The 64,070-nt window shown below is 39.5% G+C and overlaps 1 protein-coding gene across 1 annotated transcript; it reads left to right on the top strand.

The window, feature by feature from the left end:
- The first annotated feature begins 8,503 nt into the window (after window positions 1-8,503).
- COPS3 (COP9 signalosome subunit 3) lies at window positions 8,504-44,192 on the top strand. Its single transcript, XM_006894471.1, has 12 exons — window positions 8,504-8,641; window positions 11,573-11,702; window positions 15,116-15,228; window positions 15,318-15,367; window positions 16,737-16,829; window positions 19,562-19,741; window positions 22,889-23,029; window positions 24,821-24,994; window positions 37,392-37,478; window positions 42,048-42,161; window positions 43,617-43,697; window positions 43,977-44,192. The coding sequence occupies exons 1-12, from the start codon at window positions 8,587-8,589 to the stop codon at window positions 44,028-44,030; spliced, it is 1,272 nt and encodes a 423-aa protein (XP_006894533.1). The 5' UTR covers window positions 8,504-8,586; the 3' UTR covers window positions 44,031-44,192.
- The last annotated feature ends 19,878 nt before the right edge of the window (window positions 44,193-64,070 follow it).

Here is a 64,070-nt window from a genome sequence, read left to right as displayed (position 1 = left end):
AAATGTTCATTGAAATGAAAAATAAACAACCTAAATTTAAAAAAAAAAATCTCTCAAATGAATAGCAAGTGATTTAAAAAATCATGGCCTGAATAAGGTGCACCTTAGTCCTCAAACTAACATCTTTGCTTCCCAATAATTTGGAGAAGTTCCTGACTGTAAACTTTCCCACTGCAATTCAGCTTCTAATCTCCTGTCTTATCAAAATGAAGTTGTTGACAGCTTCACTCCTTTTTCCATGATATTGCCTATCAGTTGAGTGGTGAGAATTTCAATTTTCTTGATATTGAGATGCAATCCATATTGAAAGCAGTATTCTTTCATCTTTTACAGCAAGTGATTCAAGTCCACCTCATTTCTGCAAGCAAGTTTATGTCATCTACACATCGCAGGTTATTGATGATGAGCCTGGTTTCACATTCTTCTTCAGAGTCCGGATTCTCAAAGAATTTGCTCAAAACAGAGATTGAATAGGTTTGGAGAGGGGATACAACCTTGATACACACTTTTCTTAATTTTAAACCATGTATAGTGTTTCCTTGCTCTGTTCACACAGCAGCCTCTTAGTCTTTGTATACGTTTGGCATGAGCACAATTTCATGTTCTGGGACTCCCATTTTTTTTTTCATTGTTAGCCAAACTTTGTTATGGTCCATACAGTCAAATCCTTTTGAATAGTTAGGAAATGCTCCAGGACTGTGGAGTAGGTGAGGGTATGTGGTCTCATCTGGCTACTCAGGATCAGGGCTGCCACCATCATTTCTCCTCTGAGTGCAGTGGATCTGCAGAAACGTGGTGGGCCAGGCTGCTCAGGCACAGGATAGAACAGGGTTCAGATCTTTTATTCATAGGGTTGCTCTGAGCCCTACTCAACTTGTTGGCATCTAAAAACAACTACATGTATATTAAGCTGTATATCTCTCTAAACTAAGAGCTTAGATGGCTTAGTGGTTTGACGCTGAGCCACAATCCCAAAAAGAAGAGGTTTTAACTCACCAGCTGCTCTGTGAGAGAAGGATAGGGAATCTCACATAATTTACAACATCTGAAAATCTGTGGGAGGATCAGCTATGGATCAGTTCTGACTCCACGACATACAACAACAATGTTGTTTTCAACAGTTGCTAGGCTTAGGGATTAGAAAATCTCAATAAGACCAAGACAGTTAATGGTGCTATTTAGTTTTTCCATATAAAACACTTTTTTTTTTCATTTTCAGATCTATTTGTTCACTGAGAGAATTTCCTGCTGATTCTCTTTAATACATTATAAAAGGAATATAATTTTATCAATTTGTTTTTCTCTTCCTTATTTTGGTTGAAGCCTGGAAACTTTTATATTGTTATCCACAAAATAATGGTTGCTTAGTTCAAGGCAATAGATGTGTTTTAAGGCAGACAGTATTTGTTCCAAACATCTTTTGAGCCCAAAGTTAAATCTGAGTGACAGGCTTATCATCACTTTCAAAAGAGAACACTTTCCAATATGGCACTAGAAAGAAGCAACTTGGGAATTTCACTGAACCTTTTGAAGAGAGGTAGTTTGTTCTCTTCAGCCTTATCTTTATTCTAGAAGCAGCATGAGGATTTATTTGTAGGACACTGGTGTATTTGTCCAGCTTTACTTTTCAATCACCAAATGGACAGATGTAAATACAGATGGTTAGCTGCAGAAGATATCTTTATCTGGAAACCTGTAGTGAAAATGCTTCATGAAGCAGATAGCATTCTTCTCCTTGGTGTGGACATTTGAAGACCTATGTTATCAGGCGGACAGGATTATGGTGACAGTTTAGATATGGTGTTGGTGGTTTGCACTATGCCTACAAGCTTATATTGTTTATAAATAGAAGTATATCCATTGAGCTCCTGGGTGGCATTAACAGTTAAAGTCATCTGTTGTTGACTTACAGATGGGAAGTAGGATGTACTAAGGTAATGTCTTGAGAGAAAGACCTAGTGATTACCTCTGAGTAGCCGACTAGCCCTAGACAACACTGTTGCGGAGCTTATAAGACTTTTCCTAGGCATTGTTTGACTTTGCAGTGTAGATGAGTGGAAATATGCAAATTGGGCATGTGGGCCTGTCCACAAGGGGATTGGCCAGTCTCAGTAATCTACAACGGGATTGGTTAGTTTCGCTATTGAAATAAGCAAGCCAGAGTGAGGGACAGACAGATCTGGTGCCTCAGGAGCTGGGACTTCAAATTCAGCCCCAGGGCCTGGAGAAAAATTTGGCTGTGTCATCAAAGAGGAATCATAGGGTCACACAATTTTATGGGTGAAAGGAGGAGTGGGTAAAAGAAGGAGGTAAGATTCAGTGTGAAAAAAAAAATTCTATGTGAAAAACAATGTATATAAACTTTGTAAGTAAACCAGTATAATTTAAAAAAAAAAAAAAGGAACCTGACAATGAGCTGGAATCAGGTGAGGGCCAGTTCTTACTCATGGTGGTATTGGGGGCATCTTGAAGAAAATTATGTTCCTGGCTGTCTCAGTTGCAAATGTGTTCAGATTGAGTTAACCCTCGAAAGTTTGTGAACAAGGTCAGTGTTCACAAGTCATCTTGATTAGGAGATTCCATTTTCAACCACTTTATCTCTGCATTAGATAATTTCTGGTTTAGAATTGAACAGTGAGGAGAAGAGAGTATTTGGGTGAGGCTCTTTGAGATGTTAGAGAGATTTTAACTTTGTTAATGTTGCAAATACAAATCCTGAAATTGTGAATGGAAGTATTAGTTCTAATTTGCCAAATTTTTCTTTTTGTTTTTTGGGGGTTTTTTAATCAATGCCTTCTGGGAAAAGACTGAAGAGGACATTTAGATTCTTAAAACTTCCTGTTTCTGACTTCAGCGATGGCTGCTTTCTCCAGCTTCTTGCCTCACCTGAGGAAAGGTTCATTAGCAACCAGAACTCTAGAGGCTCACTTCTCCAAGCATCATCTCAGATGAATGACATTTCTCTGCTTTTCTTACCTCTTTACCAGTTTTGAGCATTCATCAGTAGTTAGGAGGACTGAAATAGCACCTTGTCAGAAGTGCAGTGGAGAAGAGGGTCTCCCTGGAATAACAGGAACAGAATACATAAAAAGAAACTTGAGTTTCAGTAGTCCTCTCAGGTCTTCTGATGGCAAAATGTTTTTCTAATTGCCATTTGGTATCGGGGAATCTAGGCCCCGAACAAAGGTGGAAAAACATGAGACAAATGTTGCCTTAAACCACAACACTCATGTGAGAGAGAGAGAAGGAGAAAGAAGGAAGTTAGAGGAGAACTTCAATAACATTAAGAACTAAGAGCCAGGAGTGGAGAACATATATGATATCCGGGGACTGTGCTGAGAACCTCATAGGCCTAGGGCAGAGTGGCCAAGAAACAGGTACATCACCAAGGAAGGCCTAGCTATTAAAAAAGAGCAGCTGCAACGTAGAGATACTGGTGGCTAAGTCTGACTTATATCCACTTTATAAAGGGGTGTAATCAGTAATATCCGCTCAGTCACCCATACCACCACTCATGCTCCTATTTGGTAATGACAAATCAGATAAGGGACTTAATAACTAGAATTTATAAAATACTCGAGCACCACAACAAGATAAACAACCCTTGAAAAATGGGCACAGGATATGAACAGACACTTCACCAAAGAAGACATTCAGATGGCTAACAAACACATTAAGAAATGTTCAAAATCCTTAGCTCTAAGAGAGATGTGAATCAAAACAACTATGAGATATCATCTCAGCCCAGTAATAATAGCAAAATTTAATAGAACAGAAAACAACAAACACTGTCAAGGTTGTGGAGAAATTGGAACCCTTATTCACTGTTGGTGGGAGTGTAAAATGGTGCAACCACTATGGAAGGCTGTATGGCACTTTCTCAAAAAGTTACAAATACCATTTGACCCAGCATTTCCACTCCTGGGAATATACCTTAAAGAAACCATAACTGCCACTCAAACTAAAAAATCTGAGCTAAATCCAGACAATTTAAATTTTTCTCATGGAGAGAAAAGTAAATTTTCTATACCTGTAATATTCTGTTCCTAGAACTAAATTTGACATGGTTCCACTTTAAATGTAACTGAAACAAAAAGTTATACCTGGTATCCTTTACATTTATGTCTTCAAGGTTTTTTTGAAATCTGTTAGTTTTTCTTTCCACAAATACTTTTTTATTAATATTTTATTGTTCATTGTGTTTCATGCATGTACATTGGGTTCCGTAACAGTCCTTCATTTATATTTTGTTCATTTATATTGTGAGGATTTTCCCCCTCCTTTACAATCATGTTTGGTCTTATAATTTTGTCCCAGGCTAACTGGCTTAACCTTTTCCAAATCTGAGCTAGCCTACTAGCTTAGGGTAGGCAGGTAAACAACATTCAAAGGCTTCAGCTTTCATATGGAAGTTTCCCAAGAGAAAAGTCTCTTCCCTTTTTAAAATTATATTAACAAAGGTATTTATCTTACTTTGTTATTGTTGCTGTTATATACCGTTGGGTCAGAACTGACTCATAGCTGATCCTCCAGCAGGTTTTTAGAGACTGAATTGTATGGGAGGAGAATGGCCATTTTTCTCCCACTGAGTAATTGGTGGGTTCAAATTTTGTGACTTTGTGTTGTCATTGCAACTACTTACCTCTAAGCCTCCAGAGTTCCCTAGTTTTGCTTTAGCTTAAAGGTATTGTGAAAAGTTATTGTTACATGCCATTAAACAATTCATAGCAAACCTATGAATAACAATAGACCTGAATCCTGTCCTATCCGTGCCATGCTCATCATCTCTAACACACTTGAATTCATTGCTGCAGTCACTGTGTCTGTCAGTTCATCTTGTTGAAGGTTTCCTTCTCTTTAACTGACCCTCCATCTTTCAAAGCATGATGTCCCTAAGGAATAGCCCCCGTCCTAACAACAGGCCCAAAGTATGTGAGATAAAGCTTCACCGTCCTTGCCTCTACTCTGGCTGTACCTTCCCCAAGACATCTCTGTTCTTTTGGCAGTCCATGGGATATTCAGTACTCTTTATCCAACACCAAAACTCAAAAGCATCAGCTCTTCTTCTGTAGTCATTATTCATTGTCTAACTCTCAGATGTTTAAGAAAGGGATTGAAAAGACCATGGGCTGAATCAGGCACATCTTAATCTTTAAACTGATATCCTAGCTCCTCAGTACTTTGGAAAGGTCCCGACAGTGGGACTGTAAGCCAATAAGACAGTCCCAGGAAGAAAAGGTCATTGCAAGAGACCCCCTGTATCCCTTCAAGAGCATTTTCCATTCCTTCTTGCTTTTAAGTGCCTTTCTGCTTTTAACTGCCCTTATCTTGTAGTACTCACATACTTCCAATCCATAGTTGTTTCCACTTCAAAAAAGGGTGATCCAACAGTGTGTGGAAATTATCAAACAGTATCACTGATATCACACACAAGCAAAGTCTTGCAAAAGGTTATTCAAAACAACTGAAACAGGACATCGACAGAGAGCTACCAGAAATAATACAGGCTGAGTTTAAAAGAGGCCATGACACCAGAGACATAATCACCAATGTCAGATCTTGGCTGAAAGCAGAGGGCACCAGAAGAATGTGTGTTTCACCGGCTACACAAAGACATTTAACTGTGTATATTACAACAAACTGTGGTTAACCTTGGTTAATGCTTGTGTTTATGCAAAACCTATACTTGGACCAGGAAGCAGTCATCAGAACAGAGAAAGGAAGCAGTGCATGGTTCAAAATCAGGTAAGAATTGCATCAGGAATGGACCCTGTCTCCACACCTTTTCAATCTATATACAGATCATTTGGGAGGCTGGGCTTTTGAGGAGGAATGTGACATCAGGATTGAAGGAAGACTCATCGAACACTTGGTTTATACAGTCAACACAACTTCACTTACTGAAACTGAGGACCTGAAGCATCTGTTGGAAAAAGTCAAGGACTGCAGTCTTCAAAATGGATTGAAGCTCAACATTAAGAAAAAAAAAATTGTCACCACTGGACCAATTGGCAGCATCATGATAGATGAAGAAGAGATTGAGATTGTGAACAATTTCCGTTTGCTTGGCTCCATAATCAGCAGTCTTGGTACCAGCAGCCAAGAAATCAAAAGATGAATTGGATTAGGAAAGTCAGCTGTCAGGGACCTCTCCAGGGTACTGAAGTGCAGATTTCAGTCTAGAGACTAAAGTGTTCCGATCCAGGCTATGGTCTTCACAATTACTTGCTATGCATCAGAGAGCTGGATAATGAATAAGGATAACAGTCAAATAGATGCCTTTGAGTTGTGATGCCGAAGAAGAGTATTGAGCATACCATGGACCGCCAAGAGAACAGACAGGTCTATCCTGTAGAGAATAAAACCAAATTGCTCTTTGGAGGCAAAGATTTTGACGCTCCATCTCACATACTTACGGTATGTTTCCAGGAGGGACCAGTCCTTGGAGAATATCATGCTTGGAAGGGTGGAGGGACAACACATGAGAGGAAGACCCTGGATGAGATGGATTGACACAGTGACTGCATGCTTTTGGTTTTGTGCCAGAGAAACAGGAACTTTTCTCTCCCTAGAAAGAATAATGAAGTAGTAGACTAGACACTTTCACACAAGCATTTATTTGGAAGTTTCCAGAAGGAAGGAGCTCTGGTGGCCTAGTGGAAAGAAGCTGTGCTGCAATCCAAAGGCACGTTTTGAATCCACGAGCGGCTCTCCAGGGTGGGCAATCTCCTCCCACACAATTATTGCCTCTGAAAACCTTCGTGTCTGCTTTGGGTCAGTTCCAACTCTAGGGTACAAAACAGTATCTGCAGGATATAGAGAAGTACAAGGAGGTACACACCATTTCTCCCCAAAGAAATAAAAAAAGGGGGAAACTCCTACAGAGTTATACAGGGGTGTAGGAAGGCCAGTGCTTCATATTTATTCATAAAGGTAAGTGGAGAATTACAAGAAATGGGTCTGTAAAAGTGGAGTTATGATAATTAAACACTCATGCTTCAAAGATGGAACATGCTGAAAAAGCTTCAGGTTAAGAGACATCACTTGTTACGAGATGGGGTACACGTGGTGTGACAGTGTTCCTTCCTGAGGGAGGTAGTTTTCCAGAAATAGGTTCTCTTAGTTGTGCAGTCTCTAGAACTGTGTGCATGCTCTTGAAAAGTAATTGGCATTCGATGTGGTGGCGCCACTTCTAAACACGTTGCCGCAAATGACAACAAATGTGTTTCTAAGTACGGTAGTCAATTTAAAAAGTGTGTGGCAACGTGTAAGGGGGAAATTCCAAGCTACTCAAAGACAATTAATTGATACTGATGAATTAATTGTCAGGACATGAAGAGAGCAAGTGAGCTTAGGCACATAGTTGTTGTTAGGTGCCGTCAGTCGCAGACAACTCATAGCAACCCTATGAAGGAAAGGCCTGAGCACTGTTCGTACATAAAGAGTTTCTGGAGGCAAGCCGTTTAGGAAGTGGATGCCGCTCCTGCTTCCAGGCTTTAGTCGGGAAGCTCCAGCAAACACTGTCCACCATGGGTAACCATTACCACGTTTGGTACATCAGTGTCCCTGTCTTCAGCATCACAGCAACCACGAGTAACCTCTGTACAGCAACGCACAGACCAGAGGCACATAGTAGAGTGGGGAAAAAAATATCATATGCTTTCCTAGCATTTTCTTTAACTCTTTGGAGATAGCTGCCCCTATACCAGAATGATTTGTCTTCGTCTAGTTTGTTGTTGTGTACTTTAGAGTCTGAACTGATTCACTGCTCATCCTCTGGCGGGTTTTCATATGCAGCTAATCTCATGGGAGACTGCCCATCCTTCTCCCATGGAGAGAGGCTGGAGGCATTGAACCCCGTGCTTCGGGATTGCAGCGCAGCTTCTTGCCACTAGGCCATCTTAATCAAAGGATTTCTATCGAATATATTTACATCTAGAGTCTTTCCCTTTTATTTCCCCACTCCATGAGAACAGGCACAGGTCAAGCAAGTCATTTACACAAAGTCACGCTATTTCTGAGCAATAGAAAGCTTATTTTTGAACCTTAGCGTCCTGGCTTCAGTCTATTGCACCATCACACAGGAGAAAATTTAGAGGTAAGTAATGAGAGGGTCCAGCCCACATTTGTCCAAAGGAGTAACTGGAGCAGATATCCTGACAAAAGCTGGATTTTACTTCTTACTTTGCCCGCCACCGCCCTGAACTGTGGCTGCAGGGGACCTAGGACAACTAAACACAGGTTTAGAGAGTTAAGGAGCTGCCAACCCGAAGACATGTGGTCCGAATCCACCAGTCTCTCGGTGGGACCTGACAGTTTACTGTCTCCGAAAGCTCGCTTAACTGTAGGTTGCGCGTTGTTTCCGGACATGAACACACGGAACTGCTCACACAGAGAATACCGGAATGGTTTCCAAGGAAACAGCCACCGGGTCCAGCCCCGTGAGATCTCGCGGTACTTAAGCGGGCGGATATGACGACAGATGATGCTGGGGTCTCTCGGGTGAACTGGCACCGCCCCTCCTCGCCGAGCAGCCGTGTTTTCCCGCCGAGCTGCCTCCGCCGCTTGGGCTACACCAGGCGAAACATGGCGTCCGCCCTGGAGCAGTTCGTGAACAGCGTCCGGCAGCTCTCCGCTCAAGGTGAGGACTCGGGCCGTGACTGGCTTCTTTGTGCTGTCCGACCCCCGACTGATGGGGTTGCGGCCTGCCGCCAGCGCGGACAGGCGAGCGAACTTTTTCGCCTTGAGAACGCTCGTGTGTAGCTGGGATCGGGCGGCGGCGCGGAGTCGAGCGGCGGCAGGATGGGTTGACGCCCCCGGCTTCACTTCCCTCCCCACCTCCGCGACCTGGCCCGCAGCCTTCCCTCTCTCAGTCCGCTCTCCCTCGCGCAGACCTTCTTCCTCCACCCCGCTGGGCCTTGATTGGCGCTGCTCTTTGACAGTTTTGAGGCGGAGACTTCCGCCGGATACCTCCGCACTCCCATTGGGTCCCTGTCCTTCCTTCCCCGTCGCTGATTGGTAGATCACCTGTCCATCCTAGCTAGGCCACAGCGCTGAGTGCGCAGAGAAAGGCTCTCTGGCCCGCTGCTGCGGCTTGAGACCGGCTACCCGGCACCCCCTCCTCCCAACCAGACCCACACACACACCCCGCCGACTGGCCAGCTCGAGTCCGGGACACATTTGCGCTCCTGATTTTGTTTTCCACAATGTAGGGAGAATCTTCAGTCGTAGGACTCTCATTTCAAGGGGTGGAATTCTTCGCGATACTATTTTGCCTTCAATTTCTTTGCTATTTCGTTCATTCAACTGATCATCTGTATGTAAAACATTGAATAAATTCTTAGGATCAGAAATTGGAGAAATTAGGTGAGAAGGTCCATTTTGCTAGTATATGCTTCAAGTTTACTTTTAAAATAGGAATAATAGTTCTGCCCTAAATAGTTTTAAATGCCTGTTATTCGATCTGAATGCTGAGCAAATCATTTGACGAGTTGGGCCCTGTGAAGAAAAATGGTGGCTTCAGGATTGGAGGAAGACTGCATTATGCAGATGACACAATCTTGCTTACAGAAACAGAGGGGGACTTGAAATACTTGCTGCAGAAGAGCACAGTCTACAGCCTTCAGTATGGATTGCATCTCAACATCAAGAAAACAAAAACTCCTCACTACCAGGACTGATAACATCATGATAGATGGAGAAAAGATAGAAATTGTCAGCAGTTTCATCTTACTGTGATTCACAATTAACACCCTTGTCCTTAGTAGTCGAGAAATCAAAGAACAGGTTGCATTTGGAAAGACTGTTGTCAGGATCTTCTCCAAAGAACTGAGGAGCAGTGAGTGATGTCAGTTTGAAGACTAAGTTGCACCTACTCAGTCACTTGCTATGAGTCTGAGAGCTGGACAATGAATAAGGATGACAGAGGAGAATAGATACCTTTGGGTTGTGATGTTGGTGAGTGCTGACTATCCCATGGGCTGCCAAAAGAGCATATATATTTTGGAAAAGGTGCAGCCCAGGTGCATCTTAAAGACAAGGATATCAAAGCTTTGCCTCACATGCTTTGGGAATGTTGTTATAGACCATCAAGTCAGAACCAACTGATAGCTGACCCTTAAACAGGTTTTCAGAGGCAGTTTATTTTAGAAGAGAAGATTGCTCATCTTTCCTCCACAGAACAGGTGGTGGATGTGAATCACATATGTTTGGGTTGGCAGTGCAACTCCTTACCCACTGAGCCACCAGAGCTTTCTTTGGACATCTCGTGAAGAGGAGCTGTGCCTTGGAAGGTGGAGAGTCAGTGAAAGAGCGGAAGACCTTCAACAAGATAGATTGATACTGGCTGCAGCAATGGAAGCCTGTATGTCAGAGAGGGGAGGGTGGTGCAGGATAGAACAAGGTTCAGATTTGTTATTTGTACAGTCAGTACAAGTCATACTCAACCTAAGACATATTAACATTATGCCACCACACAGCAATGTGTGCCAACAGCACAAAACAGTAACAAGAGTTAAGGAGCCCTGGTTACATAGTGCTTAAGGTGTTAGGGCTGCTAACATTATAGGTTGATGGTTTGAACCTCCCGTCTTCTGCGAGGGAGAAAGATGGGTAGTATCTCCTAAATAGTTACAGCCGTAGAAACCCATGAGTGGGAAATAGGACCTATGGGGTTATGAAAATTGAGTGAGAGAAGTCGTTTAAAGCATTTGAAGTAATGCTGTTATACAGTGAACAAGAAGTAAAGTTAAAAATTACCGTTAACAGCCAGTAAGGGTAACATTCTAACCTTGGGCAAATCACATTTAATCTTCAGTCTCTTATTGCCATTTCTTAAAAGAGTTATCTACTTCAGTGACATTGTTAGGCCTAAATGCTATGCTGTGAAACATTGCTTAATAAGTAATAATTCTCCTTCATTTCCTTATTTGGTTTACAGAAAAATACTTGCATTCTCTGTCAGTGAGAGAGTCATTTATTCATTTATTCCACAGACTTTTAATTTCTGCTTCCTAGCCTGATAAGAAGATTCCATTTGGACCAGCCTTTTTATTTCCTTAGGACAATATCTTCTTTTACAAAGTAGAACTAGAGCTGTTGTATACATGAAATAGAATCTTTTTCTCTGGAAGCTTTAGAGACACATTATGCAAGGTACTGTTTTAGGGACAAACAAGTTTTTGTTAATAATTTAGAAAATTGATGTTATAGCCAAGATGAATAAAATATGAATTAAGAAAGGAAGGAATGGAACTGAGAGAGTTAGGTAAAATCAATATCTATCTGGTGGTCGTTTGGAAATAGGATGGTGAAAGTAATGTGTACATTTCTGACTTGAGAGACTGGAAAAGAGAATGCAAAATAAAATTTAAAAAAAAATCCTTTAGATGCCAAAGAAAAAGAGTGTGGTATCTAACAGTGAGCCACTGACAGGGTTAGTCCTCTGGCTCTTTTGGGATCCTCATCTGAAATGAAAGATAGGAGGAATCATTTTTTAGATGCCTTTGAGATACGAAGTCCTCTCCCTTCATTTGGTTTTGCTGTAACTGATGGTGCTATTTCTGTTTTCTAGGACAAATGACTCAGCTTTGTGAACTGATCAACAAGAGTGGGGAACTCCTTGCAAAGAACTTATCCCATTTGGACACTGTTCTTGGGGCTCTGGATGTACAAGAACATTCCTTGGGAGTCCTAGCTGTTTTGTAAGAGATATTTTATAATTTTGTGGTTGTTTAAAACTGAATGCTTTCTGGGTTTTTTGTGTGTGAAGAAATCATGTAAATAACATTTTATAAAACCAAAGCCACATAATACTGTTTCACTTTACTTGTTCTGACTAATCATTGCTTACTGTTGTTTTATTCCGTTTTCAAATTTGGGTTATTTTTAATTCTTGTGTATGCAGCTTTTGTAAATTTAGGTAAAAGAAAATAAGACTGCCATTTCCATCTCAGTTATTTGCATTTACCTAAATATAATCTATAAGATTATTTTCTAACCTGGAAAGAAAATGGGGAAAGTTAGAACAGAATGTGAAGAAATATATTGACCAAAATTGGCAGAGATGTAAACCAGCATTGCTTAGGATTCCTTTAATCTGATTGTTGTTAGTTCCATTCAGTCAGCTCCAGCTCATAGAAACTCTATGTACAGCAGAAGGAAACTGGTCCTATACCATGGTCAGAAGCATTGCTAGGTTTGAGCCCATAGTGTCAGCTACTGTGTCAATCCCTCCTGTTGAAGAACTTCTTTTCTTTTTTCTCATTGTTCATGTCTTGGTAGCTCTGGTGGCATAGTCTCTTAGAGGTGCTGTGCTGTGCTGTTAACCCAAATCTGGTGCTTTTTTGGCACTTCAGATCACCAGCAGCTCCATGGGAGAAATGTGGAGTAATGTTCTCCCTTGTAATTTATAGCCTCCAAGAACTCACTGGAGGGAAAACTATTAATTGGTTCCACAATGTGTTGTGTTTTCTTACTTTACCAACCATGATATCCTTCTCCAAGATCTGGTTCCTCCTGATAACTACATCCAGAGTAATGGAAATGAAGTCTTACTGTCCTGTCTTCCAAGGGGCTTTCTGGCTGTACTTTTTCCAGGACATACTTGTTTGTTTTTCTGACAGTCCATGGTACACTCATTATTCTTTACCAGCATCATTACTTAAAGCCACCAGTTCTTCAGTCTTTATTTTTTCATTGTCCAGGTTTTGCCAGTATATGAGACATAGTTTCATGAGGTACACCTTACTCTTTAGGCTGACATCTTTCTTTGCTTTTTAGCACTTAAAAAAGGTCTTTTGCCTCAGATTTGCCAATTCCAGTATGTCATTTCATGTTTTTGCAACTGCTTTGCTGGGTGTTGATTGTGGAGCATTGTAAGATTAAATCCTTAGCAACTTCAGGTTTTTCTCTGTTTGTTTTGATGTTGCTTAAACAAATTAAAGCGGCTTAAGTTAAGACTAGACTTAAATAAACCTCCAGATAGGGTTCTGTATTAGTGTACTTGACAGTAGAATGCTTAGTGGGGATATTACAGTTTTCATGATGGAAAAATTGACCTAGTATGAAAGTCTGGTTAAACTTATGCTAGGATTCCTGAGACAGAGATACATTTAGAGAATAAATGTCATCAGAATTAATTAAGATAAAGTGAAAGATTTGATTTCTGTTACACTAGCCACATTTCATGTACTCAGTAACCACATGTAGCTATAGTGTGTTCTGTGCAGATACACAGTTTCCATCATTGAAGAGAATTCTTATAGATAGTGCTGATGAAGAGTTCTACTATCTGTTCTGAATCATATGAAAGAACAGATGGTATGCATATTTTATACACACATTCATTCATAGACATGTTTCAGGTAAGTTAATGTACACAAAAGCATTTCCAATTTTGAAACTGTATTTCACCCTTATAGTGTGTGTGTGTGTGTGTGTGTGTGTGTGTACACACACATACATAAATACATGTTGTCATCATTGTTTGTTAGGTGCCATTGACTGAAGTGCTCAACCTGACTCATAACAACTCTGTGAACAACAAATCTGAACCCTGTCCTGTCGTGTGCTTCATTATCTCTGACACGCTTGAGTCCTTTGCTACAGTCACTGTGGCAGTCTGTCTCATTGAGAATCTTACTCTTATTGCTGATCCTTCCCTCCACCTTTCTAAGCAACATGCACAGAATATGTGAAACGAGACTTTGCCATCTTTGCCTCTAAAGAGCACTCTGGTTGTATATATATCAGTTAAAATACATAGAAAGAACCCTAGGCCTGTGATTGAACCCTCTTGTTATTGTTGTTTGCCGTCAAGTCGAGCACGACTCATATTGACCCTATGAACAAAAGACCTGAAGCCTTGCTAAAACTATTGTCATTTATCAAAGTTAATAGAGCCCTAGGTTTGAATATATATATCCACATTCTTCTAAGAGCTTAATGTTTACTTATAAACATACCATCTTAAATACCTTCTGTTCGTGGCCTGTGTGATTTCTCTACCCAAACCCATCATAGCCCACTACCATGTTTATCAAGGCAGTATGGCGTTGTTATTGTTGTTAGTGGTGTTGTTACTGTTGTTAGATGCTGTCATGTTGAGTACTACTCATAGCGACCCCATGAACAAAAAGATCTGGACCTCTTCTATCCCGTACCATCCTCACATTTCCTGACACACCTAGTCACCACATGGTTAGGGTCTTCCTGTCTTTTGCTGACCTTCTGCCCTTCCCAGCATCCTGTCCCTTTCCAAGTAATAGCCCCTCCTAGCAACATGCCCAAAGTATGTGAGGCAAAGCCTTATCATTCTTGCCTCCAGAGAACACTCCAGCTGCACCATCTCCAAGACACATCTGTTTGTTGTCCTGGTCGTCCATGGGCTGTTCAGTGCTCTTCTCCAGCACAACTGCTCAAAGGCGTCAGTTATTTTTCTGTCATCCTTATTCATTTTCCCTGTTGGAGATGGCATTACCTTTGCTTATTATTTGTTCACCTCCCTCCCCTCAGCAAGCCTGTCAGTCCTAGATACACCTTACTCTCCCTCTTTGGTCTAGCACCACTCTACTAACCCTATTCTTGTGTCACCTTTAACCTGAACTCTGTCACAACCTCCAAACCAGCCAGATCTCATTCCCTGCTCCTTTAATCCATTTTTATCAAAGCAAGAAAAATGGATTATTTTTTTTTTTAAAAAGTAAATGGTCCTGACCATATCAAAGCTTAACAATTTTGTGTTTTCATTTTTTGTTAAAAGCGTATATTCATTTCCTTCAAGAATATTAGAGTACCTATTGTTTGGGCTTATTCAGTGGAATTAGTCATTTCAGAAAGGCACATATTTTTTGCTAACCGCACTGTGTCTGTGATCTTGACTCTGTGTAGACAACCTGTAGTTGTCTTAGCCAGACCAGGAAAATTTGGAGATCAGTTCTGACACACCAGCATGTAACAACAACAACAACTGGTTCTTCACTTATAAAAATACTGATTTAATTAAACTGAGCACTGAAGGAAGTTAACAGCAGTAGAGGCAGAAGGCAGTGGTTGCTTTTACACTTTTCATTATGAAACACTGAGATAATGACAGGGTTTTTTCCCCTCCTTCTAGGTTTGTGAAGTTTTCTATGCCCAGTGTTCCAGACTTTGAAACATTGTTCTCACAAGTTCAGCTTTTCATCAGTACTTGTAATGGGGAGCACATTCGATATGCAACAGACACTTGTAAGCAAACTGACACTTCAGTGTTTTCCATGGAGGGAATTTTGCTCGTGGTATACTTACATATGTTTTCAATTTATTGTTATATCTAGTTGCTGGACTTTGCCACCAGTTAACAAATGCACTTGTGGAAAGAAAACAGGTAAGAAATTACACTCAGATATTTGTAATTCTGATACTTACTTAATTTTTAGAATCAACTAATTTTTTAGGATTCCTGGTTACTACTAAAAATCTTAGCACTATATCTATAGTCACCTCAGACTACTGAACACATTTTATGGAAAGACAGCTAGTCTGTGTGGAAGAAGAGGAGTGGAACTTCAGGGGAGACTGCTTGGATTTGGTTTTGTTTTTTCTAACTACGTAGTGCCTGTTGTGCTGCTTTGTTTATCATGATTCTAGACAAGCAAAAAAGTTGAAAGAATAGTCTAAAGAATTCCCATATACCCTCTCCCAGATTCTCAAATGGTCATATTTTACCACTTTTTCTTATCTTTTTCTCTCTGTTGTTACTGCCTGCTGTAGAGTAGATTCTGAAGTCTAAACCATTGGAAATGAAACTGCAGACATTACCACAAAATATTTCAAGAGTGTTTGCTGAAAATTAGGACATTCCTTTTATACAAACACAATATAATAATCAACATCAGGAAGCTAGTATGATGCTTTTAAACACATCTATAGACCTTACTACGATTTTGTCATTCTTCCACTAATCCGAATTCATGACTTGCTTTGTTTTTTTATGATTCCTTAGTCTTCTTAATCTGGAACAATTCTTTGGTCTTTATGATGCTAACATTTTTAAGAGTTACAATCTGGGTGTTTCTTTTTCATTTAAAATAAACTTCAAGACTTAGGTTTTGAAGGAATCTGAAAACAGAAATAGTTGGTATTTTGTAGGAGTGCTAAATAAACTGATGTGTTAAAGAGATGACAAGTCTTTGTTGAAAAATATACAAGTTGATTGTAGTCTTGTGTTCTGTCCAAAAACTAACATGGCGTCACTTGAAATTTAATCTTCTCTAAAATCAGGACATAAACTGCAAGTGTGTAATTTGTGGCATTAATTTCAATAGTAATTCTCTATTATGTGAGAGTCAGTATTATTAGAACTTAGATACATGGCTGGCGGGAAACCAGCAACACCCTTCTTCACAAGTGTCCTAAGCATGGGCTTGTCTGTTGTGTTTGGAAAATGTTTACTTACTTGGGCATGAATATAATAATACCTGTTGAGACAGTGCTTTTGATTCTTGATCTTCATTGTTACATCAGCTTTATGATTTTAGAAAAGATACTGAATTATCATAAGTATTTTTAAAACCATCTTGAAAAATGTTTTGTGTCTGAATAGGGTTAGAAATTTCTTGAGAGTGGGGAAACCTCATCTTGCTGTTTAAAGGAACCTATCAATTAGTGTTATTTTTTATTTGTAAGTGACAACATAAGATCCAATGTGCTGCCATCTTTGAGAACTTATCTGAAAGAGATGTCATTTCTGACAGCCCCTGCGAGGAATTGGCATCCTTAAGCAAGCCATAGACAAGATGCAGATGAATACAAATCAGCTGACCTCAATACATGCCGATCTCTGCCAGGTAAATAACCAAGTGTGTGACTTAGGACAAAGTAGAAGCATAAGGTTTACACAACAGTGGACTAGAAAATGAAAGCAGTTGGGTGACATTTGTGATAAGTTGTACCCATTAAAAATTGTAGATGCTTTTGTTCAGTCAAAAAACTGGAGCTGTTGAGTTGGAACCAACTGATAGCTAACCATCCAGTGGGTTTTCAGAGGCTTGCACATCTTTCTCCCAGGCAGCCACTTGTGGATTCAAACTGGCAAATAGGTGCTGCCCTGCCTTTTAGGTTAGCACCACAGTTTCCTGTGAGTTATCCCACCAGCGCTCCCTAGAAGCAGCTGTTAAGAAGGGAATTTTCAACAGGGCACTGGACAAACTTCAGAACAAGATTCAGCTATAAATTTCTGATGTGAGTAAAGTATATAGGATCATTAAATGCTTGTAAAATTTTTATTCTTAATTTTTTTCCTTAAAAAAACCCAGACTTGTAAAAGTGTAACTATTTCGCCATTTCACGTGCATGATTCAGTGACATTAACTTGTTTGCTTTTAAACTTTTAAAGCTTGCTTTTGAAACTGATGTGGAAGAATAACACAGACAATTTCTTGAATCTTAAAGTTGTATCCATTTATTTATTTTTCACATGGATGAGACTCCAGAAGGCACAAGGAAGACATCTATAATAGTCTCCCTCCAACTCATTTCTTCTCAGAGGATGCGAGTAGTAGTAGTTTATTGATAAACTTAGTTCAGTGCTATTTTATGCACATACAAGCAAATCCTGGAGGTTATCCCATATTAGTTCTTTACAGTTGCAAAGTATCCCTTAATACAACAGAATGTGGAAAGTAACAATGTCATTAGTAGCGTACACAAGTAAAATCTTTTTAAACTGCCAGAAATTCAAGCTGGATTCAGAAGACGCTGTTCCACAAGTGATATTAAGAACATTGAGAAGAATGGGAATTCCAGAAGACTTTATCTTGCTCATGTTAAATCTGTGCTTCAACTACAAGAAGCTGTTCAAACAGAGCAAGGAACTACTGCAGAGTTTAAAATCAGGAAGGGTGTGCTTCAGGGTTGTATCCTTTCTCAGTGGTTGGTCAGTTTGTATGCTGAGCATATCATTCAAGAAGCTTGACTCTATGAAGAAGAATGTGACATACAGATAGGAGGAAAACCCTCACCAGCAATCTGTATTATGCAGATAACACAACCTTGCCTGCTGAAAGTAAAGAGAACTTGAAGCACTTTCTGCGAAGATTAAAGACTATAGGTTTCAAGATAGATAACATCTCAACATCCACTAAAAGAAAAATCCTCACCACTGGACCAATATAAACATCATGATAGATGAATAAAAGTTGAAGTTGTTAACTGTCTAACTAACTTGGATCTATAATCATCACCCATGGTAACAGAAATAAAAAGATGTGTTGCACTGGGAAAATCTGCTGTCAAGGACCTCTTCAAAGTTCTAAAGAGCAAAGATGTCAATTCAAAGACTAATGTGTATCTGATCCAAGCTGTAATAATTTGTTTGTTTTCAATGCAGTGTGTAGGGAAGTTGGACAATGCTTAAGGATGATAGAAGAACTAATACCTTTAAGTTACTGTATTGGTGAAGAATTATGAATATCCTGTGGACTATCAAAAGAATAAACTCTTGAGAGTGCATCCAGGTTGCTTCTTAGAGGCAAAGATGGTGAAGCTTTGTTTTATGTAATTTGGGCATGTTGTCAGGAGAGGCCAGTCCTTAAGAAAAGACACCACAAGGGGAAAGATGGAAGGTCAGAGAAAGAAAGGAAGACCTTCAACAAAATGGATTGACAGTTACAATGATGGGCTCGAGGAAATCATCATGAGGATGACAAAGGATAGGGCAAGGATCAGATCTGTTGCTGATAGAGGTCACTATGAGTCATAATTGATTCAACAACAATGTAGTTTAACCAGTTTCTGTTAGGTACTTAACAAGTTCTGATAGTGAAGTGTGTTGTAAGTTAGACTACTAACCACAAAGCAGTTTGAATCTACCGGTTGCTCTGGGAGAGATATGAGCAATGTCCTGTAAAGATTTACATCCTCAAAACTCAGTGGAAGGTGAGCAGGAATCTAAGGACAGCAGTAGGTTGGTTTGTTTGTTTTTTTAATTGAATGTTTGTTTCCATGGGTCACATTTAACACATAGTATTTTTCATTTTTCTTTCTTTCTTTCAGACATTTTCTGTAAATTGAGGCCTAGCAAACTATATTGATTTTTCACTGGTTTACGTGTTTACTTTCAGGTGTGTACACATAGATGGACACCTGTGTGACCACCACCTAGATTCAGAACTTGTTTTCTTCATCTGTATAATTCCCTAAGTTAGCAGAAAGATTCAGACGTTGAAAAGGCCTGATTTAAGAAAGGTTTCCATTCTTACTTCACCATGCTGATCTATTTCTAGTCCTCCCGTTGAACCGAGGAAAAGAAAAGGCTTTTTCCTCATTTGTAGTCAGATGGGCTAAGTGATAACTAAGCATTGTTTCGTTTGTGAAGTACTCTATATCTGGTTAATATTTATAAAGAAATGCTAGTTCTAAATAGTTAAGAAAATGGAATTATTATCAATCCTTCAATCATTGTAATCAATAAAACAAAAGTATTATACTCTTCCTATTCCTAACAACTGAATTTTGTACTCTGCCTAAAGCCTGCTAAGAGTAAAGTTAAAATGATGTATCACCATAAATTTGCTCATAGCTTTGTTTGCTGGCAAAATGCTTTAAGCCTGCTCTTCCGTATCTTGATGTGGACATGATGGATATCTGCAAAGAAAATGGGGCCTATGATGCAAAGCACTTTTTATGTTACTACTATTATGGAGGTATGATCTATACTGGGCTGAAGAACTTTGAACGAGCACTCTACTTTTATGAACAGGTAACCATGCCTTTAAATGTCTGGGAGGTAGTTTCAGGTAGAGGGACTTTGTAAGTTTGTTTTTCTAGCATAAACTGGTCATTTGCTACTTTAGGTTAAAAGTAATAGCTGTGTGGAAAGAAGAGCAGCTGAGTGGGTTTCAGTCTAGGCTCATACCCTGCGTTTTGTGACTTAAGGCGAAACAATTGCGTGTCTTGACCATTTGTAGCTACTTCTGTATAGGGCAGAGATTGAATGATCTTTCGTGTCTTGTTTTTGAAACTATGTGCGGTGTATTTCTTTTCATATGTAAGATATTCTTAAGGTTCATATTTAAAGGCTATTAAGAAATAAGCCTGTAAAAACCTCTCCCCTGCTGCTCTGTAGAATTATTACATCATTTAGAAAGTATTCTGGAGGTTCACTCCTGGTCTAAAAGAAAAAAAAAAGATATAACAACATCATCTGTGTTTTTGAGATTAATTTAAATTAGTCATGTTCCTGAATTTCTGTTGATTCATCGCATGTGTTAATGTGATAAATGGTATTCTAAATATCCAAGGAGCTCACATACATATGTGACTGGGTGCTGTTTGAGTCTGTGCTTGATTTTGGCACATGGGGTGAACTGCTGTGGGACCTATGGAAGTGGCACCCTAAATGGGTAGGAGTCAGCCTGTGGTGTCATTAAGGATGTGTCCTGTCAGAATATTAAATTGTCAGTGTGACTTCTCTATAAGCAAAGACACAAGATCAGATTTTTCAGGTCTTTTGAAAACTGTAATAAAAACCACTAAGTGCATTATTGTTGTTGTTGTGCCTTTAAATTGGGACCAATTCAGAGCTGACCCTCCAGTTGACTGCTCATATTTCTCCAGTGGAACAGCTGGCAGTGGGTTCAAACCACATGCCTTTGGGTTGACAGTGCAATTCCTTGGCACTAGGCAAGCAGAGCTTCCTCAAATACATTATTGATTTTACTAAAAAAAAAAACCTCAACCTCAGTGCCTTCAAGTTGGGACTGACACAATAGCTGACCCTTCAACACATTTTCAGGAATTGTGAATTGCATGGGAGGCAAATGCCCATCTTTCTCCCTTGAGACAACTGGTGGGTTTGAACCACTCACCTTTGGTAGGGTAGCAGTGCAACTCTCTACCCACTAGGCCACCAGATAGTGATGTCCAGTCAGTCATTTGATACACAAGCTGATAATCTTGTTTATGTTGAAAAGGAGAGTATGTAGTGGATTTAGAAAATATTTGTATTACAGATAACTTAAGTGTTTAAAGGAAAATGCGTGTTTATACCAATAAACCTTTTATCTGAAAATTAACTTATTCCCTGAATTTGCCTTAATATAAACATTGCCAAGTGTTTTAATGAGATATATACAGTTACCTGTAGTAAGGTGATAGTGATTTTTATTGTTACTTTTAAAAAATTTCCAAGACAGGCTTATGAGGTAAGAGTAGATTTTCCCTGCTAGTGGAAATTTAAGTTGACACCATATTTCATTATTAAAACACTGTTTCAGTGGGATTTGTTTTACATGTGTCTTAAAGCATTTATATGATTGTTTCTGTAAAATCAATGGCATTATGGTCTCAGTGGGTCCGATTTGGAAGATTTGGGCTGATTCATCTACACCTTCTTAAATCAAGGTGAAAGTGAAAAGGCAGCACAAGGTGCTTTACCGGGAAATATGGACAATCTACTGCCTCCAAAAATACTGGAAGTGTTTTCTATGAGTCAGTTTGTATTCAGTGGTTCTTATTAAAAATAAGAAAAAGACTTCTAAAACTTAAAAATCAACCTGAGGACAGGTAGAATTTTGAATCATCATACATCAGTGATAGAACTGTAAAGCAGTTTCAGTTGTAATAGAAAATGAGGATTTCTCAAATAGATAAGCATGACCCAGTGCATACTTAAAAGAAATTAAAATGTAATACACAAAAACGTATATAAGAATGTTCATAGCAGCGTTATTCATAACAGAACAATCCAAAATGAGTAAGTAAAAAGTAAGGTGTCCATTCAGTGGAATATTACTTGACAGTGAAGGGAAGTATTGATAACAAGTTGCCACATGGATGAACCTTAAAAGAGAAGCCAGACATCAAATGCCACATACTATAGGATTACATTTATTGGAAATATTTAGAATAGGAAAATTAATAGAAACAGAAAGTTAGGTTAATACTTGGCGGGGAGAGGATGAAACAAGTGACTATTAGTGGATGGGATTTCTGTTTATGGTATAACAATTGTGTCTTAGTAAAACATAGTAATAGAACTCTTTTCCTTTTTATTTTTATTAATTTTAATGAAAGTTTACAAAGACTTAAGGTTTCCAGTCATTCATTGTTGCACTTTTCTCCTTGTCCACCCCTGCCCCCCCATTCACTCTTCTCCTTAAAAAGTAAAAGAAAAATTCTTTTATTGTTTTGCAATCCCTCCCCCCAAGTCCACTCCACTGTGCAGCCTTCATTCTGGACTCCTATCATGACAATAATACCCAATCATATATCCCTTTTAAACAGTTCTCTCCCTCATCTGTTTCAATGCAGTATACATCATGTTCCCCCTCCTTCTCTGTCTTCCCACAACCTCAGTGTCAGTCCCGTTTTACAACAGTGGCCCTCTGTAATATTTTGTCCTTTTGTGACTGAGATATTTCACTCAGCACAATGTCCTCCAGGGTCATCCATTTTGCATAATATTTCATGAGTTCCTTGTTTTTCAGTGCTGCGTAGTATTCCTTTGTGTGAATATACCAGAGCTTCTGTATCCATTAATTTGGTGATGGGCACCTGGGTCATTTCCAACTCTGCTATTGTGAACAAAGCCTCAATAAACATAAGTGTGCATATATCTGCTTAGGTGGTGATTATGGATTCTTTAGGGTATATTTCCAGTAGTGGAATTGCTGGGTCAAATGGTATTTCTATTTCCAGCTTTTTGAGAAAGCATCATACAGCCTTCCAGAGTGTTTGCACCATTTTAAACTCCCACCAACAGTGAATAAGGTTTCCAGTTTTTTCACAACCTCACCAACATTTGATGTTTGCTGTTAAATTTTGCTATTCTTACTGGAGTGAGATGATAATCTCATAGTTGTTTTGAGTAACAAACTCTTAATATGAGCATTCTTCCCTTGTTCAGGCTATAACTACTCCTGCGATGGCAGTCAGTCATGTCATGTTGGAATCATATAAAAAGTATATCCTAGTTTCTTTGATATTACTTGGCAAAGTACAGCAGCTACCAAAATATACGTCTCAAATTGTGGGTAGATTCATTAAGGTGAGTTTTTAAAATAAAACTGATCCTTGTAGTTACCATGTTAAGTCCATAAAGAAATTGTTCTAATCAGATTCTGTTGTGTTTATTGTAATGTAATTTAGCATTCTGAACAGCTTCTGTTTGATAAACATTAAATTTTTACTGTGAACTTCAGTCAAATGCCCCAGTTCCCTTATTGGAGTTCCTTGGGAATCTATTTTGAAACTTTCGTTCATGGCCGTTATAGGCATAGCTGTTTCAGCTCCTGTAAGGATAGATTTTTTTTTTCTTTTTCTTTTTTTCAGCCAAAATAACTGGGGAAAGGTGCCTTTTTTCTTAACTCTAAAATGTTAGAGTATGTTACTATAGTCTCATGTCTGAAGTTCACAAGCTCCATTCATGGAACTTTCATTTTATTTCTCATTGAGAATTCAGCTTTGAGACCTTTTTAAAATGTGTTTTTAAATTTTTTTGTTTTAATTTTTAATTTCATGAGGTTTTTGTTTTGCTTTAAACTGAGCCATTTAAAAAGGATACCTTTAATTTTAATAACAGTTTAACTAAAGGGTGTACAGAAGGACGTTGGAATTCCTGCTGAGATTTCCATGCTGCTTAATGGAAGTAATTAAGTGTCCTGTGCATAAGAATCTAGCTGTGGTTATAGGACTGCCTGTGCCTGTGGAAACCAGGGGAAACTAAGGCTGGGAATGTGGTTAAGGGAGTTTCCTGACTCTGCATGGTAGGATGATGGACAAGGTAGGATTAGACCAGTCATATCATGTACTGTTGGAGAATTTCTGTGGGTCCTTCAAGTAATCCCTGAGCTGGACTGCTTTGGCTAATGCTATTAGTTAATTTATTATATTAGCTAACATTTTACAATTTTGTATTTTATAATACAAAGTAGGGTCTGTAGGATGTTATTCATGAGAATTAAGAATTATAATGACATCATTTGGAAGGAGGAGTGGCATCCACTTCCCTAATACCTTGCCTCCAGAAACCCTATGAACCTGGAGAGAGGATGAAAGGCACCCAAGCGTCAGGGACTCTCCCTTCATAGGGTCGCTATGAGTCGCCTGTGACTCGACGGCGCTTAAGAACAACAACAATGACATTATAAATGGTTATTAAAAAACACTGATTTCCAAATCAGAAATGTGACTTGAATTTCATTTCCATCTACTGGTAGTTTTTAGTACCACACTAGGGGATCTTTGATTTAAGAGAATTAGCACTCTCTGTTACGCTCCTAATTTCTCAATATTTCATGAAGGGCTTAATTATATAAATTATCCAGAGCAGTTTGGGCATTAGTGGGCCCTCAGCTATGGTTAGTCTCTGTGTGTGAGTGTGTTAGAAATAATGAAGTTCTGCTTTCTGCTCAGTGTAATTTACTGATAGGAAGAAAAAGGATAACCCTGATTAAGAAAGAAAAAGGTATGCCTTTACTGGTTTCCTTGCAGATCACCTCTTCTGCCAATTATTCACACATCACCATAAAATGTTACTGATAATAAATTAATCCATAATGAAATTTAATCTTGTCCTTAAAAACTAGGCATTAGTTTTTGATAAATTAATAATTTGTTAGAAAACATTACAAAAGATACTGGTTTTGGATCCCATCCTGATTTGCTTAGTATATTCCTGAAGGTGTGTCTGTGTGTGTATATATTTTATTATTATTATTAATTAATTATACTTATTCATATTTAATTATACATAGTACCAAAATTTTTATCCCTTCCTATACAAATTTCATTTCTCTAAAATTTTTTGTATTATTTTTGTCTTTCCTTAAACCTTTAGCCCCTTAGCAATGCATACCATGAATTAGCACAAGTTTATTCAACCAATAATCCTTCAGAGCTCCGAAATCTGGTGAACAAGCACAGTGAAACTTTTACTCGCGATAACAACATGGGGTTGGTGAAGCAGTGCTTGTCATCTCTCTATAAGAAGAACATTCAAAGGCTGACAAAGGTGAGGCTTTGCTGCCCTCATATAGCACCTCCTGGTTCTTCCAGGGTTGGTTTCTCTCTACTTCTCATAGTTATGTAAGAAAGAATGTGTGAAGAGTTCTATAATAAATAAGTCTATTGGAGGTAATTATTTCTACAGGAATTGGTCTTTCCCATATTAGAGTAGGAATAAAAGAACAGCTACATTGAGAAGCAGAGACAAGTAGCCTTTAAGAGGTCAGCATTTCCAGAAATACTGATACAAGTGATCAGAGTACAGTCCATTGTCGCCAGCATTGGGGCTCTCAGGCTGAGCTGACCTCCATGGCACTTGAAAGCCATGTTATGCTCTGGTAATACCATTTAGGCGTGGCTTGGACAGAATAAACACAGTCCAATGATGAATTATAAGTAAGTTAGATAATTTTCAAAATGACAAGAGTGTGATTTATTTAATGTAGAAAATATGTTTCATATCAAGAATACAGTTAATACACAAAAGTTTTTAAATTTTATTTACCAAAGAGTATTTTTTTTAATTATTATTAAATTTTATTAGTTTCAATGAACATTCACAGGGATTCTGGGCTTTCACTCCTTCATTGCCGCACCATTCTCTCCACCCTCCTCCCCAGTTTGTTCTTCTTCCCTGCGATCCAAATGTCTGTTTTAATTGTCCAATTACCACAGTGCTTGTCAAAGTCAGTTCTGATTAATCTCCTTTGTCGGTGTGTCCTTTGCCATTCCCTATCACTCCTCCCTGAGAGAGACTTCACCCTGATTCATAAGGAAAAGGGGATGGCGTATTCTCTTAGCTACTTCCTGCTGAAAAGGGACGCTGTGGGTTTCAGGGTGAAGATCTTCTCTCACTACTCTAAAGGGCCCCTTTGGCAGTAGGAAACACATAGACTATTATGGAGATTGATTTTGGAATTTAGATGCACTCTTATTGATTGTGCTTGGCCGTACATGTTCATATCCTTGAAGATGTATCATGGGGGTGTTGCAACCTAGAAGACACAAATTTGACTAACAAGTTATAAGTACATGAGTCAAAAATTATAGAAAAGTAAAAGAAAATATTCTTTCATTGTTTTACAAACCCTCCCCCAGGTCCCCTCCACCATGTAGCCCTCGCACTAGACTCCTGTGATGACAGAAATACCTAGTCACATATCTCTTTTACACAGTTTTCTCCCTCCTCTGTTTCAGTGCAGTATACATTATTGAACCCATCTTACTCAGTCTCTCCCCAACCCCAAGGTTAGTCACATTCTACAACAGTGGCATCATGTAATATTTGTCCTTTTGTGACTGGGATATTTCACTCAGCATAATGTTCTCCACAGTCAACCATTTTGAATCATATTGCATGAGTTCCTTGTTTTTTAATGCAGCATAGTATTCCATTGTGCGAATATACCACAGCTTCTCTAGCCATTCGTTTGTTGATGGGCACTTAGGTTGTTTCCAACTCCTTGCTATTGTGAACAAAGCTGCAATAAACATGGGTGTGCATATATCTGCTTGGATGTCAGCTATGGTCTCTTCAGGGTATATTCCCAGTAGTGGAATTGCTGGGTCAAATGGTATCTCTATTTGCAACTTTTTGAGAAAGCACCATACTGCTTTCCACAGGGGTTGCACCGTTTTACACTCCCACCAACAGTGAATCAGGGTTCCAGTTTCTCCACAACCTCGCCAGCATTTGTTGCTTGCTGTTCTGTTAAATTTTGCTATTTTGACTGGGGTGAGATGATATCTCATAGTTGTTTTAATTTGCATCTCTCTTAGGGCTAGGGATTTTGAGCATTTCTTCATGTGCTTGTTAGCCATCTGAATGTCGTCTTCGGTGAAGTGCCTGTTCATATCCTGTGCCCATTTTTCTATTGGATTATTTACCTTTATCTTGTTGTGGTGCTCAAGTATTTCATAAATTCTGGATATAAGTCCCTTATCTGATATGTTATTACCGAATACTTTTTCCCAGTCAGTGGCGTCCCTTTTTACCCTACTGGAGAAGTTTTTGGATGTGCATAGGGATTTGAGTCTTAGAAGATCCCATTCATCTGTGTTGTCTTCTCCTGGTTGTAGGTTTTCCAGGATACTGGGAAGACTGTTTATGTTGTGGATTAGGACTTCTAGTGTTGTTCCTAGCTTTTCTGTAATGAAGTTTATAGTCCTTGGTTTTAGTCCTAAGTCCATGATCCACCTTGAGTTGGTTTTTGTGAATGGAGTGAGGTGTGGGTCTTGCTTGAGTCTTTTGCAGATATTTTTCCAATTTTGCCAACACCATTTGTTAAAAAGGCTGTCGTTCCCCCACTTCACTGATTTCATCTCCTTGTCAAAAATCAGTTGACCATAGATAGATGGGTTGATCTCTGGATTCTCAATTCGATTCCATTGATCTATGTGTCTGTCATTGTACTAGTACCATGCTGTCTTTACCACTACGGCAGTGTAGTAGGATTTGAGATCAGGGAGTGAGATACCTCCTACCGTTCTTCTATTCTTAAGGAGTGCTTTGCTTATTCGGGGCTTTTTTCCATTCCATACGAAATTGGAGATTGCCTTTTCCATCTTGTTGAAGAATGGGATTGGTATTTGTATTGGGATTGCATTAAATGTGTAAATTGCTTTTGGTAGTATTGCCATTTTCACAACATTGAGTCTTCCTATCCATGAGCAAGGGATATTCTTCCACTTTTCAAGATCTCTTTTTGTTTACCAAAGAGTATTTTTAAAAGGTATTTAGACTTAAATACAATTTTAGATATCAAAAAAAGAATTCAATCTCGTGTGTGTTAGGAAGGTATTTTCTGCAAGTAATATGAAGAGTAAGTACCAAGAATATCTCAAACAAATACAGCATTAGGTTTTGTTGTGTGGGTTTTGTTTGTTTGTTTGTTTGTTTGTTTGTTTTTTCGTTTGAGAATACTACTCAGAGATCTAGCATCTCCCAGCTCTTGACAACATGATGAATCTACTTATGTGCGTACCCTCTGTCACAGTAGTGATGGTGGAGGAGCAAGAGCTAGCAAGAGCTAGGGCTACCTGATGGGAGAGCCACTGGTGGAGGATGGTGAAAGGAAGGGAAGATCTGAAGATAAAGACCCAGAAAAGGTGCCTTTCCCTGGCACTCAGGAGAATTGGGTACGAATTGTGTCAGGGCTAGCAGTGAAGGTCAGCAAACTGACAAGGATAAGTGCTCCTTCAGGAGGAGAGAAAGAAAATAAAGAGGTGATCACTGGACAGAAGAGAATAATGACTGGACTTTGTAGAGAGAATAAATATAGCTTCCTGACTAACAGAAATACATCTAGTTAATTTATTTTCTTACCATTTAGGAAGGTAAAAGGATTCACGGCACTGGCGCCATAGGAAGGCTTTTTTGGTTGACTCCAAGAAAAAAAATACTTGTTTCTTGAACTTCTGTTCCTTGGCTCCTTGCTAATCTTCCTGTAGAAGAAAATATTTTCTAACACAGACTAACAGAGAAGTTGAAAACAATTCATTTGTAAAATAAAAATTAAAGACATGAATGAAAAAACACCTCAAAATACAGCAAACACAATTTAACTTGTCAGCAGGTAAAAAGCTGATCTGACCCATTGACTGAAAACTAGGGTCTAAGATGCACAAAGCAATAAGTAGCCTGTTTTCCCCCACAGAATTGTTTGTTTGCTCCATAATTATTGCTTATAACCACTCACCAAGTAGAGGGTCACATAAAAGAATCAAAATATTAAAAAAGACAAAACAGGGCATGTGCAAAAAGATGTTAAATTTCAACATCGAAAAAAAAAAGTTAAATGAAGATTTAGAATTTAAGGTCTATTTAAGTAGACATCATTGCAAAATTCATTGGTTTACTATGTCATGAAACTTAGGTCATAGTTTATCATTTTGGAATAAGTAGTTTATAAATTGAAAAGTCAGTTAAAGATATACAGTTTTCTCTTTAGTATTGAATACATCCCGAGCAAGTTTGACCACATATATACAAGGGTCTGGAGGTGACTGGCTCTGGACTGAGGAAGTGACTCCCCAGAGTCGTCATTGTCAGTGTCCAGATCCTCCCAGGCTGCTGCCAGTCCTTAGCAGATTCATCCTCAACATGGTAATTACACCTTTTGTTTGGTTTCGTGTCCTAGAGCCAAAATAATTAAAAGAGGAAACCAATGGATTTTCTAGCCGAGTTAGTTATTAGAAATTAAAAAACAAAAAAAACCAATTTTGTTTATGCATCTTTGGCTAAAACTCAGTGACTGGCATTGTTGACTGGGAAGCGACTAGAGAGGAGTTACTGCGTGGGGAGGTTAAATCTTCCCAATGAAAAACTTTATTGTTAACAATTTAGTAGTCATTTGTTCTTGTTAGGTGCCATCAAGTGGAGTGTGACTCATAGCAATCCTATGAACAATAGCTCTGAACCCTGTCCTACCTTATGCCATCCTCATCATCTCTGATACCCTTGAACCCATTGCTGCAGTCATAATAGCCGTCTACCTCCTTGGGGATCTTCCTCTTTTTCAGTGACCCTCCACCCTTGCAAGCATGATGTCCATTTCCAGGGATTAGCCTCTCCTATGTTTTTACATCTTGAGTAATCTAGTTATACTTGTCTTGATTACTTTCTCATCTTTGTCAAACAAACTGCCAGTTACAAAGTTGGGATCATACTCTGTTGGTTATCTGCTGCTACTATAACACATAACAATAAATCAGTCTAAAAGTATTATATTTTAGGGCATTATTTTTATTGTAGGAGTAAGCAATGAGGGTTGCAGAGTGGATTATATTTGGGGGTAGGGGGTGGGGTTTGGGGAGGTGTGGGGGGATTGTGTACCAATGAGGGAGTTTTTCTTTTGCTTTTCAAGGAGAGGAGCAAACTGGGGGTGGGGGGGAGGTTTGTGTGGGGAGAAGGGTGCAACAATGAATGAATGGAATTCCAAAATCTCTGTAGATGTTCATTGAAATGAAAAATAAACAAACTAAATTTAAAAAAAAAACAAATTCATTTCTCACAGTTTAGCAGACTAGAAGTCCAAATTCAACATACCGAGTCTCGGGGGAGACATTATCTCACTCTCTAGAGGAAGATCCGTTATCTCTGAGTTTGTGCTCCTAGGCAGTCCTCATACAGTTCAGTACGTAACTTACCTTTTACCTTCCCACCTCCCAGAGTCGTGGCCTTTCCTCATTTAAAACACATTTACTGCATCACATCCTCTTGAAAGTCTTAAACTAACTCCAAGTTCTAAATCTCATCTTCTGAATTTTCTCCATCAAATATGGCAAGACATTAAGTGTATTCTGACCTGGGAAAATATTTGTTTTCATCTGTGAACTTGTGAGATCTAGATTACAAGTTACCTGTTTCCAAAGTGTAGATAGTGAAAGAGATACAAGGTAAACATTTTCATTACAAAGGGGAGAAAGTGCACAGAAAAGGGATAATGAGCACCAAGCAAGTCCCAAACCCAGCAGAACAATTTCTGTAATCCCGCAAAGCTTGAAAATAATCTGCTTTTATTTGATGGCCCTACCCTCCACTCTGAGTGTTTATCATGTCTTCTGAATTCCAGATGGAAGCTCCTTATCTTTGGTGAGCCCCAGTCTCCTAGTCCATTATATGGTGTCTCAACCCACCAGAGCCCACTCTTCGGCCCCTCGTGTGTGGCAGCTTCCCTCTTCAGCTTTGGATGGCAACTCCATCTCCTGGCACACCTTAACAGCTCCACACTTTAGAACTGATTTGGCAGATCTGACTCTTTGAATCCCAGAAGACTATGGCCCTGTGTTTTGAAACCAGAAAAATGCTTACTATGTACTTACCAGCGGTTCTACTGATCTCTGAACTGCTCCTTGAATGATCATTTTTCTTTTCTTAGAGAAAACAGATTTGTTTCTTTGACCTGCTTCCTCCCTTTAGAATTCTAAGAGGTAAATAGTGTTCTTTCTCTTTCTCCTTCATTCTCAGTTCATGGACTTTCTGCTGTAGTAGTTCATTAGATCCATTAGTCCCAGGCTTAATCTCTTTACTAATGTCCTAAGTCGTTGGTGAAAATTCTTGAACACAAGTCTTGTTTGTAGAACAGGATTTTCCAAGTCTTTAAGTTTTGTTTTCATTTTGCATATTTATGTTTAAATCCATCTCTCTTCTTAATTAACTGTAAAAGAGGAGAAACCAATGAATGGAAATCCAAATTCTCTGTAAATGTTTATTAAAATTATTTAAAAAAATTTTTTTTAAAAAAAGCGGAGAAACCATTATGCTCCTTCATCAGTCAAATTTCCCTGCTTCATAACATACAGGCTCAACCACCTTCTATCAACATTTGAACATAAGACAAGTTCTTTGCTATTGCATCAAAAGCACCACCCTTCCTCCATTGTCTATCATATTCTTCAAAAGCCTCACCAGAAGGACATTTAATGTCCATATTTCTAACAACTTTGTGTTGTTGATTCCATTTGTATTCATGAAAATAGAGACTTTCTCCATGGCTTTCTTCACTTTTCTTTTGCATCCTCACCAGAATCACCTTTGACATTCTGTAATTCTAACATCAGTCTCTTCAAGGCAACCTAGACTTTTATTAGATCCTATGGAACTGTTCCAGCTCTAGCTTTCACCTAATGCACAGTAAAAAGTTAAAAATAATTAACACTTCCAGCTTCTACCCATTACCCAATTCCAAATCCACTCCCACATGTTAAATATCCATAAGAACATCAAGTCACTCCTGGTACCAAATTCTATCTGTAACTATCTATCTATAACTCAGATAACTTTTAGTGCTGCTCTAAGATAAATATCAGACTTGGGGACTTTAACAAACAGAATCTTAATTTTCTTGCCATTTAGAATGTTAGAAGTTCAAGTTCAAGGTGCCTACTCTAGAGGAAGGCTTTTTCTTTCTCTCAACTCTGGAGGAAGATCCTTGTCTCTGAGCTTCTGCTGGGTAATCTTCGCAGGTCTCGGGACGTCTCTGCCTCTCCTATTCTGGCTTGTTTATTTGATCTCTTTTTATATCAGAATCTTTCAGAGGTCTGCATCAAAGCCTTAGAGCTGGGAGGGAGACAACTTGACTGTTGTCCCCACTGCTAGAGATCTGCTTTAAGGCCCCAAAACTCAACCATCTTCCTCGTTGCTTCCTAGTACTGTACACCTGGAACTGTACATTGTCAGAGAACTGCCAGAAGTTCAAGCTGGATTTAGAAGATGTCATCTTACTCCACAATCAACACTCAGGAAATCAAAAGATTAATTACACTGGGAAAATCTGCTGCCAAGGACCTTTCCAAAGTACTGAGAAACAGCAATATCAGTCTAGAGACTAAGGTGCTCTTGATCCAGGCCATGATTTTCGCAATTACTTGCTATGCATCAGAAATCTGGACAGTGACTAAGGATGACAGAAGAATTGATGCCTTTAAGTTGTGGTGCTGGAAAGAAAACAACTAAGCTTGTCTTAGGAACCAAATTTCTCCTTGAGGGCTAGGATTTTGAAGCTCAGTTGCATACTTTGGACATGTGGCCAGGAGGGACCAGTACTTGGAGAAGGACATCGTGCTTGGAAGGGTGGAGGGACAGCTCAGTAGAGAAAGACCCCTGATGAGATGGATACAGGTAATTGGGGCAATAGGAACAGGTGTATTAGAGTCAGTGAGACTGGCTCAGAACAGAGCAGGCTTCAGAGCTGTTGTACATAGAATTGCTATGAGTTGTAGGCAACTTGGTGGCACATAACAACAATACACCACTAGGAATATCATTGCTGATGTAGATAGATGGCTGACTGAAATTAGAGAATACCAGAAGACTGACTGTTTTACTGACTATGCAGAGATGTTTAACTATATCGATCACAACAAACTATGACCAACATTGAGAAGAATGGGAATCCCGGAACACTTAATTATGCTCATATGAAATCCATATCTAGACCAAGAATCTGTTGTCTGAAGTAATAGAGCAAGGAAACACCATATAGTTTAAAGACAAGAATGGTGTGTGTCAGGGTTGCATCCTTTCTCCATACCTATTCTGTATGTACTCTAAGACAAGCGTGGCATCAGAATCAGGAAGACTCATCAACAACCTGCATTATGCAAGTGACACAACCTTGTTTGCTGAAAGTGAGGAAGACTTGAAACACTTGCTATAGAAGATCAAAGACTATAGAGCCTTCAATATGGAATGCATCTCATCTTCAGAAAAACAAAATTCCAATAAGCAACATCATGATAGAGAAATGATTGCACTTGTGAAAATTTCATCTTACTTGGATCCCTAGCAGTCAGGCAATCAAGAGACATATTGCACTGGGAAAGTGTGTTTTCAGGGACGTCTTCAAATTACTGAGGTGCAGTGATACCAGTTCGAAGGTTAAGGTGCACTTGAGTCAGGCCATAATCTTTTTAATCACGTGCTGTGCATTTGAGAGCTGAACAGTGACTAAGGATATAAGAAGAGTTTAAGTTGTGGTATTGGAGAAGACTACTAAATATCCCATGGACTACCAAAAGAACAAACAGAAATATCTTGGAAGAAGTGCAACCAGAGTGCTTTTTGGAAGTAAGGATGGTGTGGCATCAGCTCACCACTTGTGGCATATTGTTGGGCTCTTCTTTGGAAAGGGACACTATCCTTGGAAAGGTGGAGGGTCACTGAAAGAGAGGAAGACCGTCAATTAGATAGATTGACACAGTGACTGCAGCAGAGGGCTCAAATGTGTCATATATGATAAAGATGGCACAGGACCAGACAAGGGTCAGATCTGTTGTTCATAAGATCACTGAGTCATACTTGACTCAATAGCACCTGACATTAACATCTCAATAGAGATTGATTTAAAGCACAATTTATACTAATCTTCATACTGCAACGAAGACAGCCTAGATTATAACCACAGTATAGAGGTTAGCATTTACAACACATAATTTAGGAAACACTGTTAATCCATAGCAAGGTAGGTTGTTTGGTTTTGGTTGTTCTTTTTCTTTTTTTGCAAAGTGGTTCTTTCTGAGGGATAAATTTTGGCTTTATCAGAAATAATGTTCATCTGACAAGCACCTACGTAATGAAGGCGCTGTACTAGCAATTTGACAGATGTTTCAGATCCAGGTCCTGCCATCAGGAGACCTAGGCTCTAACAGTGATCATGGCTCTCCATGCTAGTCTCTCCATTGTTTTGAGGGACTTTTTCCATGCAGTTTGTCATCACCCTGTTTACATGGTAACACAGAATTTTACTTTTTGGTTTCTCCAAACTTAGTAGATTCCATTCTTTTTGGTCATAAGAATTTTCAAGATAAGGTTTTAACTTGCCTAGCTCAGAAAGCGCCATTAATAACAAATATTGCCAATTTAAAAAAAAAAAAACCACCAAAACCCATTTCTGTGGTCATCAGGTTGATTCCAGGTCATGGTGGCCAGCATGTCACAAAATGAGCTGTTGCCCAGGGTTCTCTTAACAGTCATCTTAGGGAAGCCGATCCCCAGGCCTTTCTTCCATAGTGCCATTGAGTGGGCTGGAACTGCCTACCTTTAAATTGAGTGCAAACTGCTTGCCCTACCCAGGGATCAAAGTATAGTCAGCTGCCATAAAAACAAAATATTTGTCAAATTTCATCCTGAGGGGGCATTTTTCTCACATTCTGGGTGCAGCAGTAGGAGACACTGGTTTCCTTTGTAGACTACAAATTGTAGGCTCTGACTCTCTTCCCTCATTTGTTTAAAACTTATCATTTTGTAGCATACATATGAGATTTTTCCATTTGTATTGAGTAGATAATATGTAAGGAGCTCTGGTCACCTAATGGTGAGTTGCATTATCAACCCAAAGGCACCTGGTCCATATCGCCGCTCCATGGGAGAAAGATGGACAGCCTCCTCCCATGTAACTTGCAGCCTCTGAAAACCTGGTGGAGGGTCAATTCTGACTCTATGGCACGTAATGACAACAGATAAATAGAACATTTTCATAACAGAACATTTCTCCATTCATTTCTTCTACCCCAGCCCCTTTTTTTCTTTCCCCAACAGTGACCAGTATTATCTGTTTGTTTCTCCTATCATGCTAGAGATAGTTAGTGCATGCACATAAATATTTTTTCCCATTTTTGCACAAACTGTAGCATACCAAATACACTTTTCTGTACTCTTTTTAATCATTAATAATGTACAGATCTTTGATTCTCTTTTTATTTCTTAAAGAGCTTCCTTGTTTTCCTTTTATAACTAGAAATATTCTATTTATGTGTCTGTGTTATAATTCATTTTATGAAATTTTTGTTCATGGACATTTATTGCTATTATAAATATACATATATGGGATATGTGTAGAAATCTGTTTAATCCATTACACTTTCATTTCATGGATTTCACGTCACATTTCATCTATTTCACTTCTAATTGTGGATGTAGTAGTTCCTTTCTCTGACACTCACCCCCTGATATAGGTCAGATCTAAAGTTAAAATGCACAGTCCTAGGGAGCACTGGTGGCCTAGTGGCAAGAAGCTGCACTGCAATCCCAGAGATATGCGGTTCGAATCCACTAGATGCTGTGCTGGAGAAGGAGGAGCCATCTCCTCCTGTACCAGTCAGATCTCATTTGACGGTACACACACAAAAAATAATAAAAATAATTTTTTTTAAAAAAAAAAGGCACAGTCCTCCAGTGATGCCCAAGATTTCAGACCCTAGCTGTGAAAACTGAGGCCCCAGGACCCCCTTAATTAATCACCTATTGATTTCTACTACTTCAGGGTTCATAATTTGTTAAAATGTGTATTTAAGATTAGAGATTAAAGCAAAAAGGATACAGCTGAAGAGACAGGTAGGACAAGTCTGGGATGATTTCTGATACAGAACTTTAGTATTCCAAAAGATGTGCTATTGTTCTACATCTCTTACCACCAAACAGAAAGCTAATGGAATCTCAGTGTCTAAAGCTTTTATTGGTGATCTCCCTGCAAAGACATGATTTATTGAATCAGTGCTCATGTGGCTGAACTCAAGCTCCAATTAACTCCTCACTCAGAGTTGCTATTTCTGACTTGGCTGGCCTCAAAGAATCAATTCATTTCGCATAGCCTATTAGATAGGTATTATCTGGATCCTTCCTCAGAAACCCCCTCAGTTACTGGGGAAATTACAAGACTTTAAAGGTAACCTCACAGGAACAAAGGGCAAAGATCAGAGTCTTTAGGTAAAGTTCATTGTAAACCCTGCTGATAGAAGCCTAACAAGAGGACCACTGGGTCCAGAGGGAGGTGCTCAGGAATCTGAGGTTGATGTTAGGCACTCTTAAATATCTTCCGGTTCATGCTACCCTGTGTACAATAGGACAGAACATTGCCTGGTCCTGTGCCATCCTTAAAATTACTGCTATGCTGTGCCCTTAGTTGCAATGACTATGTCAAGCCAAAGTTGAGGTTCTTCTTTTCTTCTTTTGTCCAGAGACTGGACCCCTTGATAATATGCCCAGATTAGGAGAGGCAAAGTTTTGCCAGTGGAATTTGAAGGGGGCTGCTCGGTTGTCTTCCCTAGTTGTATCTGTATGAAGATTCCTTCTGGCTATGAGTAAATGTAACTGTTTCCTCAGACTTAGGTTAGTGCAGCATATTATCTAACTTTTCTGTTTTGGCAAACTGTAAAAATGGAACTCTTGATGTGATCTTGTTTTTACTTTTCTAAATTAGCTTGAATTTTTAAAAAATTATAGAGACCCCTTTGTTTTCCTTTTATGTTTACAAATTGTTTTTCTCTGTTCAGATTGTTGACCTTTTTTCTGCTGTTTTGCAAGAGTATACTGCATACTCCAAAAATTTACCCCTTATCCCACTCCATTAGGAATCTGATGACTATAACCACTGAGTTGACAATTTCGTTTGTCTTCACAAACTAAAATTATGTTGTACTACCATCTTTGGAAATGGACATCATGCTTTGAAAGATAGAGTCTGCAAAGGAGCAGAAGACCTTCAGTGAGATGGAGAGACATGGTGACTTCAGTGATGGTGTCTAGAGTGTCAGAGATAATGAGGATGGCATAGCATAGGGCAAGATTCAGGTCAGCTGTTCATCAGGTTGCTGTGAGTCGTACTTGACTCAACAGCACCTAACCATGGCAGTCGTGGAAAAGGAGCTCTGGTGGCGTAGTACGTGACCGGTTGTGCTGTTAACCAAAGGTCAGCAGTTGAAATCTACCAATTGCTTCCCAGGATAAAGGCAGGTAGTCTCCTCCTGTAAAGATTTGGAGCCCAGTAGGGGTTGGAATCAGCTTGTAACAGTGGGCTTTTGTCATGGGAGAGTAATTTTTTTTCATTGATTTGTTTAGGATGTCATGTGTATTTAATAAAGTGGCTTTTCCCCATTGTTTCTGTAATTAATTCTTCCAATTTCAGACATTTCTTACATTGTCATTACAAGATATGGCAAGTCGTGTGCAATTATCTGGACCTCAGGAGGCAGAAAAATATGTTCTACACATGGTAAGTGTTAATTAGCATGGTTTTGTCAGTATGAAGGCAGTGTGTTTTCTTTTTGGAAATACAGAAAAGGAACAAATCAAGGAAATAGTCAAAGTACCACTGTTAACATTTGGTCTTTTTCCTTGAAATCTACATATTTTCTTTTTTTTTTTTCCGGCGGGGGGTGGGGGTGGGGGTGGCGCTCTGGTGGCCTAGTGGCAAGATGCTACACTGCAACCCCAGAGGTACATGGTTCAAATACACCAGATGCTCTGCTGGAAAACGAGGGACAATTTCCTCCTGTACCAGTCAGATCTGATTTGACGGTACACACATATAATAATAATAATAAAAAAAATTTTTAAAAAAAGGAAATCTACACATTTTCTAATGATGTACTTGACTCTATCCTATTTGTTTTTCCTTATTTTATTCCATTTTTTATAAATATCCTTTAAAACCCTCGAGAAATATTTTTTTTTTTATATATACTAAACATCATGAGGATTTCACAGCTTGGAGGGAACGCTGGTGACCTAGTGGGTAAGGAGTTGCATTGCCCCTCTTTAAAAAGGGAGGCAGTTTATATCCACCAGCTGCTCTGCTTGGGGAGATGAGTGGTCTCCTCCCAGGCAGTTTACAGCCTCCGAAAAATCACTGGTGGGTCAGCTCTGAGTCAGTTCTAATTCAACAAGTCATAACAAAAAGCATAACGAGTCATAACAAAAGCAGCACCACCACCAGTGAGATTGTTGTTGCTGTTATGTGCTGTCGAGTTGCTTGCGACTCATAGCGACCCTATGTACAACAGCCCTAAACTCCGCTCTGTCCTGTGCCAATCGCACTGTCTCTGACACTCCCATCCCAATTATCCCAGTCACTGAATCAATCCACCTCATAGAGGGCCTTCCTCTCCTGCGCCGTCCCTCCACCCTCCCAAGCATGATGTCCCTCTCCAAGGACTGGTCTCTCCTCACAACATGTCCAAAGTATGTTAGATGGAGCCTCAGAATCCTTGCCTCCAAGGAGCCACCTGGTTTAACCCTTTCCAGGACAAATCTGTTTGTTTTCCTAGCAGTCCATGGTATTCTGAATACTCTTCTCCAGCACCACAGCTCAAAGGCATCAATTCTTCTTTATCCTCCTTGGTCATTATCCAACTCTCTGATGCATAACAAGTGATTGCGAAGACCATGGCCTGTATCAGACGCACCTTAGTCTCCAGAGAGACACCATTGCTCCTCAGTACTTTGGAAAGGTCCCTAAAAGCAGACTTTCCCATGGCAATGCGCCTTTTAATTTCCTGGCTGCTGGTGCCAAGACTGTTGACTGTGGAGCCAAGCAAACTAAAGCTGTGTACAATCTCAATCTCTTCACCATCCATCCTGATCCTGCCAATTGGTCCAGTCTTCTTGACATTGAGCCTCAATCCATATTGTAGGCTGCAGTCCTTGACACTCTGCAGCAGGTGCTTCAGGTCCTCCTCAGTTTCAGCAAGCAGGGTTGTATCATCCGCATAACGCAGATTGTTGATAAATCGTCCACCAGTCTTGACCCAACATTTCTCCTCATAGAGCCCAGCCTCCGGGATAATCTGTTCTGCATATAGGTTGAAAAGGTATGGAGATAGGATGCATCCCTGGTGCACGTCCTTCCCAATTTTGAACCATGCAGTGTTCCCTTGCTCTGTTCTGACGACTGCCTGCTGGTCCAAGTATAAGTTTCACATTAGAACGATCAAGTGTTCTGGGATTCCTATTCTTCTCAGAGTCAGCCATAGTTTGTTATGATCTACACAGCCTTTGCATAGTCAATGAAACACAGTGAGATTAGCTGGTTGAAAATGTAAATGTACCTGTAAATCAAAGCAGTGCTGCTTTCATCAAGAAAGTTTTGCTAAAATACATTTCTTGAACTTGACAAAGAACATCACTGATTTGTGTTCTGGTTCAAATCTGTTAGTTCACAGTGAATTGGTGTCACTAAGATGACTATACTTTGTGTTGCCCTGAGATAAAGGTACTGTAAAAAACATATACATATTCACTACCCAGCTTAAGAAATCAAACCAGTTTCATTTCAGTCACTATGTTGCAAGTCACTGCCAACATAAGCCATACACCCTGTTTGAGTTTTAGTCTTCTTATTATCTTTTATTATCAGTATCTTTCAAATCAAATTGTTGTGTTTGGATAATTCTTAAAATTATGTATAAATTACATATATAAAAGCAGACCCACTGTCATTGAGTTGTTTCTATCTCAGCAACCCTCAGGACAATTAGAATTGCCTCATAGGATTTGCAAGGCTGTAGATTTTTATGGAAGCAGGCTGCTGCATCTTGGGCAGTGATCTAAAACAACAAACCATTTTAGTTAGCAAGTGTGCATTTTAACTACTGTGCCACCAGGGATCCTAATACATACATGCATTAAACCTGACTAAGTAAAAACTAACAATGAAGAAGAGTTGGATTATGTTGGCATTTTTATTTTGTTATTCACAGTTATCCCATTTGTAGAAAGTTCTGGGTCATCTGGATTTTCCCTTGGAATGGTGATGATAATGTTTTATGTCAGAAGTTCAATGAGAGTTATCTGTATGGTTCTTTTTTTCCCTTCATGTATTTCATCTGATGTCAAAAGAGAGTCTGAAACTTGCACTAGACTCCAGAGAGGCTGACGACATAAGGGAAGAAGAAATGCTAAAATGAGAGAAATTAGCCAAACACTTCAAAGGGCACCTTGAAATGACAAATCAAAGCATTATAACAAAATGTGCAAAGAGCTGAAATTAGAAAACCAAAAGAGAACATGCTCAGTATTTCACAAGCTAGAACAACTGAAGAACCTCATTCTAGCCTGGAGTTGTAACACTGAAGAATTCCATAGACAAAATCTTGAGTGATGCAGAAAGCATTGAAGGAAGTTGGGCAGACAGAGTACTCAGAATCATACAAAAAGAAATTGGTCCATACTGAACCATTTCAGTGTAGGAATGGCATATGAACAAGAAAAATTACATTGAAGGAAGAAGTCCAAGTTGCACTAAAGGCATTTGCAAAAAACTTTAGGCCCAGGAAGAGGGCTACCTGGCCAACTGACTGAAAAAGACGTATTTGTTCCCACACCAAATAAAAGTTATCCAGAAGAGTTTGGAACGGATCAAAAAAATACCACTAATAACACATGCCAGTAAGAAAGATCTTGCTGGAGAATATTCAAAAAGAGACAGTACATTGAAAAGAACTACCACAAATCCATGCTGGATTCACAAGGAGCTATGGTACAAAATATTGCTGATGTAAGGTGGATGTTGACTAAAAGCAGAGAATATCAGAAAGCTGTTTACTTGTGTTTTATTGGCTATGAAAAGACTCAGCAATGTAGATCACAATAAATTAGGGTTATCATTGAAAAGTTAGAGCTAAATGAATGTCACAAAGTGAAAACTTCTATACAGCCAGCACTAAAATCAAGACAAAGAGTATTGTCAGCACCCCTGAACGGCTCTTGTGCTGCTCCCAGTTCCTTTCTTGACTCAAAGGACCATCATCATCCTAACATCTCATTTAACAACTGGTTTTGCTTACTTTGTTTATTTTGGACTTTATCTAAAAGAATACATAAATGCTTGTGCATCCATGCCCCTCCACGCTCATCTGACTTCTTTGCACAGCATTTTGAAATTCATGCATAATGTTTGTAGTTGTAGTTTGTTGCTTTTCGGGGCTGCAGTATTCCATGTGAAAATAATTACCCATAGTCATTAAATGGACATTTAGATTATTTTCATTGGGGTTCTTAAGCATAATACTTCTGTGGTGAACATGTGTTTGCTTTTCAGATGTATTCATTTTTTCAAAAATAAGCTGTTTTATACTGGTTTGCTTACAAAGTTCATAGACATTGGTTTCCCACCAGATCTTTCCCATTTCCTTTACCCACGCCCCCTCTTTTCTCAGATGTATTTGATTCACTTATTAAGGTAGTGACTCTCTTTGGCAACATAGAAAACTACATTCTACTTGTGTTGCTGGTTGTTACTAAATTGCAGGTATCCCTGAGTAGACCAGTTTAGACAGTTCACTTTCACTGCTAACAAATGAAATGATCATGATTCCTGTGGAAATAGTTGTAATGAATAATAATCATTGTTTGAAACTTTTATAGGACTCTCACATTTTAGCTTTATGGACAGGATTTGGATATGAGGGTTATTGACATAAACTCCCAGTTGCTGAAGCAGATAAAGAAAGTAGACCTTAAAACTACCTTAGAAACCACACAAGGCAGAAAAGGTTTGTTTTTTTTTTAAGGAGCAAGAAATCATTTTGGTTTAGAAACAAAAACGTATTGCCATTTTCGTTTTAAACCATAAGAGCCGTGTAATTATCTGTCAATTAAATTGATGCTTTAAAGTGCAAGGGCAGGAATTTTATATCTTCTTGTTTTACACCTCTTAGCATCTCTAGTGGTGGTAACACTTTCATACAAAGTCATATTTGTTGGGGTTTTTTTGTGCTTTCCTTGATAATAAATATCACCATATTCATGGGTCTAAACTTTTCATAATTTCTCTTTTTATTAGATTGAAGATGGTGAAATTTTTGCAAGTATTAACCAAAAGGACGGTATGGTTAGTTTTCATGATAACCCAGAGAAATACAATAACCCCGCCATGCTTCATAACATTGATCAGGAGGTAAATATAATGCAAGGCTTATTTTCTTTTATTGAGATTTCAGGTGTTGTAGATAAAATGTCCATTGTTTCTATAATCCAGGATCATTTCCATTTCAGACATAAATAAGTTTCCAGTTTATGAGCATGTCCATTTCTAAAATGGTAATTTCAAAATGGCTTGCATAAAACTCTTCCTGATTATATGATTTTAAATAATAGTTTTGATTTCCCAATTAGCTCACAAAAGGCTGCTCTAACTTAAGAATAGTGAAGGTTCTTACAGTTAGTAACATTCTGTCCATACTCTGTTGCCATTTACTGTGTTGGTGGTGTTTCTGTGGAGGCCAGGTCAGGATGTCAGGAAGGGGGGCTGAGTTGGACAGCTGAGGAAAGAGAAGGAACAAAGGGAAACCTCCTGCCTGAGCAGCCCCACCTTTGTTTTATGCAATTGTGCCACTCCAGTACCCTTTGAGACTCTACATCAGTTAATGTGGGGGATATTTGCCCTGGGCTGGGGACATGTGCTCAGATTCTTGTCTGTCTCTGCCTTTGATTGAGGAAATGGATTGAGTCAGAAATTCTGAGAAACCTTGTACATGTTCACATTATGTACCTTTACAACTATGCTTTGGAATTCTAGTGTTAAAATTTGGAAAAAAAAAAAACAACCAAAAACAGAACACAAAAACCAACAAGCCCTGAAAGCTGGCAGTGTTTTCTAGCTCATTTGATAAGGGTAAAATGGTACTTGAAATAATGTGTAGTCTTTATCTCAGTTAGTAGTTAATATTCTTGTTTCACTGCATACCATATCAATGCGTTTGATTTTTGCCAGGAGTATTAGGTAATAGATAGTACTTGTACTTGATGGACTCTGAAATTGAAAAAAACACCACCAAGACCCATTTGCACCACTCTGAAATTGAAAAAAACACCACCAAGACCCATTTGCACCATAGGTTTCAGATGTAAGAATTAAAAACCTACAGTGATCATTGTTATTAAGTTCATTCTGACTCTTAGTAACCTTATAGGACAAAATAGAAACCCCACAGTTTTCCAAATCTTTATGGAAGCAGATGGCCACGACTTTCTCCTGTGTAATGGTTGGTGGTTTTGGAAGGCAACTTTAGCCAGTGAGTTAGTTAACAGCCAAGTGTTTTAACCACTGTACCATGAAAGTTGCTGCTATGAATTCTCCCTCTCTGCCTTCGATTTGGATACCACTTGTAGCTGATCCTCTATTGAATTTCCAAGGCTATGAATTGCTCATAAAAAAATTACCTGTCTTTCTCCCTCAGAACCCCTGGTGGATACAAACCACCAGAGGGAGACATAACCTTTGAATAAGCAATGCAACACCCTACAAATAATGCTACCAAAGTTTCCTACTTTACTATCAGCCTACTTTTTGAAAAATGCAATGGTTAGCCTCAAACTATTTCTTAATCATTGTCAAATATGCTTTACATAGATGCTGAAATGTATAGAGCTTGATGAGCGGCTGAAAGCCATGGATCAAGAGATTACAGTGAATCCCCAGTTCGTGCAAAAGGTGACTATGTTTATCCATTACCTACAGGTGGTCTTATTGAAGAAGATGGGGGCTTGCCACATCAGGATTATTTTTAGTAATAGTTGTCTTTGCTTTTCCATAATATCTAGAAGTGGGATTGTTGAAAAAGATGGTGTTGCCATGCCACCTCTTCATCATACAGAGGTCTTTGTTTTTCATTGAGGAAACAGTGAATAACTTCAGTACATTTGTTGGGAGCTGGTGGAAATCCCTTGATAAGAGCAAACATAAATACACCAATCCACTTTTCTTCTACAGAGTATGGGATCACAAGAAGATGATTCAGGAAACAAACCATCCAGCTACTCTTGAAACTAGCATCCTACCTGAGTTAAAGAAACTATCACTGAACCCAGTGGTGAGTGTTAGGCACGAGCAGAGAGAACCAAGACTGTTTCACCTGTATGTTCAGAAATTAAATTTTGTTGTACTCTGTACTTTGAGAAAAACCATTCTCTCTGCAAAGAAAGGAAAAAAAAGAATCTTGACCTTTTAAAGCCTATTGTGGATTTATTTATCATCTGTTTAATGTTGTTATTGCATTAAATATACCTTTTTGTTTTAAATTACTTGAATGCTGATGTGTTTCTTTATCATTTTTTTTCCTCCTCTGAAAGTTTTTGAAGGAATACATTCAGAGTAAATTTCAGAGACTTTGAGAATCAGTTGTTTTTAAAAAATGGAATCCATGTGGAAAAAAGTTAATTGCCTAATAATTAGAAATAATGTACATTTCCTCACAGTGTGAATTGGAAATTAAAGGTATACCATTCCATTCATACCTTTTTTTTTTTTTTCCATTCATATCTTTAATGCAGTTGTTAGGTGCCATCAAGTCCACTATAACTCGTAACAACCCTGTAAACAACAGATCTGAACCTTAACCTGTCCTGCAACATCCTCATTATCTCAGACACATTCATGCCCATTGCTACAGTCATTTTGTCAGTCCATCTCACTGAGGGCCTTCCACCTTTCCCAGCATGATGTCTTTTTCCCACAACTGGCCCTCATGACATGTCGAGCTTATGTGAGATAGAGTTTTACTGTTCCACTCTGTGGAACAACCTAGTTACACTTCCTCCAAAATGGGCTTGTTTGTTCTTTTTATAATCCATGGGATATTCTGTATTCTTCACCAACACCACATTTCAAAGGTATTTCTTCTTCAGTCATCCTGATGCAGTATCCCATTTTCAGAGCATATGCCATTGCTTGGATAAGGTGCACCTTGGTCATTAAAGTGATCTCCTTACTCTCAGGACTTTAAAGAAGTTCTTGACAGCAGATTTTCTCAGTGTAGCTTTTGATTTTATGACTGCTGTTACATGGTTGTTGATTATGAATCCAAGTTAAAAAAAATTATTTACCACTTGAGTCTCTTTCTCCCATCTGTCATGAAGTTGGTCCATTGGTGAAACTAAGAAGGCGCTGATTACTTTCCCACTTCTACCAGTTGTGTTGATCTCTGAGCTGCTGCATGACGAATCCTTCCCTTTGCTGGAGGATAACAAGTAACCGCTCCTTTGGCCTGTTTCACGCCTGTACAATTAAAGAGGAGAGGATGTTCTTTTCTTTGGTTGTTTCTCTATCTCCTTCGCTCCCAGCTGATGTTTATTAGATCTGTCACTCCCAGGCTTCATCTCTAACAAAAGATGCACATGATCTTGGTGAAAATTCTAGAGCACATGTTCTGAGTTTGGATAACAGAATTTTCTAAATCTTCTGTTTTAATTTTGCACCATTCATTTTTTTTAAATATTCATATACATTGTGTTTCATGCATGTACATTGTGTTTTATACAATCCTTCATCTATTCTGTATTGTGTTCATGTATATTGTGTGTGGGGTTGTCTTACTAATAACTTCATTCGTGAAAGTGTATAACCCAGCTACTTCATGATTTATGACTTAATATCCCTATTTTAGATCATAGTTCATTTTTTAATTCATCTCCTTGCTCATTGTATTGTAAAAGGCAAAAGAGAAATGGGGCCTCTTCACCAAATACACAAGTTCCTCACAAATTTCAACAACCTTCTATCAAACAAACAATTAAGACAAAATTTTTTGCCACTGCATAAAAAATACACCCTCCGTTGTCCAACTCTGTATTCATCATACCCTTTTATAGCCTCACCAGAAACACATTTAAGATCAGTCTTTCTTTTGCTAGCTTCATATGTATTTCCTACAATAATGGAGACTTTTTCTATAACTCTCCTCGCTTTTCTCCATCTTCACCAGAGCTGACTTACTTCCCAAATTCCTTAGCAACACTTTATTTTAGGCAGTCTTGTGTGCCTTCAATTCAGCACCAAGTCATAGCTGACCCTCCAGAAGATTTCAGAGTTTAAATCACCTGAGAGATTGACAGTTTTTCTCTCAAGGAGCAGCTGGTGGATTTGAACTTCCTGTTAAAAAAGGATTGGCAGTGCAGCATCTTATATAAAAGGCTGGAAGCCTGAATTCAGGATGCCAGTTCTAAGAGAAAGCTTTCTTCCTGTCAGTGCTGGTGTCAGATCCTTGTCTCTTGAGCTTATTCTTCTAGACAGTCTTCATAGGGCATGACTTCACGTGGTTTCCCCCTGTCTTTGCTTCCTAGCTTGTGTGTTTAGTATCTTTTCATATCTCAGAAGAGATTGACTCAGAATACCTGCGGCACCAGTCCCGCCTTATTCACATAACAAAAGTATCTCGTTCCCAAATGGGATTATAAAAGGCATAGAAATTAGGATTTACAATGCACATTTTAGGGGGGCACAGTTCAACCTACACCAGAAATATAAGAGTTTCTGACGTTCAGAGGTACAGTCTTAGCTTGCTGTTCATTCATACACAGTGCCTGTTGCAATGGGCTCCAGTGGGTAAGGAAGTTTGAGAATGACATAGTCTAGGACAGGTTTCCAATTTGTTGTTCATAGGGTTCCTGTGGGTCATAGTTGACAGCACCTAACAACAACAAGCCACCAGAGCTCCCTCCCCTCTTTAAATAGTTGACTTAATTAACAATGATAAAGACAAAATCGTATCTGTATCTTTCTCTAACATAAAAGTGTCAATTGTAAGAGACATTCAGGAAGCCTGGATCAATGTTGTTGTTATGTGTTGTCGAGTTGCCTATAACTCATAGTGAACCTATGTAAAACAGCCCTAAACTCTATCCTATTCTGTGCCAATCTCACCATCTCCCGACACACCTATCCCCATTACTCCAGTCACTGAATCAATCTGTCTCATCGAGGGTCATCTTCTCCTGCGCTGTCCCTCCACCCTCCCAAGCATGACGTCCCTCTCCAAGGACTGGTCCCCCCTTGCAACATGTCCAAAGTATGTGAGAAAGCTTCAGAATCCTTGCCTCCAAGGAGCAGCCCAGCTTCACCCTCTCCAGAACAAACCTGTTTGTTTTCCTAGCAATCCATGGTATGTTCAATACTCTCCTCCCAACACAGCTCAAATGCATCAATTCTCCATCTATCATCCCTAGTCATTGTCCAGCTCTCTGATGCACAGTGAGTGAGTGCAAAGACCATGGCCTGTATCAGGCATACCTTAGTCTCCAGACTGACATCTTTGCACTTCGGCACTTTAGAGAGGTCTCTAACCACAGATTTTCCTGGCTGCTGGTGCCAAGAGTGTTGACTGTGGAGCCAAGCAAACCAAAACTGTGAACAATCTCAATCTCTTCACCATCCATTATGATGCTGCCCAATGGTGAGAATCTTTCTTTTTTGATACTGAGTCTCAATCCATACTGAAGACTGCAATCTCTGACCTTCCACAGGAAGTCCTTCAGGTCCTCCTCAGTTTCAGCAAGCAGGGTTGTGTCATCTGCATAACACAGACTGTTGATGATGCTTTAATCCTGATGCCACATTTCTTCTCATAGAGCCCAGCCTCCTGGATAACCTGTTCTGCATAAAGATTGAAAAGGTATCGAGATAGGATATAGCCCTGGCATACAACCATCATAATTTTGAACCATGCAGTGTTTCCTTCCTCAGTTCTGACAACTGCCTCCTGGTCCAAGTATAAGTTTTGCATTAGCATGATCAAGTGTTCTGGGATTCCCATTCTTCTCAGAGTTAGCCACAGTTTGTTATGATCCACACAATCAAATGCCTTTGCATAATCAATGAAACAAATATAGACATTCTTCTGGTACTCCTTGCTTTCAGCCAAGATCCATCTAACATTAGCTACAATATCCCTAGTACCACGACCTCAATACTCAATAAATTACTAAAGAGGACTACAAAAAAAATCAGTTACAGAACAAGCATCTAGTATTGCAGCCAGACTACTCCATAAATGTGGTTGCCAAGAAAAAGTGTCCAGTGTACTCCTTAAATTTGGTTTCTTCTTCCTTTTAAGTAAGAATAGTAAAACAGGGGTCCAGGCTTTTCTTTGCAAGCAAAGAGGTTTATCAGGAAAAGTACTCTTCAAAGGGAGACATGGAAACAAGAGCTTAATGAACAAAGGAAAAAGATGAGGTCTTCAAAAGTTCTGTACATCTTGTTTCTTCCAAAGGTTGGGGGCTTTAAGAGTTAACGTATCAAAAAGGAAAGATCATCATGTTTATTTATGAAAGGAGGAAAGGATCCTCTGGGATTGGCCTCTGTGAGAACTGAGAGAATTAAGCACATGTGCAGTTGTTCGTTCCAGATGGCTGCCACCAGAAGTACTTTCTGTGTCCTGTGGGGAGCATGTGCAGATGATAGAGATGGCCACTACTGCAGTAGATGCTAATTCATTATAGAAGATACACACTAATTAATTCAGCCTATTTCAGAAACTCATGTGTGTGACTTTAAAGATGGCTGTCTCCAGATGAGTTTCTTGGTCATCACAAAACAAGACCTTGGAAGATGGCTGCTTTCTAGAAAGTCATACAGAAATCCCTTGCATGGCAACTGAAATAGCAGAATTGAAGGTTGTTAATAGGGAACATCTGGAGGTGCCTAGGGCACTCATTTAGGATGTTTTTGTGGGTCTTTAAATGCCCGCATTGGCTGAATGTTTGCTTTCCTGATCTGAACCATCTCATCGGGAAATACTTTACATTTACTACATCATGTAAAGAAAGAGTTGTTAGGTGCTATCAAGTCAATGGAGAGAACTGAGCAGTAACTCAGTTATAAGTTTAAAACAATTGAAATGTTACTTCTCGTTCCTTGAAAAGACCATCAATGATACAAAGTACTATGTTATTAGGAGGGAGTGATGTAAAGTTATAAATTGCTGAGTGGAGGCAAACTACAGCACTGGTCTTAAACTTGTTAAGGAAGCTTTCCTCAAAACTGTTTCCTAACACTCTTGGCACCAGAAGTCAGGAAATCAAAAGAAAAATTGCACTGGGAAAATTGCTGTCAGGGACCTCTCCGGAGTACTGAGAAGCAGTTATGTCAGCCTAAAGACTAAGATGCACCTGATCCAGGCCATGGTCTTCGCAGTTACTTGCTATGCATCAGAGAGCTGGACAGTGGCCTAAGGATGACAGAAGAATCAATGCCTTTGAGTTGTAGTGATGGAGATGAATCTTCAACATACCGTGGACCAGTGGAGCGAGTAGAATCAAGTTTCTCCTTGGAGGCTAGGATTTTGAAGCTCTGTCTCACATACTTTGGGCACATGGCCTGGAAGGACCGGTCTGTGGAGAAGGACATCACAACAAGATGGGACATAACAAGGCCAAAAGGATACTTATAGGATTAAAATCTCTTTCATTGTGCCCTTACATGTTGCGGTCTCTTTTTTATTTGTTGGTTTCTAAATTGTGGAGAACAAGGCAATTCTCTGGAATCAGTTTAATAAAAATGGCTCTGATGTCAATAGCTCTAAATTAGATGAGGCCAATTCTTGCTAAATTTTAATGTCTAGTGTTGTTATGTGCTGTCTTCTCAGACTAGACTCAACTTACCCTCTTGTGGGTTTTCAGAGTCAGTAAATCACATGGGAGATGACTCATCTTCCATGGAGCAGCATGGGTTCAAACCACATGCCTTTAGATTATCAACTTCTTTCCCACTGTTGGGACAATAGCGAAGTAACTTTGGGACAAAAACACAGGAGAGTTAAAGGAAAAGTTAAAATAATAAAGCACCTTACAGTTTCGGTTAGACCTTATCAAACTATTAGAGCACAGCCTGAGACCATACAAGGAAAAAAACCCGAGAGCAAAAGCTAGTCAACCTAATTAGTGTTTTAAGCACATGGAACTCTGTGAGGTCATGAGCAGCTGAGTGGAGTTAAAACTTCCAGCAGCATCTCTTTTGGTCCAAACACCACTCACCTGCTTGGCATGCTCTAGGAAGAAGATTGGTAATATAAGCCATGACCTCAGTAACTCCACTCTGCTTTTTGGAGAGGAATCCATTCCTTTCTCTGGAATGTGTTTTCACTTTCTATAACAAATTATTATTTTCATCTCTTTACCTTCTTTTTCAGCAAGTTCCCACTTGCCTAAACTTTTTATGTGCTCTTGAGTCAACTGGGACTCATAGCAATTATGAATAGTGGGTCCGAACTTGGGTCTGTTAATCCTGTAGCATCTGTACCATCTTAAGCCTACTGCTACCACCACTGTGTCAATCCATCTTGTTACGGGTTTTCCTCTCTCATATTGCCTCTCCACCTTTACAAGCATGACATCCCCCCAGAAAAGTCTCTGACAAGATAGCACCAGACAGCAGCTCTCATAAGAGCCACTGAAATTGCTCTACAACCCTGGGTTCCTAATCCTCTCCATTCTTTGTCTAAACAAGGGGGGCTGAAGCCAAGGCACTTAGCACACACTAACACCCACCAAACTACCAGAGTTCGCTAATGTCTAGTAAGAATGTTGAAAACTTCCTGCAATAGCTGTTTGGGCAATTTAAAAGACTGGGGGTAGGGAAGGAAATGGCATCTAAACTCAAAACACAGGAAAGCAACAGTGCAGTTCCTTCTAAGCACCATTTTCCAGATTTTTAAAACAGAACCTACCCTGTCTCTATTAAAACATAGTTCCAATCAGTTGAATTTTAATAGCAGTAGGGGATATTTTTAAAAGTTTCCCAAAATGCTGCCTTCTTGTAAGTGCAACTGAATTGAATACAACTCACTGTGTGACCCAATACAACTCAATAGGTCTGAACCCTGTCCTATCCTGTGCCATCTCCACCATCCCTGACACATTTTAAGTTCATTGCTGTCGATCCTGCATCAATCAGTCTTCCTTGTCCTTTGCTGACCCTCCACCTTTCCAAGCGGTCCCTTTTCCAAGGAATAAATGTGGATCTCTTCCTCTCTATTGGCCAGGTGGTTGTCCTCCAGATTTGTTGGCACAACCTGGTAAGTGCATGCGGGGCAGCATATGTTTGTCAAAATATCTCAGCCGGTATGCCCATCAATTCCTGGGTTCTTGGGTTTTTTCTAATTCCTTCAGATCAGCTTGAACTTCTTCCTTCATCACCACAAGCTCTTGATAATATGTTGTTTCATTAAATTCTTCTATGTCAGAGGGTGAAACCAGGCTGCTCCTTGGAGGCAAGGATTCTGAAGCTTCATCTGACATACTTTGGACATGTTGCAAGGAGGGACCAGTCCTTGGAGAGAGACGTCATGATTGGGAGGGTTGAGGGACAACACAGGAGAGGAAGACCCTCGATGAGATGGATTGATTCAGTGACTGGAGTAATGGGGGGGGGGGGGTGTGTGTCGGAGACAATGAAACTGACACAGAACAGAGCAGGGTTTAGGAATGTTGTACATAGCATCACTATGAGTTGCAGGTCAGGCACATAACAACAACAACAATGTCAGCCACAGAGGTTGTACTCCTACCATCTTCTTTTGATTCTTCTTGGGTCATTCAGCACTCTGCCCACAGCGTCCCTAAGCATTACAACGCAAGGCTTGAATTTGTTCTTTAGTTCCTTCAGCTTAAGAAATACTGTGCACGTTCATCCCTTTTGATTTTCCAACTCCAGCTCTTTGCACATTTTATTATAATACTTTCCTTTATCTTCCTGAGCTGTCCTTTGAAATTTTCTGTTCAACTCCTTATATTCTTTCTTTACTTTGCTTTGGCTTTTTGGTACTCCAGTCCAATATTCAGAGTCTTTGCTGACACCCATCTTGGTCTTTGCTTCCTCCTCTCTCTTTGTAATGACCTTTTGCATTATTCATGGCTGATAGTCTTGATAATGCTCCCACAGCTTGAATACTCATTAGTATTCAAGACCTCAAACCTACACCTGTGATGGTCTTTAAATTCAGGAGGGATAGACTCAAGTTCAAACTTTGGTTCTTGTGAATTTTATTTTATTTTACTTCAGTTTGAACTTGCTTATGAGTAGTTGACGATGTGATCCACAATCAGTACCTGACCTAGTTTTCACAGCTGTTACTGTACTTCTCCAATGATTTTTCCCACATATGTAATCATTCTGAATCCTGTGGATGGCCATCAAGAGAAGTCCATGTGTATAGTGGCCATTTGTGTTTCTTATAAAAGATATTTACAATGACTAGATCATTAATTGTACAAAATTTATCATTCTGTCTCCAGCCTTATTTCTGTCATCAAGTCCATGTTTCCTGACTACTGATCCTTCTTCCTAGTTTCCAGCTTTTGCATTCCAATCACCCATTATTAGTATCGCGATGGGAAAGTCTGCTGTTAGGGACCTCTCCAAAGTACTCAAGAGCAACAGTGTCTCTCTGGAAACTAAGGTGCGCCTGATACAGGCCATGGTCTTTGCAATCACTTGTTATGCATCAGAGAGTTGGACAATGACTAGGGAGGATAAAAGGAGAATTGATGCCTTTGAGCTGTGATGCTGGAAAAGAGTATTGAACGTACCATGGACTGCCCAGAAAAGCAAACAGATTCATCCTGGAGAGGGTTAAACCAGGCTACTCCTTGGAGGCAAGGATTCTGGGGCTTCATCTGACATACTTTGGACATGTTGTAAGGAGAGACAGGTCCTTGGAGAGGGACATCATGCTTGCTTGGTAGGGTGGAGGGACAGTGCAGGAGGGGAAGACCCTCTATGAGGTGGATTGATTCAGTGACTGGGGTAACCGGGATGGGTGTGTTGGAGGCAATGTGATTGCCATAGGATAGAGCAGGGTTTAGGGCTGTTGTACATAGGTTCGCTATCAGTCGCAAAGGACTCGACGGCACATAACAACAACATCTTGGTTGCAAGTTCTATTTTTTGTTTGCAACAGTTGGCAGAAGTCATCTATTTCCTCCTCTTTTGGCTCAGTTTCTTAGTGTATAAATTGGAACAATAGTGATATTAACAGGTCTTCCTTGTATGTGTATGGTTATTATCCTGTCCCTCACAACATTGTATTTCAGGATGGATCTGGAAAGAAAGGATCTTTTTAACTATGAAAGTGACCTTTTTTCTCACGTTTTCATTTCCAACATAGTAGATTATATGATTGTCTGATTCAAAATGTTCCATGCCAATCCATTTCATTTCACCAGTGCCTAGTATATCAATATTTATACATACCATTTCTTCCTTAACAAAGGAATTCTTGGTCTAGGTAACATTACTGTAAGAAATGGTCATCACAGGAGGCCACAATTAAGGTTGCATAGTGGAATGTACTTGGGTGGGAGGGGTGCGGGGGGATTGTGTACCAGGGAAGGAGTGTTTCTTTTACTTTTGAAAGAGAGGAGCGAACTGGCGGGTGGGGGCGGTGAGGGATGGATGGGGAGAGAAGTGCAGCAATGAATGAATGGAAATCCAAAATCTCTGTAAATGCTCATTAAAATTATTTTAAAAGAAAAAAAGAAAGACTAGTTTTTGCCTTACAGTAGGTTGGTCATCTAACCGCCAGACAGAGTTTAGTGTAACTCTAAATCTCAACTTGAGTTAGAAATTGTGCATAAATTTATCCTTTAGAGTATTACCTGTTGCTTGCTGCCTCACATCTAAACTCAGGCCTTGGTTTCTTGGAAGAAACAAAAACTTAAGAGTATTCTTTTTATGTGGTAAGGAGCAGGAGTACCATTCCAAAGCCACATGGTTAAAATCCAGCAGCTGCTGTGTGAGAGGCAGATGAGCAATCAATTTCTATGTGATTTATTGCCTCTGAAAACCCGCTGGAGGGTCAACTATGTGTTGGGTTCCAACTTAATGGTACACATAACAACAAAACAACATCTGAGATAAGAGAACAAAAAAGTGAGATGAATTAAAAATCTAGATTCAGTTACACAACAAATAATGTATACCCATTCTTCCTAACCTGAATGATGTGATAATCATTAATTCAACCCTGTTAGGTTAATAATAAGCAGATAGACAATGAACACTATTAGTAGAATAAATGAAGTACATTGTGAAATGACTAGACAATCAGACATTATGTGTGTTGTACTTAATTATATGGAAATTAATATACATGATTGGTAAAGAAAGGTTTATATACAAGTAGAAACAATTATGGATAATTGACAGGGATGGGAAGAGAAGGAGAAGTAAGCAAAGAGTAGTAGATAGATGAGGGGTGAAGAGAAAAGTGAGGTATAGTGAGTATTTGATGAGATGTAATGAATGGCATTCATTTAATGTTCTGAAACAAAAGTGTATGTGATTGATTAAAAACCAATATAAAAAAATAATAGCAAAAACTAAGACATTTCTAATTTTCACCAGATGCTCTGTTGGAGAAAGAGGGACCATCTCCTCCTGTACCCAGTCAGATCCGATTTGACAGTACACAGACAAAAAAGAATTAAAAAAAGAAAAAGGAATTTCTAATTTTCCAGTTTGTCATTGAGAAACCTCTTTTTTTCAGAAAGAACGTATTTGGAGCTCTGGTAGCCTAGTGATTAGGAGTTGCCCTGCCAACCCAAAGGCAGACAGTTCAAATCCACCAGCTGCTCCAAGGGAGAAAGATAGACACTCTCCTCCCATGCAATTTACAGTCTCTGAAAGCATGCTGTAGGGTAAGCTATGAGTCAGTTCCAATTCGACAACAATGAGTTGTTAATATATTTGTAAATATCAGGCATTAGTATGTTGCTGTTGTGTTGTTTTGTGCTGTCAAGTCACTTGTCACTCATTGTAACCCTATGCACAGTAGCTCTGAACCCTGACATATCCTGGGCCAATCTTACTGATTCCAACACACCTACCCCCATTACATCAGGCTACTGTGTCAATCCATCTCATCCAGAGTCTTTCTCTCCTGCACTGTCCCTCCACCCTGGACTTTTTGAAATGTTTCTAAAGGATGATCTGGGTATTATAATACTAAATTTTCTGCCAATCACCTCCACATTCTTTGTGAGGTTGAGTGGCCCTCTTTTAATGTTGACTGGCCATCTGAGGAACTTTTGATCTTTCAAAATTCCATACAGTTTGGTCAGTTGTTAGTGGGAGCCCTGGCCATCTTGACCAGTTTCCTTATATAGATTCCTGGCTTGTCCTTGCTTAGACTCCCTGGATTTGCTAATATACCACCTCTAAACTCATCCCTGTGTAAGGTCCTCCTCAGTCAGCCTAATTCTCCATTTTGTTTTAGTCACTCCAGGCCCCCCACTTAAAGGCTCCTCCAAACCTTTGGACCCCTCCCAATCTTCAGAACATACCAAACTCCTGCCAGTTCTGTTTGACAGAGAGCTCTCAATTATTCCAGACCTCATTCCCAATTGTCCTTATCGATCTCCTCCAATCTCCTCTCCACCTGTGTCCCCTGATTACTCATCGTCTCCACCCTCCCTTGGTTTGCAGCAATTACTGCCACTACCTCTTTGAACTACCACCATCTGAAGGATCTCCTCAACATGCTGCTCTTCAACATGCTGCTCCAAGTCCTGATGGTGGTCTCTGAACTTTCTTAGTGTATGTCCCTTTTTCTACCTCTGATCTGTTTAACTGGAAATACCATAAACACTACTACCCCCATTCTGACAAACATCAGGCCCTCATTGTTAACTGAGTCCATTGTCACCACCCTACATGTGATGACTGCCAGCAGCTTTTCCTTACTCTTTTCTCCTTGAAAGAGTGTGAGCATATCCTCTCAGCTGCTGAAAAGGCCACCATTGAAGGCCAGCCAGGGACTTCTCAGGAGAGAGAGGATAAATTATGAGAAATTATACCACTTACCCACCTGGATGGGATCATACCACTACTGGGTCCTAGTCATTGGATACTTATCACCAAGCCTTACTCTCAGGCCTTCAAGCAGCTTCTCAGAAGGCTGCTAATTTAAGTAAAACCACAGAACTAGTACAGGGCCCAGAGGAATCCACAGGAGCATTTTTGGAAAGACTTTGTGAAGTGTTTTGAGTATATACACCCCTTTTGATCCAATGGCTCCTAAGAATGCCAATTGACCTTGCCTTTGTGTCTCAGTCAGCCATGCACATTTGTTAAAGGCTCGAGGGGTTTGCTGATAGAAATACTAGTTGACTTTTAGAAGTCATTCAAAAGGTCTTTTTAAATAGAAGTACAGATAAACACAAAGGACAGTAGAAGAGAAAATTATAGAACTGAACAGTGCCAAGCCCAAGTCTTAGTCTCAGCCATCCAGGCCATCTATTGAGGGATGATCTCCGGGACAGGACCACTAAAATCATGCCTCAGACCCATCCTTGCCCCCAGACATTACAAGGCAATAAGCCAAAGATGTTTGAAAACAATCAACCTTCTCCTTGAGCAAGAACTATTGTGAAGAAACAGGACACTGGAAGAATAAATGCCCTAATAAGCAGAAGAGTCAGCAGTGGAAGCTATTCTTGCCATCAGCTGTATCAGTGAGGACTCTGAATGATGGGGCTGGGGTTACTTTCCTTTAGACTCCCTGGAAGTCATGATAACTAAATGTTGGGGGCCATAAGATTTCCTTCCTATTTGACACTGGAGCCAAAATAGCTGTAATAAAATCCCCTCTTGGCTCTCTGACCAATAAAACAGCCACAATAGAAGGGGCCACCAGCAATACATCAACTTATCCATTCTGTGCAGAAAGAACTGTTAACCTGGGACCCTCAACAGTATCTCACTTATTTTTACTGATCCAAGACAGCCCCTTTCCCTTACTCAGGAAAGACATGCTCCACAAACTACAAGCCACTATATCTTACTAAAATCAAGCTGCCTCTATTCAGACTGCTAATCCCAAGGCTGTACTCTGTTTGGCACAAACTGTGCCCCTGCCAGAATAATAGTTCTCTTTCCTTCCCAAGAAAAGATCTAGACTTCTCAAGTCCCTGACTTTGTCCTTGAGGAGTTCCCAGTAATTTATCAGAGAAAAATCCTCCAGCATTAGGCAACTATCCCATTGTTGTTGCCCTACGCAGCACAGCTGAGGCTGTCAGAATAAAATTGTATCCTCTTAGCCTACAGCTTGACTGGGAATATGATCTCATCTATGCAGACTTGTAGAAGCTGGAGTCCTAGAAGAATGTCAGTCTCCATAGTCCACCACTCTGCCAGTCTGCAAACCAGGCACCAATGACTATCAGCCAGTACAGGAGTAAAGAGAAATTAACAAAAGAGTTGACACTAACCATTCTACTATCCAGAATCCATACATTACTCTCAGCTTAATGCCACACTCTTGAGCCTGGTACGCAACTCTTGATTTTAAAGATGTATTCTTTGTTATTCCACTGGCCACTAAAAATCGATTGTTTTTTTTGCTTCTAAGTGGGAAGACTCTCACTGATTGACTCACCTTACCTGGATTTGACTTCCCCAAGGTTTTAAAAGTTCCCCACCCTTTTGTTGAAGCACTAGGGCAGAACCTCTTCTCACTGCCCACATGTTGACTACTTACTCCATGCCACAGACACTAAGACTGACTGTCATTGTTGTTTTTGTTGTTATGTGCCATTGAGTCAAATAAGACTCAATGACCCTATGAATAAAAGATCTGAACCCTGTTCCATCCTGTGCCATCCTCACACTCGTGGACACAACAAGAGTCCATTGAGGCAGTCGCCACATCAGTCCACTTGGTCTAGGGTCTTCCTCTCTTTCACTGACCCTCCACCGTTCCCAGCATCATGTCCTTCTCCAAGAAATAACCCCTCCTAACAATATGCCCAAAGTATTTGAAGTGAAGCCTCATCAGTCTTGCCTCCAAAAAGCACTCTGGCTTCACCCTGTACAGGACCTTTCCTTTATTCTTTTGGCTGTACATGAGATGGGATGTTCAGTGGTTTTCTCCAACACCATAGCTCAACTCTTCTATCATCCATATTCACTGTCCAGCTCTCAGATGCATAGCAAGTGATCGGAAAGACCATGGCCTGAATCAGATGCACCTTAGTCCTCAAATTCACATCATTACTCCTCAATAATTTGGAGAGGTACCTAACTACAGATTTTCCCAGTTCAATCCATCTCCTTATTTCCTGACTGCTGGTATTAAGGGTGATAATTGTGAATACAAGCAAGATGAAGTTGTTCAAAGTTACAATATTTTCTCCATCCATCATGATGTTTCTTGTCAGTCCAGTGGTAAGAATCTTTGTTTTCTTGACATTGAGATGCAATCCATATTGAAGGCTGCATTCCTTGATCTTCTGCAACAAGTGTTTCAAGTTGTCCTGACTTTCAGCAAGCAAGACTGTGTCATCTGCATAATGCAGACTATTGATGAGTCTCCCTCCAATCCTGATGTCACATTCCTCTTCATAGAGTCCAGTTTCTCAAATTATTTGTTCAGCATACAGATTAAGTCAGTATGGAGAAAGAATACATCTCTGACACACTCCCTTCTTAATTTTAAACCATCCAGTGTTCCCACAACATCTTTATTCCCATATTAATACTCTGTTCTCACAACAGTCTCCTGGTCCAAGTATAGGTTTTGTATGAGCACAATTAATTGCTCTGAAACTCCCATCTTCTCAATATCAGCCATAACTTGTTATGATACATACAGTCAGATGCCTTTGCACAGTCAATAAAGCACAAGTAGACATTCCTCTTGTGTTTACTTTTAGCCAGGATCCATCTGACATCAACAATGATATCCCTAGTGTCACCACCTCTTTTAAATTCTGCTTGAACCCTGGCAGTTCCTTATCTATGTACAGTTCCAGCCATCTTTTTATTATCTTCAGTAATATTTTGCTTGCATGTCATACTAATGGTAGTGTTGAATAGTTTCCACATTCCGTTGGATCACATACCTTGGGAATTGTTGCAGAATGTTGGGGAGGAAAGAAGGGTCTCTGGCCAGGACAGATTGCCTAAGCTCCAGATAAATGCAATCCTCCCAAAGGCCTTTAATACAGGGTAAAGAAAGCTCCCCTGTGTTTGGCTGTACCAGCTTGAGAAAGCTCACCACTGGGAAGACACCTGCCACATCTATTGAGCTGGGAGTGGTCTGCACGAGGCTGAGGTTCTCCTGATCAGTCCACATGTCCCACGTCTGTAAGCCCACCCTATCCTGTTTTCCTGTGTATATAAGTGCAGTGCAGTCCCAATAAAATTGAGCTGGAGTGACTCTCTGATCCTCTCCTGGAGTTGTGTATCTCCATTGTGCTTACTCCCATCAGGGTGTCACTGTTAAGTTGCCAGTGAACTGACAGTGACAGGGAGTGGTAACAGGCCTTTGAAAAACCCTATAAACACTAGAGGAACAAAGATGACTATAGTAGTGTAGTGGCAGAGCCCAGATTGGAGTAAATTGAATGAAGGATGGGAAACCCCAAACATCGTTTAATACTTGGAGCATGGAATACACATAGCTTGAATGTTGGGAAGCTGGAAATTGTGAAAAATTAAATGGAACACATGAGCGTTGACATACTAGGCATTAGTGAGATGAGATGGACCACCTTTGACCACTTTGAATCAGATAATCATATGGTATACTATGCTGGGAATGAAAAACAGAAGAACGTTGTTGCATTCATAGTCAAAAAGTGAATTTCAAGTTCTATCCTGAAATATAGTGCTATGAGTGACAGAATAATATCTATACACATGCAAGAACGACCCATTAACATGATGATTATTCAAATATACATTTCTACATCTGGAGTCAAAGAGAAAGAAATTAAGAATTTTAATCAAATCTTACAGTCTGAAACTGACCAAACATGCAAACAAGATGCATTAATGATAATTGGTGAATGGAATGCAAAAGTGGGAAACAGTGAAGAAGTGATATTAGTTGGAAAATGTGGGCATGGTAAGAGAAACGAGGCTGGAAATAGAATAATTGCATTTTGTATTTACAGTTATTTATTCATTGCAAATACCTTTTTTAAAAGATGCAAACGGCTTAACACATGGATCTCCCCTGATGGACTGCATAGAAATCAGATTGATTACATTTGTGAAAAAAATTGTTGGAGGAGCTCAGTATTAGCAATCAAAACTAGGCCTAGGACAGATGTGGGTCAGACCATCAATTATTCATATGCAAGTTCAAACTGAGGCCAAATAAAATGAAAATAAGTCCACAGGAACCAAAATATGATCTTAAATCAATTTGATCTAAATTTCAAGACTGTCTATGAGGCACATGCAAACTGCTTCACCTGCTACAAGAAGTAGGCTCAAGAAGGCAAAAATAGGCCAACAAACTTACCTTTTTTAGGCTTCAAGCGCTTACGCGGTACCTGGCAACTGACAACAAACCAGAAAAATGCTATCCTAAATATTCCAATACCAGCCAATAAACAGGAGCTCTGAGAGTCTCAGAGCAGCAGGGTATTGCAGACTCTGAAATATCAGAATTTGAGGAGGTGGCAAAGCCACTTTACACAGCAACAGCTCACCCAAATCAGCCACTGATCTAGGATAAGGAATCTCATATTTTTTTTTCTTTTTTCTGCCAGTCACATAATAAACATATCTTTCTAGATGTACAGTTTCAGAATTCTAATTCAAGAATTACAGTGTTTCAGGGGCATCCATTAGGATCGGTGTGCAGTAGGGTCAGCTATGCATTGTTTCCAACTTGACAGCACACAATAACAACTAGACATTAGGGAACTCTGGTGGCTTAGTGGGTGTTAATATTCCGTGGGTGCTCTGGCTTCAGCCTCCCTTGCTGAGACAAACAATTGAACCTCTGTTTTGTATGGCAGGTTGTTATTTCACAAAACGATGACCTCAGGCACTGTCAGGTTACCAAATAAGCAATATAAACATGGGCTTAATTATGCTTGTTAACTAATCCATGATGAGTTTGTTTATTTGGTTTTTTTTTTTAAACCATGGGGAAAATTTTGCTTTTAGGTATGGCTAGCATCTATCTCCCAACCCTATACCACCTTCCTACAGAATCAAAATCTCTTCAAATTTACAGTCTCTTACTGCCTAGAGTTCTCAGTAAGCAGAGTAAGTGCAGGCTCACTTGTGTTTATTTCTAGTGAAGCTTCACATGTTTTTAACATATTTAATATGAAACTTCACTACAGCACAAGTATCCCAATGCTTACCATCCTGACTTCTAAGGAGAATCCTAGTTTCACTTTTTCCAGGACATATCAATTTATTCTGTTGGCAGTCCATGGTATATTCAATCCAAAGACCCTGGGTAACCAAAAAAATAGAAGATTACAATTCCAAGGCATTAATTTGTCATCAGGAAATGAGATAATGTGGGCAAGAAGAAGATTAAAGAACTCAAACACATTGCTATCATGTCAAAAACAACTCACAGATGACTCTCCAATGGATTTTCGGAGCTGGAGAAGAGAATTGAATATCCAATAGACAACCAAGAGCACAAACAGGTCTGTCTTGGAGAACCTGAAACCAGAGTGGTCTTTGAACATGAAGATGGTTGAAACTTCATCTCACATCCTTTGGGACATTGTTAGCAAGGACCAGTCCTTAAAGAAGGACATTATGCTTGGAAAGAGTTAGCATAAGAGAGGAAGACCAAATAAGATGAATTGGTTCAGTGACTTTAGCAATGGAGTTCAAGGATGTCAGATGGTGAGGATGGCACTGGATAAGGCAGAATTAATAGAGTTAAAAGAGTTGCTATGAGTCACAGTTGACTCAATGAAACATTACAACAATATAAAAATCTCATAGGAAGAGAGAAGTTGTTGTTGTTGTTGTTGTTGTTATGTGCTGTGGAGTCGCTTGCGACTCATAGTGACCCTATGTACAATAGCCCTCAGCTCTGCTCTGTCCTGTGCCAATCACACTGTCTCTGACACTCCCATCCTGATTACCCCAGTCACCGAACCAATCCACCTCCTAGATGGCCTTCCCATCCTGCACTGTCCCTCTACCCTCCCAAGCATGATGTCCTTCTCCAAGGACCGGTCTCTCCTCACAACATGTCTAAAGTATGTTAGATGGAGCCTCAAAATCCTTGCCTCCAAGGAGCCACCGGTTTAACACTTGCCAGGATGAATCTGTTTGTTGTCCTGGCAGTCCATGGTACTCTCAATACTCTTCTCCAGCACCACAGCTCAAAGGCATCAATTCTTCTTCTATCCTCTTTGGTCATTGTCCAACTCTCTGATGCATAACAAGTGATTGCGAAGACTATGGCCTGTATCAGTTGCACCTTAGTCTCCAGAGAGACACCATTGCTCTTCAGTACTTTGGAGAGGTCCCTAACAGCAGACTTTTCCCTTGGCAATATGCCTTTTTTTGAAAAAAAATATTTATTTTACTAGTTTTAATGAGCATTTACAGAGATTTTGGATTTCCATGCATTTATTGTTGCACTTTTTTCTCTATCACCCACCCCCACCCAGTTCGCTCCTTGTTTTGAAAAGCAGAAGATAAACTTCTTCATTGGTATACAATCCTCCCGCCCCAAGTGCACTCAACTATGCACTACAATGGTGAATAATGCTGATATGAATGTTAGTGTATAAGTCTCTGTTTGTGCCTCAGTTCTCATTCTCTAGAGGTATATGCCAAGCAGTGGAATAGCTTGGTCATTTGGAATTTCTAAGTTCAGCTTTCTGAGGAAATAACAAACTGCCTTCTAAAGCGGTTGTACCATTTTACAATCCCGCAACAGTGTATAAGAGTTTCTATCTTGCCACATCCTCTCCAACACTTATTATTTGGTGTCATGTTAAACTTTGCGACTGCTACTGAAGTGAGATTGTATCTCACTATAGTTTTGTTTTGCATCTCTCTTATTGCCAGTGATTTTGAGTATTTCTTCAATGTGTCTGTTGACCATTTGATTCTCTTCCTCCGTGAAAATTCTTTCCATGTCTTTTGCTCATTTCGTAATTGTGTTACTCTTTTTTCTTGTGGAGTGCCTATACAATTCTATAAACATTTGATATGAGACCCTTGTCTGAGATGGCATTGTCAAATCATTAAACCAGAACTCTCCTATACCTGACTCTCCAGCAGCTTTTCAGAAGGAGTAAGTCACACAGAAGAAGCTTTCCCATCCTTCTGGTGGGTTCAAACTCCATGCCTTTTGGTCTGCAGCACATTTTCTTACCACTAGGCCACCAGAGCTCCATAATCATGCAGAAAATGTTACACATTACTATTTTCTTTTTTATGAAGTAGATGATTATTGGTACCATTTCGTATTTCTTAGAAAAGGGGAGTGTATAAGAGTTATCCAAACTCAAATGGATGGTAAAAACTTATATGAGTCTTAACTTCAATCCTATTTGACTTCAATGTTTATGTTCTGAAGCTCTGTTTTATAAGTCAGATCCTTTGTTCCTGATTTCCTGTCACATTGCACACACAGTGGAGACTAAGATGCCAAATACAACTAATAATAATGGAAACACCTTAATAGTACTTTATGCTGTCAGTGCACTAAATCATCACAACTACACCTTTGCATCTAAATTTTGTAGATCTACATGGAATGTAGTGAAGAAGAGAAGTAATTTGCCCATAATCATTAGCAAGCAGTACAATGGGGACTTGAATGCCAGGCATATCAACTCCAAAATTTTCCCAAGGCCACAATTCTATTCTGTCTCCTTGAATATTCACTTATCTAATCTGATGTAACTTGTGTATAGGAGCTCCTGAGTGATATGATATAAATGATTCATTTCCTTGGCTGCTTATCATTGAACCAGTAGGCAACATCATGATAAATCGAGAAAAGACTGAGATTGCTAACAAATTCAGCTTCCTTGAATCCTTTAGTATCCTCAGTCAAGAAATAAAAAATTACATTGTGAAATACACTGTCAAGAATCTCTTCAAATAAAAGAGATGAATGTGTTCTTCTAAAGATTAAATCCCTGTGCACATCAAAAACATTTTTAAACAGAGTGGAAAGAAAACCTACTGACTGGGGAAAAACTTTGGTAATACGCCTTTTAATTTCCTGGCTACTGGTGCCAAGAGTGTTGACTGTGGAGCCAAGCAAACTAAAGCTGTGAACAATCTCAATCTCTTCACCAT

The sequence above is a fragment of the Elephantulus edwardii genome, unplaced genomic scaffold (genome assembly GCF_000299155.1).
Source record: "Elephantulus edwardii isolate Elephantulus edwardi_28Jun2011 unplaced genomic scaffold, EleEdw1.0 scaffold00144, whole genome shotgun sequence".
NCBI classification, from domain to species: Eukaryota; Metazoa; Chordata; class Mammalia; order Macroscelidea; family Macroscelididae; genus Elephantulus; species Elephantulus edwardii.
Note: the sequence above shows the minus strand (reverse complement) of the source record. Positions and strands in the feature narration are given on the sequence as shown.

Excerpts from the sequence above, each read along its gene's own strand:
- COPS3 (XM_006894471.1), top strand. The coding sequence starts at position 8,587 with ATGGCGTCCGCCCTGGAGCAGTTCGTGAACAGCGTCCGGCAGCTCTCC. Across the intron at positions 37,479-42,047 it reads AAAAATATGTTCTACACATG|ATTGAAGATGGTGAAATTTT; the intron begins GTAAGTGTTAAT and ends TCTTTTTATTAG. Across the intron at positions 43,698-43,976 it reads ATCCCCAGTTCGTGCAAAAG|AGTATGGGATCACAAGAAGA; the intron begins GTGACTATGTTT and ends TTTCTTCTACAG.